This window comes from Apaloderma vittatum, unplaced genomic scaffold (genome assembly GCF_000703405.1).
Source record: "Apaloderma vittatum isolate BGI_N311 unplaced genomic scaffold, ASM70340v1 scaffold7724, whole genome shotgun sequence".
Taxonomy (NCBI): domain Eukaryota; kingdom Metazoa; phylum Chordata; class Aves; order Trogoniformes; family Trogonidae; genus Apaloderma; species Apaloderma vittatum.
Genome location: NW_009714282.1, coordinates 27,571 through 89,108, shown reverse-complemented (window position 1 = coordinate 89,108; position 61,538 = coordinate 27,571). Strand labels below are relative to the sequence as shown.

Sequence of the window (61,538 nt, the reverse complement as noted above, 5' to 3'; positions counted from 1 at the left end):
TGAGGCGGCCGGTGGGGAGGTGGGCTTCACTTCCTGAAGCTTTTTTTGTTATGATTTCATTTGGAAAGTGTGTTCGATGGGTGCTATCTAGGTGGCAGCGTCACCTGGGTGTTAGAAAAAGTCTCTTTTACGTACACATTAAAAAACTTTCTGTTATTCTTCGTTCTGACATTGCTGTCGTTCAGCACGTAGCCTCCATAGCGTTTTTATCTTTTTGTTGTTGTTTTGGTGTGTGCCTGTCTGTGTAACCCACCACACAGCGTTTAGATCCCACCTCCAAAAAGAACAGCTTAATCCCTCATGAGCTTTTTTACACACACATGAGCATGTAACAACAAATACCCTATTACAGTATAAGACACAATATTGGGAGCACACAGCTCTGCTGTACTGTGGGGAATATTTTCCATAAAAACACTGAATAATCTTACAATAACACGGAAACTACAATTTATTTCTTTTTTTTGTAAGAAAGCGTGGCATGGGGAACGGTTATGGTGGTGTATTTTTATGAGATACCTACTAGCATAAAAATCAGCATTGGGATTGAATGCGGACACAGCAAAGGAAAGGAAAGCAATCCCTATGGCTTAGTCTGGTAATCCTCTGAAAGTAAATTGGCCCTACTCTAATCAACATAGTGGTTGGAAGAAAAGTGAAATCATTTCACTTCCAAGATAATAAATGCCAAATTCCAGAAGGTGTCCTTGCGTGTTTCAATATACAGCTGTTTTCTGTTAAATGCATGTCTCTTAAGCTACTCATTCAGCCTTTTTTTTCCCATGAAAATAAAAAAAAACAATCCTGCTTCAATTAATGAAGTTCAGTTTCACCTAGCTTGCCCTGTTGTGATAGTCCATCTCTAAATGTTACCTGCTCTGCCCTTTAGAAAAAGTGCAGCCTTTTAGCCATTTGAATTCGTGACGCACACTGTTCCCTTCCTGGGTTCGGATGTCCAGACCCCAAACTGGGGGGGGCGGAGGAATTCACTCAAACGCTCCCGTCGCTTTGTTTTGAACGAGTCTTGTTTTAGAAATACTACTGCATTCTGTTCTAATTTTCCAGAGCCCCCTAATCTTCTTCCAGGCTCTTAATGATGTAGTCGATAATAGGATTGTTGGTATTAATTTGGAACAATAATGCCAGCTGCTTGCTTGGTGGCTATTGGCAGAGGGGTGACCTTGCAGGTCAGCTAAGCAGAACTGGAAGTGCTTTGATCTGATCTATAGAGAGCTAGATCTGTCCACCCGAACAAGAGGAGTGAGTGAATTCTCTCTCCATGGGATGCTGATTCTCCTCCGAGGAGCACGGCGTACAGCATGGCAGTGGCTTTTGATGCAGTCCTCGCTCGGATCAAGGATGTTTGTAAAAGAAACGGTTTGCTCATTCTTTCGGTGTTGTCGGTCACCATCGGCTGTCTCCTCGGATTCTTCCTGAGGACGAGGCGACTCTCGCAGCAGGTAAGCGTGGCGCGGCGGTGTATCACTGCATAGAAAATACTGTACTTACATAACAAAAGACAAAGCAACTTGCAGAACTTCAGGGTGGACTTTTGAAGATAAAAAGCGCCTACGTGCGCTTGTTAAATTTCTGTAATTTCATCTGTTTGTTAATTTACACTGTTCTTTGGGTCTTCTCGCACGTTCTCAAACAATTTGTTTGCAAAGGGTTCTGGTCTTTAAGACACCTAGTAAGTCTAGCATACGCACATTATAATGTTGCAAGTATAGATAATAATAGTGGATGTTTACGCTAGATGAAATGTAGTATCTAATACTGTTAAAAACCAATAATGCAATATTTTAATTGGATTTTATGTTACTTTGGAACACGTACATCTGAGGAAAACACTGGGAGTATTTTTCATCATCAGATGTACAGAGGTAGAGATGTTTATATTACAAAAATGGTCTTTTGCATTAATTAATTTGAGATCTCCCATCATTAGCAGACCATGTTATTAAAGTCACTTGGGGATTTCTCCCCTCAGCATACTTCAGCTAAGCTCTTTGCAGGTACTTGTTTCTTTTTGCCGTATTAATCACAGTAGACAGGGCAACATGCATTGCTGAATGCAACATGAGAGCATGAAATATAAATCTCAATATAAAAAATATAGCATTTAGTAAATGCAACTAAACTAAACCAATTCTATATTCTGCTACTGCTAATCGCTATCTGAACACCTTTTGTGTCCAAGCAGTAGCTTTGTGCACATCTAGGAAAACACACACAAAATGCAGAATGAAGAGATTATTCAGGGCAATCTATTAACAGCATTCCCTAAGAGGGCATATTTCATTTCTGTCTTCCTTTGTAAAGGAACCTACAATATTGTGTGTTTGTTGAATTATAACACAATATGTAATCTAAGTAATTTTAAAATGATTTTTTAAAGCCTGTTGCTACCTTGTATGCCAAAGCTGCAGATTTTACCAATGTTATCTAATCCACAGCTCTAGCAGGACTCGTGAAGACAGATAGTCTTTATCTCAAAACAATAAGCATCTCTCCATGTATTTCTAGGAAATTAGTTATTTCCAGTTTCCTGGTGAGTTACTAATGAGGATGCTGAAAATGTTGATTCTCCCGCTGGTTGTCTCAAGGTAAGAGAGGACAATGATTCTTTCACTAACTTTTGAAGTTTCCTAAATGAGACATGTCATTACTACTGGTTTAATTTTAACTAAATTAATGTCCCAGTGTCAGAAGCATTACTGACTGCTGTACATTCATTTTTATAGTGAGACTATGAACACATTTTTTAATCGATAGGATCATTTCTGCAATACCTCGTATAGACATTATTTGCTTGAAAAATACTGAGTGTTTCTTTAATTTGTCTTCTTTCCTTGTAATGGGATGGCTTTTTCCTTCAAGCTAACTGGAAGTTAAATATATGGAATAAATAACTCATCAAAATCCTACCTTATATCTAAATTGAGTACACTGCACAAGTAAGCACAAAAAAGCACAGTTAATTTATATTCTGTGGTATCTTGAGAGATGTGCTGTGGTATGATGAATATTGACAAAAAACCATGAACTAGTAATATATGCCTGGCTTCAACTGGAAGTGAAAGTGATTTCTTAGTACATTAAAGGCAGAACATTTAATGGTAATGCTTAATCAGTAGCAGAATTAATGATCTAGATGCTGGTACTAATGGATGGTGCATAGTAGCTGCCTTTGCAGTGAGTAGGCATAACTTACGATAGGTTTTTTATCTCCCCTGACTCTTCCAACTGACTACAGTCACAAAAAATTCAAAAATTAACAGTTGGATGGCCAAAATCTCTCTCATATACTGAGAGAAGATATAAGGAGAGACGGAGAGTAACAAATCTAACTTTACCTTACTATAGCTGAGAAAAAATTCTTGTGATATTTGATGAATTGCCTTGAAGTCTTAGTTTCTGGAACCTTATGCATGCACCAAAAGATCATCTTCTGCTTTAAGAAAAAAAAAACAAAACAGGTTTCTGGACTTCAGATCACCAGGAGTTGCTGAAAATTAGCACAACCCAGCATTGATTTTATTTTAAAATCATCTGCCTTCTCATGGCTTTTCACAGAATAAAGCTGAGTCATGATCTTCATGCCTTAAAGTGGCCATGTGACTGTAGACTCATACCTGCTTCTGTCTCATGCAGCTAGAGAACATCACGACAAGAAATGTTAGATTATTTTGAGAGGTGGAAGGAGAGTTTTCCAAGATAAACAAAAATCTCATGGAAGGAAGTGATATAGTAAGGAGGACAGAAAAGATTTGGAGCAGAGTCACCTGCCCTTTCCTAAAATGTATAGTTCTTTAGATTCTCTTGTGGATTTTAGAGATACCAAGAGGAGCAACAGCGCAGCAGGAACTGCTGCTCTGACAAAGCCTGTGATGGCTCTAGGTTACCTACAGAGGTGTCAGGAGCAAATCTCTGAGCCACACTGTTAGAAATTATATGCTTCGTCCTCTGAGGAAGAAAGAGAAGAAACTTTATAGATTTTCAAAGGCATTAACTCTCCTTGAAAGACAGCACAAGTCTATCTCCCTATGTAACAAACTAACCATCACTTCCTATTGCATACTTAAATTCCAGGGGTTTGCAAGCAAAAATACTCTAGATATAACTACACTCTTGTGCAGACTTGTTTTGGCTTTTATGACAAGCAATATATTTCCCACACATATATTTCACAAAATCAATAAATCAGTGCTCTGTGTTTTTACCAATCTGCATGCCTGTTTAAGCTGAATTTCTTTGTGGATTTGGAATATCCTCAGCCTGTCCTGCAGGAGCAAAGGCATTTGAATTATCTTCTCAATTACTCTCTATTATTGTTTACCAAAGTCAAAGGTACTGCACCATAAAAAGAGCTCTAAATCTGACTTGAAATTAATACCAGTTTTTCTTTGAATTAACAAGTAAAAAAATTACTTGTAAAGAAAAGGAGAGAAAGGAAGGATTAAAAAAGGCACTCAGGGCAAAATACCCTGTCTCCAAGTCCAGAGTTTAAACAGAAATGGCTGAAATACGTACTGTTTTGACCTGGGAGTTAAAACAGGAACTTTGCAGATTGTATGCATTAGGAATGAGAAACTGATCATGCAGTCAGGTATCTCTGAATGGTGTGTAACTTAAAAGTTCCTTGCATGCAGAAGAAACCAGTCCACCAACAGGAGACTATTTTCTTCAACTTACAGTTCTTTGCTTTACCCAGCTCTGACCCAGCACCTGGAAATGCTGTATCCCAGAGCTCCTACACATATCACGCATGGTTTTACTTTTTGTTTACATACAGACAGAAAAATCTTGAAAAAGGTGACTACCAACTACTAGCCTGTCAGTTTGAGCCCTGCATGAGCTTTTGTTTTTGTTGTGACATGGACGTTCCTTAAGAATGGGGGTTGATATTATTTCACTTATCTGATTACACAAACAAGCTTCCTAGCATCATATAACGATTCTAAAATAAGTGTATATTTAGTGCCCCCATCCTCTGCCTGAGTTTTAGTCCTGCTTATACCTATTAGTATCCGCTGTGCCTCATGTTTAGAGTTTGCTCTTCTCAGCAATAAGAACAGGTACTCACATAGCAAAGGATGCTACTTTCATTAGCAGTGTAAAGAAAAAAGAATTATGACAATTTGTGTCTGCCCCAGGAGTACGCAGTAGTGGAGCATTACAAGATCAAATTTTAGACCCTGTAGTTACTAGATATACAGTTTATATGCATAAACACGGGATATTATTTTTAAACCTGGGAATGGGGATGCTAAGAGAGCTGAGAGAGAACAGGAGCCAAATCTGAATTCAGTTACGCCCTTAGGCTCTGCCTGAGCTCCTACTGCAGTTGGACAAAGGGATGTCCTCAACAAACCTGAAAGATTGACTGCAGATGTGAAGACCCCGATTCTCTTTGCAACAGAGACCTTGATCCTCATTTGACAGCTGCAATGCAATTCATGTATTTTCTGCCTTATAAGCAAAAAGTTTCAACACGCATCTCAGATTTTCAAAGAGACCCACAAATACATGGTGGTGACAGAGGTGGATCTCAGTGCATCCTCTCCTGAGTCCTCTGACGTGTTTAAAAAAAACATGGGTCCAGGTCTTTAGACAGATGTCTGCTGATCAGCTGGCCCCAGGTGCTCGTGTGGGTTAAACCACCTTTCTTGCCCTGTACCGCATTTCCCGGTGTGGAGGCTCGGTCTGTGTTGCAGCCGGTAGCCAGGAGGTGGCTCTGTCTGGAAGACTGAGGAGCCCGGAGTTGTTCGTGGTGCTCGGTCCCTCCAGCGCAGGGAGGACCCGTGCGGCCGGGAGGCGTTCTGGCTACCCAGGAAATAATAAAATGTCTACTCGCTTTCACTATGGTTAATTATAAATTTACACAGACACGCGTGTATCCTTCACCCGCAGGTGGTGCTTTCAGGACAAGTTGATTGGCAGAGATACCTGGGCATCACTTTTAAGTTTCTGAACTTCTTAAATGCTTGAAGTAATCAAATCTGATGTCAGTGTCTTCATGCTCTGCACAAAGCAAAATACTGGGAGTGGAACAAGCAGTCAACATTCCCATTCATATCTTCTCACATTTGCTAAAGATAATATAAACCTTCGGGGCAAGCCCTGTCTGCGCCAGGCATGGGCTCTGGCTCAAGCCCAGGCCAGCTGTGCTGGCAGCTACTGGGCCGTGGTGGTGGACTTGGCACTTTAGTGATGGACCTGGCATCGCTAGGTCAGCAGTTGGACTTGATCTTAAAGGTCTTTTCCAACCTAAATGATTCTATGATTTCATAACTCCTTCACCGTCACCTCCCTTTGGAGCCTCTTTGACCTTGTGCCCATTCCCTGACCTGTCATCTTCATCTCAGCAGTTTTGTACTGATCAGCTTCTAGTGAGCCAGAAACTTGATTTTCAGTAAGCGTAAACTGCATGTTTGGAGGAGGCCATTACTGAAATGTGGTCCGTTACAACCTCATATTGTGTTGTGACTGAGGTTTTGAAGAAGTTGCAAACTCTATGACTGAAAAACTTAACCACTGCTGAGGCATTTGGAATGCTTCTTTTTGGCATGGATTCCTTCCAGTAGGTAGAGAGGGTTACATTGTAGCCTTTACCCAAGAAAAGAAATTCAACTTTCCCTTTCTGTTCCCAGTGCAGAGGTACCAGTGAGGAGGAGGAGGTCTGGCTCTCAGCACTGTGGAGCTCTGGGCAGGCAGAACCACTACGGGTACCAGAGCTCCTGCATCTTCAAAGACCAATTGCAAAATGTGTGATCTTGCTGCAGATCTGTAAGGCAGGCTGGAGGAGAGGCAGGGCTTGGAGCCCCAGGTTCCTTTTCAAGATAATACTGAAAGCGCACAGTTTATTTTTTTTCCTGTATTCAGCCATATAGTTTCATACACCTTACAGGAACTTAATTCTTTCCATCCCGTTTTTGTAATTCGAGAGAAAAATGAATTAAAATGTTATTAGTAAGGGCTCTCACACACACAGAGTTTGACTGCATAAGCCTTGCTTCTTCAGAAAAGCAGGCTAAAGCCAGTTGCACAAGTTTACATCAGCTGAACCTATTGAGTTGTCTTTGGCTTATGTGTCTACCTCTGTGTAATAGAAGATTGCATCCTTTATTTCAACACTCTCCTTTTTTATATGATTAAGCTTTTATTTGGTGATAGACATAGGGCCCAGTTTTCCAGGACTATGATTAGCAGAAAGCAATGAGACTACCTGTGGGGAAGAATTGTCAGGGCAGAAATGAACTGTTCAGCTGTCGTAACAGGCTTGTTATTCCAGTGAATATTCCCTTTAGGAAAAAAAACCAGTTTGTTTTGTTTGAGCTTAGGATAATTATTACATTTTGTATTTATTTACCACTGACCATTCACTAGATATTTAAGAAACGATGGGTAGCAGAGATCTGATCCTTTTCCATGTGCAGAATGTGTTAAAGAAAGATTTTTCCCTTTATAGTCAAAGCTAACTAATCAATTTGACCTGTGTTTTTAGAAATTATAAAACTTCTTCCTCTGAGTGTGTTGTACCTCATACAAGTGTATGCTAATAAAATTTTAGCTTTATTTGTGGGCTCATTTAGGGGTAGTAATCAATATTTTTTACTACTGAGCTTTTGTTGCTGAATTAAATATGATATGCTAAATATAGAACTGTCTTTCTTTAAGGGGATTCCTGTCCATAATGCCATCAGTTCTGGTAATCCCTTATCCTTCTGCTCAGATTTCTGAGTGGGTCATTCTTACTCATGCTGTTAAAGCCTAGTATTTAATTAGAAACTACTCTGTTATAGTACACTTCTCCCCATATAATTTTTTTCACAGCTCTCTGATCTGGGGAACACATTGGCATTTTAACATCCCACTAACAAAAAATATTTCTTGTTCTGTTCTAATGGAATTCTGTCGTCATCCGGCTATACCATGCCATACCAAATTTTGCCTCGCACGATGGCTCATTGGTTACATTTACAAAGTTGACAACTGTATAAACGGTGCAAGAGGGTGGGGAGATGCCCTGGGTGCAAGCCGACGTGAACTTACTTAGCCCACGAGCCAAACTTGGCAGACGGGTGCCAGATCCATGCCGGAAGCCGCACAGCCGCATTAGCGTGGCTTTGCGCCCGAGCTCGTGTGAAGGACTAATGTGGCTCTTCAGCTTCCGGACCAGCCTTGGCAGCTCCGAGCGAAGGCAGAGCAAGTTCACCTCTGTCAGCAGTTGCCTGTGCAGACATACCCTAAATAACTTCACAGCAGTGGTATCTTCTTTGGGAGTTTAGGGTTTGGTTGAAAACGTGCTGTGTGACAGAGCATTGCCTTGGGTAAACTGCGTTGTGCACTGTTCTGCTTGCTGTCAGCTGTCATTGAAACTGGTAACAGCCTACAGACTGGAGGTTGTTTTGCTTTTTTACTGCATAAGCTTGCCAGTTGTTAGGGATGAAAAATTTGACCCAAACACTCAAGAGGCCTGTACTGAAATTTACAATCTACATCTTTTACCACGATTATAAATCAGTGCCTAACATAGTCAATATAATGTCTTTTCATAACGACAGTACAGATCTCTTATTTATCCTTAAATTTCAACTAAGCAGACAGTCAAAATTAATTCACTTAGTAATACTAGTTTTATGTGAACAACCATGTGTGCTGTACTGTTTCTTCTAATCTGTTCCTGGTACTGAAAGATACTTTCTGTGTTGTCTTGACAAATTCATGTAATTTAACTGAAGACTGAATGGGAAAGAACAGATAATGTAAGGTTCTGGTCAGTTTTGCCTTGGGTTTTTCTGCTATGTATGAGTTAAACTATTCCCTCTAGTCATTCTTTCTTAAATATCAGTCACTCTGTTCTCATGTTTGTGCAGCTGCCAAACTGGGGCATAAGCAGGCACAATCACATTTATGTACTGTATTATCTAGTGAGGTGTTGAGGAGCAGCTGTAAAATGCTGCCCACAGCTCTCTGAGGAGCTCAGAACAGTGTTTTGTAATGTACCAAAGCAGCTGTATTTTCTCATAGAATTAAATTTCTCTTGAAAACACAGGGCTTTTTCTGCTTCTGTTAGACTCTGGACTTTTCCCTCTACTTCACATCTGTTACCTTGCCAATAGAAAAATATTGGCACTCAGGGACAAGTCTTCCCCAACAGAGGAGGGTAAACCTTCTGCTGGGTTGGTCTGGGAAAATCTGTGGCGTACCTGAGTGATAACATCAAGTGTATATAATGTCCCATTTCTGAACTACCTATCATGTGTAGCACTGTGATGTCATCATCATCATCATCATGGCTAGGCTTTGCGAACGAAGATATGGGATGTAAATAATAATAAAAACACATTTCACCTTAGTGAGAATAAGCTGTTAGCCCTTTCCTGGGTTATGCAATCTACAGTCTTTACTGTGGAGAAAGTCAGTCTAGAGATATGAGTTTTAAGGAGATGTCTAAAGTGGATAAATATATTTACTTGCAGAGTGAAAAGCAAAACTGTACTCGGATGAAACTGAAAAGGAAGGATTACCCAAGGGGACAAAAGAACTGGTCAGAGAGCAATCTCACTCAACACCATTATACTACTTTAAATTATCCATATTGCTGTTATATTGCAGAACTGATGACAGATTACCCTAGAAGTTCTCTAAAATATGCTTTGAGATCTCTTGAGCTTGTAGAGGAAAATTCCATTCTACCTTCTTAGGAAACCTTATTAAGAATCCCTCCTTGGTGCCTCAGACATCTTCAGAGGTTTCACTACATTATCACCTGGTGAGATCCCATAGTGTTCCCTAGTGTTTTCTTTTGCTCGTGCAACCTAGAGGTCCACACTGTTTTGGTGCAAAAATGACATGTTGCAGAGCTACGCATGTTGTAAGGACAGAATTGGACCAACTCCATACAAATTATTTAGGCATGTCAGTAGGGATCTAGCAATGTGCAGTAGGAATCGATGGTCACAACGTGAATGGGTGTGGGAAGTGCTGAAGTAATTACAAATGGGGTATGAGCACTTTGTGACCTGACAGAATTTTTCTGTAGTCCTCTTAAGAGCTCTAGAATACGTAGTGTCTCACAAAAGAAACAGCAATGATGTGAAGCTTGAGGGGCTGGATTTTCTCTGTTTCCTTAAGATAGAAACATGTATGAACTATAGAGTTGAATAAATCTGACATGTGTTTATAATCCAAATTTGTGTTTCAAATCCTTTTGCCTTTTCTCTTAATCTAAAAAAAAATCAAACTGTTTTTCTAAAAGAAAATCAACTGTTATTAAGATCCTTGGCTCTTTCCACGAATGTAAGGCTGCACATCCGTATTTAACAGACAAATTGCCTTTTTTTTACATCTTGACCTTTGAATTTAGGAAATACTTTTTTTATTATTATTTTTTCTTTTAATCAGAACAGCTAAAGCCAGACTGAATTCTCTGTGAGCTATATTACAATGTCTTAGATCAATTTTATCAGTCAATGAACAGGGGTTCGTTCCTTCCAGCATTCATAGATATATCGCAGTAGCCTCACATACTGCATTGCTTGAGAGGAAGCAGGGACAGAATAGCCGTTGGACATTGATCTTCACCGTGTGCTGTGCAAAGTCCTGCCTTGTCTACATTAGCCTAGGAAAACAGATTGCCCTTTGCACGCTAAGAAAATACAATGCGTGATGTGAATTCCTGGCAGGAAGTTTGCTGTATATGTTAGCTTGTCATTAACAGTTACCAGTGCTAGGTAATAAGGAAAAGGAGATCTCAAGATTGTGAGTAAAAATCAGACTCTTACTATTTGATATAGCATTATTTAATAGAGTCTCAAAAAGCTGCATGTTATGATGTAGTAGAAACGTAGATTTGATTTCTTTTGTAGATTTCAGTTTCTTTTCCAGCAGCCAGAGCTGTAAAATTAAACACAATCACTGCAAACAGCGTGTTGCAGACAGTAAGATCTTTTAACCTGTTTTTTGCTGTTTGAAGATAAGAGCCAGATTTTCCACCATGCCTGACACTTTTGAGCTTCCACTGTGTTTAATAAAATAGCTGTATACTGAGGCTCTCTGAAAAGTTAATTTACATGTCAAGAGCTATTTGTGGCTGATAATGTAACCAAACAGAAATTGCTGCAACAATTCTGTTTGTAAAACAGCTACCACTTTTTTTCCTTTTTTTTTTTTTTTTTGAGCACAGACACTATTTTGTGTATATCAAAATACCTAAACTTTAAAAATGCTCTTTGCTATTACTTGATTTTTCAAAGGAGATGAACCTTAGTAGCCCTCTGGATCTTCAGAAGGATCCTAGTCTTCATGTCTCCTTTGAAAACCATGCTGAAATACTGTGAAACTTTTAATAATACATGGCATTGGGGATCGTTCCACTGACTACAGGTGATCATGATAGTTCCTTACTTGCCTTCAGATCAGTGGAAGCCTGTTAGTGCACCAGTAATCTGCAAAATTGTTGGAGTCTGAGCAAAATTCAGAGAGCCTAGGTGTCATCTTATTGCCTGCCTGGGATGGGGACTCCACTACTGCCCTGGGCAACCTGTTCCCACGCCTGATAACCCTTTCAGTAAAAAATTTTTCCTAATATCCACTCTAAACCTCGCTTGGCACAACTTGAGGCCATTTCCCCTTGTCCTGTTGCTTGTTACTTGGTTGAACAGACATGAAACGAATGTTCATCTATACAAATGAGCTGCCCTTCTACAAGTGCACAACGCCAGTTGTAGCTTGGTTCAGGGTGTGATCATGGATTACTGCAGGATTTTATCTTCCTCTATACTTAGCCAAATGGTGTCATCCCACATGAGAGGTCCAAGCCTCCAGTCGATGGGACTGGATGTGTAGGGTGGCACCAGCTTCCAACCAAGATGCCACTTGATTATCTTTAATATCTGTACAGATACAGACCAACAGATGTGCTAACCCGCTGTTTGTCCATGTATGGGCAGGAGGCGTTTTTTCCTGTGCACTGTGATACTATGTCAGGAGATGCAAAACCAAAACTCTATCACTGTAAATAAAGGAAGACCATGTAGGATGAAGCAGAGGCATAAACGATCTACGGTCCTCCCACCAGTCACTCCGGCACATGATGAGAGGAGCAGGCTTCTCTATCACAGCTTCCGCAGTGTCTTGCTCTATAAGTATTCTGTCATGTTGGAAGAAAGCAAAATAATATCCTGGACAGAAGAAGTCATTCTGATCCCTCTTTCTCATTGCTGAAATAATTTTAACTGTAACTAGAGACTAAGAGCAAAATCAAGTGTCAAACTATATAAAGAGCCAGAGAAAGTTTCTTCTCTTTTTCTCTCCTTATTTTCTTTGTTGCACACTGTTCCTCCATAAATGGTGCCTCCATGGGAGTGAAGCAACCTGTCATGAAAGCACAGATAGCTGGGCACACATGAGGAAAGATCTGATGGACCACCGCAATATAGAGAACATTTCAGGCATATCTTTCTGCACTGTAAAGTGTTTATCTTTAAATAAAGTGCCTTAATATCTCTGTTTCCTTGTCTGCAAAACGCAGATACTGCCTTCCTGTTTGATAGTAGGTTATATTTGTAAAACATTTGTAAAGCATGGTTAAATGTCGTGGGCTATGGAAATGGAGATTATTACCAGGTTGAAACTTGAAGGCACTGACCTTGACAAAAAGGTAAGCGACAGTCTGCCTGCATGATCAAGCAGCATTAGTGAAGGCAGCACTTCACTTTCATGATGCTCAACTGTAATATAATCATCTCTAATGTAGCTGTTAGAGGAGCTTCCCAGCCTCACTGGGAGCACTTGCTTAGGAAGGTCTTTTCTACGGCAAGCCATTACAAAATGAGAATGCGAGGGAGAGTACAGGATGAATGAAAACAAACATGATTCTAGGAACAACTGTTGGTGGGTAATACTTGACCATTACTTCTTGACAGGATTAATGTCTTTCTAATCACATTAATCCCTTCTGATAACTTTATCCATAATCCATCTATTTCAAAGCAACATCCAGATGGCTTCTGGTGGAGAGGAAGACAAAATAAACATGCAGAATGGGGTCTTAATGGCAGCTTCTTGTATCTTCCTTTTCTAGAGAGAGAGGTTTTGATCTTGAGACAGGTCAAAAACTGTTTTTATCAGAGAGCAACAGAAAAAACCCTAGAGAATTACAAAAAAGATAGAAAGTTCTTTTTTGTGTGTGAAGAAAATACTTCACAAGTACTCTGATGCTTTTCGGTGAGAGTCAGAACAAGACTAGGGCTGCTTCTAAGGGCTTATTAACTGCTTGTTTTCATGGGACTAATTAAATTTCCAAGATATTGAAAGATTGTCTTTCTCATCTCAAAGTTGGTGTAGTAGTTTTGGAGGGTTTATGCATATTTCTCTCAAAACAGACATGAATCTTTCTGCTTAATAGGTTCATTGGCTTGTCCTATTACCAATATTTTAAACAACGTAGTAACTGACTTTACATTTTTACTGGATCACTCTAATAATAATTTCTGAAGTTGTTGAGGTCTTCCTCTTCCCTTCTAGTTTCCTTTAAAAGCTTAATCTAGGTTTCATTAGATCTTCCACTGATTCTGGCTTCACTCTTCACCTTCCTCCTCGACAAGAACCTCATAAATAAATCATTTATTGTATCCCTTCATAAATCACATGGAGACTGTCTAAAAAAGTAAACAAACTTTAATCAAGCCATTCTAGAAACAAATAACTTAGCTAGGATTTATTGAAACAATTGAAGTCTTAGTGAAATAATTGCCTTAAATATCTGACCCACTAAAATGCTGCAAGTAAATAAACTGTTCTGAACTATTGGCCATATCCAGCTCTTGAGCAAATGCTGCTATTTGATTTACTGGCTGTCTGACTTTCTTTCTCTAATAACAATGTGACTAGATAGTTCAGAGAAAAGACAGATTTGGCTGCATCAGAACGACTTATTTATCAGAAAACAAAGCAAAATAGATTTAAAATTACCTAAGTCCCAGTTTAAAAAACAGTTGTCTTATACTCGTTAAGAATGAAAATACAAACCTCAGAAAGACTGTAAACCGGAAAATATTGTGGTGCATCAGGCTTGCATTGTGTGATCTTCAGGTTATTAAAAACACAGTTTTGAAGAGACTTGAAAGCCACAGATGTGTAAAGACCTTAGCTCAGATACTTACAAAGATGTATGGCAGAGACAACAATTTTGGAGGCTGTTCTTCAAATCATATGTAGTCGCTGCGAATATACAGTTTCAGCCAAGATTTGTTGGATAAAAAATATAGAATTTTTTAATAAAGGAAGCAGTCTATTCTAGACAGAAGAAAGAATGCAGGAAATAAAGCGGTCATGGGGCTACTCAGTTTGTTATGGTGTCTGTTATTATATCCAGCACCAGATATTTCAAAGCAAGATGCAAGAAACCTCTTAAATCATAGTAATCAGGGATTTCACTCAAATCCTGTGCTACAAGATTTAATATCTCATTCAAAACTCCTTAACACATATTTTGGAAGCCTTAGGCTTGACATCCTTTTTTTTTCTTTTTCTATACAAAATAGGGAATGGTCTCTGAACAAGAAATTACACTTCTGTGGATTTTTTTTTTTCCAGGCTGATTAAATGTGTGAGATGTACTGTAATTATTCAGAAAAGCTGCAGATAATTTTTCATTGTCTTAAGCCTGCTTTGGCCATTTGGAAATGAAACATACATGTGGAAGCTACTTAACTACATAGTAAGGCAAATGATTTTAATCTGTGAATCAAGTATCTGTCCTGCTATTTCAAGCTAACCAGATTCTGAAGCTTGACAAGAATTAAAGGTACACTGGTTTATGTTCCACTGTGTGTCACAAGAGTCTAGTCACAGAAGCAGCTTGAGAAACTCTTGGGGAAGACTTTAAGTACCCAAGGGTGTCTGATGAAAACTAAATTTAAAGGGAAAACTTGAACATGATACAGTGATCTTAAGTTAAACCATCTGGAAGCTTATTCCTCCTGACCTTCCTCTTCCCTAGAAAATAAGAAAAGTACTTTTTCTTATCATTCTTTGGCTACATCATGTGAATGTTAGAGATCAACGGTGAGGAACTCCTGTGATGTATCTGTGTATTAACTTCATACAATAACTGTGATGATCAGTATGTCTCAATCTTTATGTCTTCTGTCCTGTTCCCTCTGACATCAAACATATGAAGTCAAATGAAAATTAGTTCATGAGTGATTACTGTCTCACTCTAATGACAGGCATTTCTTTCTGAAGATTATTCTAAGCAATTGTTTAAAATGGTACGTCTGGTGTTACTCCGCAGCTTTTGGAGAATTGCTTCCACTGATCCTCTCTTAAAACTGAGCGTTGCGAGCCATGGGACTTTTTCTGAACCCAGGCCTTTGTTCATGCTTCCGTCACAGGACAGTTACCCTTGGTGCACCTCCATAGTTAATTACTTTTGAGGACTTTCTCATCACAGCATGAACTGAGCATGACTTTATCTGGTGACAGGATAATCTCATTACAGATGATGATCTTGTTAATGAATATCCCCAAGACAGAGCAATCTCATTATTAGCCCCCTCAGGATTTGTCACCTAAGAGCCAATGTATGATTAGATTCTGGCTGCACAACATTCTCCCATATCCTAACGGCCCGACATCTTGAGGCTGATATAGAACTCCCAAAGGCACAGGAACCACTGGCATATTTAATTAGTGCGGTTTTTTTCCTGAGTGCTTCTGGACACACTTCTCAGGTGAACAGTCAAGACAGTTCAAGTGTTAGTGTGGGGTTCATCTCTTTGTTTTTCTGTAGAACAAACACAATGCAAAGGCATCAAGGACAACAGAAACAGTGTGGCTTTACCACACCGATAGTGGCTTCACCACACTGATAGTGGCTTCAGGGCAGAACCAGGAAGAGAATCACAGAATCACAGAATGTCAGAGGTTGGAACGGACCTCGAAGAATCATTTAGTCCAACCCCTCTGCCAAAGCAGGATGACCTAGCGTAAGTGCACTGTCTGCCTCCTTGGCAGTGTCCTCTCCACGTAAGCACTCTGCATGCTGTCCTACCTACAAGTTACAGATCTGCTGGTTGACGGTCAGGCCTTCACACCCCTGGTGTCTGTTTACTTGCATATCTATAAAGGACATTGAAAATTATTACCATGAAAAACATCCAGCTAGTTAAAAATTATCCTGATCTTCATTTTTCCTTTTGTTTCCATGAGGGTTAGGGCAGAGAGTGGAACAGTGCTGAAGCCTAGTACAATATAGGGATCTCCTTTGGCCATCAATGAAAGGTTCAACTAGCTCCATGGCCTGTGAACCCTCAGCCTGCGAGGATTGTTCACAGCTAGAAATCTAATAACAACATAGAGATTGTTTTACAGAAAACAAACACATTCATTTGAGATAAAGGTATTTACCTCACCTGTTTCATCAAAAAATGTTTTAGAATATTTACTCTTTTGTATGGACCCATCCCAGGAAAACACCAAGGAACTAAGTATTATTGCTGCTACTGTGTTTTGAATATGTACACACTGTGTTTGCACAGGGTGCTCTACAGAGAGGCAGAGAAGTGGATTTTTATCAAATATAATGATAGAGGGAAGAACAATGGTTACCAGAGTGAGAGTTATCAAGATGCTAATTTTCTAAATGATCCATATTACAGTGCAACGAATGTTTCCACATGCTAGATGAGAGGTTAGCGATTCAGAAGAGCAATGCATTTTCTTAATTAATCTAGTGGATAGCAGGAACTAGAGCACTAAATCCCACCCATTTGATTTCATTAAATTTACTGTAAAGGTTAAGCTGCACTTTAGCATTGGCTCTAGACAGCCTCACTCAGCACAGTGAGATCAAGGATATCTCATTCAAGGAGGCGCAGCTTAGTGAATGACCATTTCTGAGGAAAGGCCTGATAAACAGTTCTGTTTTGATGAGAAAGGCAGACAGCAGGGCACACCAAATAGTAGATGTGGTATTTTATTTCACCTGCAGTTTTCCTAACATAGATGCTTCAAAGAGTTTACAGGGAATTATTCAAAGCTAAATCTCAGTTTAAAGGCCCAAGCAACACTGGTGTCACTGGAAACTCAAATCTTAGCCTCAGGTCATGTGGAAACAGTGTCAGGGTCTATGTCAGAGAATCCTGGAGCAAGTTCAGGGGCCAAACAGAGTCTAATAAAAGCTGGTGACAGGGAGCTGAAGCACTTGTCAGAGAGCTGTATAGCTTGGCAGAGGCAAGCTGTACAAGCAAGAGTATGGGCACTGGTCATCCTCTGGCAGTGGTGAGCAGGGCGCTAAGGAGGAAAGAAAAGGCTGAAGTGAGCACAGCATTTTCCTTGCTCCCCACTGTGCAGCCACACCTGCCCATGAAGGAGTTTCCTCTGCATGCGATGCACTGTCTCCAGTTTGACTGCAAGCACATTGAATCACCGTCTGCTTCCCAATGTATCCCCTGGTAAAGCAACAATGTGTTGTGCTTTGTATTGATTTAGAAAGAAAAGTTATACTTTTAGGTTAAAAAAAGGACTATATGACAAAATTGGCCCCTTATTGTTTTTAATATCAAGTCGTGGTCCTGCCTCACACAGGAAGGGATGAGAAGGTTGACCAGATTTCCTTCAGAGGTCCCTTCAAACCTGAACTATTTTATGATTCTGTAAAAGTATGTGTAGAGTTTCATACCTCCTGTGAACTGAGACATCACGTGTATGGGTTAAGTAAAATTGTGCCGCAGACTTCAGGGAACAGTCGATAGGATTCAGTCCCCATGTGTGCAGCCTGAGCAGGATCTCACATAGCAATTGGGAAACATCCCTTTAGACACAGGCTACAGCTTTAGTATTACTGGCAAGCTTCTGAAAAACTGATACACAGGCAATCCTGAGAGAAGCAGGCAAACAATTAGGAAATTAGGTTTTCGGCTGCATTAATGTTATGCAAAAGATACTACATACGGTGTGTTTTCTTTCCACAGCTTAATGTCAGGGCTAGCAGCCCTGGATGCCAAGACTTCCAGTCGATTAGGTATAATAACTGTCACTTACTACCTGTGGACAACATTTGTGGCTGTGATTGTGGGAATAATTATGGTCTCCATTATCCATCCTGGTGGAGCAGCACAGAAGGAGAGCACTGAAGAGGGTGGAAAGCCCATCATGAGCTCCGCAGATGCGCTGCTTGACTTAATCCGGTAACTACACTCATTCTTTCTGCTTTCTGGACGTAACATTTTGTACATAACTGCATGTGGAAGTATAGCCTGAGGATAAGTTCTGAACCTAAGAATGAACACTTTGTTTAAATTGAGGAAAAGTAATTTTCAGAAGACGATTTTCAAGTTACCAGATATTTATACTGGCCATTTCTAGTAAAAATTAAATGAATGGTCACCGAATGTATCAGAAGTACTAACAACATGGGGGTTGGGTTGTTTTAATCCATGCAGAATCATGTGTAGCCTGTGGACCTCACCATCAAATCTATTATTAAGGTCAAGAGAGTATTAAAATGTAATGTTAATTTAAATAAGGGCAGACAGTTGCAATAGGCAAAACCTTAAATACAGGGGCTGAAATCCACATTTTTCAGGAAATGGTTCTTAGAAGAGCTGTTAAAACTGCTCGTAGTGACTCTCAGATAAAGGACACAATTAGAAATGACACTGCTGTCATCTTTTTATTTCTTATTTTTGTCATATTGTTTGTTCTGCTTTGTGGCTTTTTCTTTGTTTGACAGAAGGGAGGGTTGTTCTTTTAGACCAGCATTAAGGGTACTGACAGTATTTTGATAGCGTTGCCTGAATATCCCTTATTGTCTCAACATTTCAGGTACTACTGGGATTAATTTCCTGGCTGAAGATAGTGTGTGCCCCAGATTTATTTCATTCATGCAGAAATCAAATTTTGCCTTTGGTTGGTAGTTCCTCAAGTCATTGATCTCATACTATATTGGGCAAGGGCTTTTAGGCCAAGTGTGTATGTCACCCACGGAGAGTGAGTTGTGGTTTGTTTTTCAAAAACCCACATTCCTGGCCCTGACATTATTCTGTTTCTGTTGCATAAAGCTTTGAACCCCTTAGTAAAACCGAGTAGCATAAGACATAAAAGGGAGTTTAAGAGAACTGTGGCAGCATTTGGAAACCCGTTCTGGCATGCTGAGCTGTCTAAGACCTCACTCTGAAGGCAAGTAAAGGCATAGTGAGACGTATGGTGCGATGTTATATCCAAACCGACCTTACAGCTGTCTCTGAAAATCTCTCTCTCTGTAGGTTCCCAGGCCCTTCCTCACACCAGTTGCTTTCTGAGGCCTAGAGTAAGCTCGTACATGGAGATGAATCAGATGAAAAGTAATTTGGGCATGCAAAATCTAAATTCACTTCTATACTATTATGTTTGCATAAAATGACTGAATGTCTGTATGGCTGGAACCTGAGATGTGAGTTACAATCTCGTCTCTCCAGCTCTGTCTGGACAGTCCCTGTACACCACAGGTTTAGCGGTGAGGTTGGGGAACACTTTATTCTGCCGAGCCTTATTGCAGGTAAAACACCACGTCCTGATCTAAACATTTGCAAATATCATCTATAATGTCACTTTCTACACACATTTACCCAATCAAATTATAGCTCTTTGTATGCATGTTTCAGGTACTCCTGTTTCTAACCAGGCATGTGCTTTTACAGTGCAACACCTTGAAGTCTTCTCTGGTTTAGGCAGGTGTCAACAATGACAGGCCAACACGCCACTCTCACTACTGAAGCTTAAAAAGAGAGAATAAAGCTCACTCTCCTCCTGCTGTGCCAGGCAGCTGTCACAGCTGCAGTCTGTTTACCCCAAGTCCACACAAACTGATGGTTTTTATTCCTCCACTACAGAAATAACCACATTTATTAAATAAATAAATAAGAGCAACACAACTGTGGGGAATGGGCTTCCAGCCTAGGCAAACACTATGGGTGAAATCCTGGCTCTGCTGAAGTCAATTGCAAAACTCCTAAATATCTATGTGGAAGTCTGGATTAAACGTAATGATGTATCTGCTGGTTTGAGCTAGAAAGGCTGATCCTTTAGCTCAATGATAAATCACTTCAATTCACAGCTGGAGACCATCTTTTTCAGCCCAGATTGGCTTATCTTCTCAATTCATTAATTTCCTCTCAATTTATCAATTGCATATGCGCACAGAAGTTTGCACAGGAAACATCTGGTATTCTGCAAATGAAGAACACTAAATGTACAAGTGGAGAGATGAGATATGTGACATAATTGTGTGGTTTATTTTAAAAGCATGAATCTTGGCATGGTGATACACGTATTCGCCCTTGCTGCTTTCAGATCTGAAGCCGCTTTGAAATGATGAAATACATTATTATTATTTCCTGTGATATTATATCGTCAGGTCTGGAATTTTTGGCAGGGAGGGTATTGCTAGAAATTAAATTTCTTGAATTTTTGGGTGAGGATTTTGTTTTTAGAAGTGGTTTTAACTGGAAATTAAAGGATGTACTGACTTAGCAATAAATAAAACCAAGAACTACTGCAGAGCCTCATGACCATACTTAAACACCTGCAACATTAATCATTAATCACATTATTATCCTGCATTATTTTGTAGATGGTGCTTCCCCTGTATGTTTGTCTGTTATGTAAAAAAAAATAAAAAAGCCAGCAATAAAACCTCCGGTATATATGATTTATTAGGACATAACAGCAACACTCTTCTGCATACTTCTGAAACAGCTCTAAACCTCACATCAAGCAGGACATACAGAATTTCATCAACATATTGAATTTTGTGCCTCAGAAATTGTATCTACAAGTCAATCATTTTTTGCCACACTAAACATCAGTATTTGAAAGGTTCCAAAGAGAACCTCAAGAGATTGGGAACAAGGTCTGTGGGGGTGAATCTGCCCCTACTGATTTCCTCCTAGATTCAGTGTGGACAGAGAGGCCACTGAATGCAGCGTAATCAAAGTGTTTTGAACATTCAGTTAGTCTTTAAAATCTTTAGTGCTGTTTTGGCCTTAAATGCCTGAATTTTTGCTTTAATCTGATCCAGCTTTTAACTAAACAAATCTCCAGCGGTCTGGGGAAGCTACCCGCTAACTTGGTAGTTCACCTTAGAACCCGCGCAGGAACCTCCCCGTGCATGACTTGTCCTTCTGTGTGGGCAGTGAGCCCGGCTCCAGCCTGAGGCCAAGTGATTGAGAAGGCAGCTGGGAGTCTGGAGCTGTGCAGGACATGCTGTTCTGACAATACTTCTCTCTTCAGCTGCCACTTTGTGACTACGTTGAGAGAAGTGTACAAATCTGCCTTAACTATGTGCAGGGTTTCTGGTGCAGGCACTGCAAGGCTCATGAAAGTGTATCTGCTTCCATATTTAAAATTATAAAGCCTCAGGCTAAAGATCATGTTCTCTGTAATGCACCTGGTGCTTTAGGAATTTTAACAGATTTATTCTCATGATGTGTAGGCAAGGTCCATTTTCCTTTCTTATGGCTGGAGACCCAGGACATATGGAAAAGAAATTACCTCACTGAGAATTGTTCAGGAAAATCTATCATGCAAGACAAAATATTCCCAGCTCATATAAGACCTAGTAGGGGTCTTGTTCCAGGAATATGGCTTTTGAGGCACCTCAGTGGAACTAATAGCAATGAATCAACACACATAATTACCTTCTTTTTCCTGTAGAAATTATCAAAAGTAATTCTATACTATGTTCCTAAAAATAAGAATGAATTTTAAGTAGCCTTTCATGAGTTAAGAAATTAAGAAAGGCAAGATATCATTTTTTAAAAAAATAATTCAGACTTAGAGTGCGTTATTCAAAAGGATTAAAAGGGACATATTTGCAGGAGTAGTGTTCCATTTAAAAGATTAGGTTTCTTTAATTCTGCAACATATGTTCACCTGATAAACAGAATAGAAAAAACTATAATTTGGGGATGAACATTTGTAAAACAAGATCTATGACTCAGGACCACACTATTTACAGCAGCAGTTAATATTTCCACCACATTCTGTTGCTGTTACCAAAATACCTTTGATTTAGAAGGGTAAATCCTGCTGCAACTAACATCATGCTACTTGCATTTGCAACCAAGGGAAACAAAATTTGGCTGAAGAGATAAAAACAAACAAGCAAACACCATAAACATGGACATGAGGAAACAAATCCCAGCCAAACTGGGGGTTCACCCTCCTCCTTTATGTGAGGCTGATACCGTGTGCAAATCTGGGCACTAGCAAGCACAGCATTCACATACATTTTTACTTTTTCCTCAAGCTTAACCAGAGAGCATGACATTGCAAGCTTATTCAGTTCCAAAGCTCCACATAAAACAATTCAGTGAATAGTGTCAGGATCAAATCATGCCTTAAATCATGACACACAAATTTGTACATTTCTGAAGTTTGCTGGGAGGATAATATTCAGGATTGCATCAAATTTAATAGCAGGTACCAGGAAACACAATCTGGCTTAAGCAGGAGAGGTTGGTTTGTTGGGTTTTTTTATAACATTAATAGTTAGAAGAGGATATAAACACTGTGGAGGATTTATGTTTTCAAGGGAATCCTGAGCACTCTTTAAAATTATTTCCTTTCCCTCTTTTCAAGCTAAGGGCTGTGTTCTATTTTATTGAAATTGTGTTTCTTCAAAATAGGGCAGGAGAAATGCAATATCTGCTGTCATTTGGAAAAAGTCCAGGCTGTGCAGAACTAGAAATCACACTTAAAAAAATTTAGAGCTGGAGACTGAATTGTATATATACACAGTAAGATATTTAAAAATGCATTAAGTGATCCAGGATTTAAACTATGAAAGAATTTTTTAAAGTAACTTTGCCCCACATTTATATATCCTTTTTCAAAAGTCACTGTGTACCGTGATAGAAATATTTACCTGTCCCCTACGGCAAACTACTATTTTTTACTCATTTTAGATTGCCACTTTTCTTTTATCTCGCAAAACCAGCCTGGTGCCAGCGGTGTTCTGTACTGCATGTTATCAGATATTCACTTCTGGCTAATTTTTAAGCAGTTCACGCTGTGCAGAAGTCTGAACCTCAGGTATTTACAGAGGACCCTGAAGCCCCTGAGTGTGTAGTTCCTGTTTGGTGCAAAAGGAAACCAACATGGAAAAAAGAAAATTCTGTGGTGAAAATAATGCTGGGCAGAGGGACTCTCAAGCAGTTTTTGCTCTCTGGTCAGGAAACCATAGTCACAGAGACAGAGGTGCATGGGGGCCAAGAGTTAAAACTGCAATAGGAAAGCTTCCACCCTAAAAAGGAATAAATCGTTCATCCTCCTGACAACTGGCCCGGACATCTTCCAGTGTAAACGTACACTTTTTATGAAATAACTTTGCGTTGTTGGAACCATAGTGGAAATATGTTGGGCCTGTCATGTTCCCTTTGAAATGATTCAGCCTTTTCAAGATTCCTAAAGATGTGATATACTTGTGCTTCCACCCCAAGGAACAATTTTCTCAGAAAGCCATAGCCCTGTTGGGGCTGTGTCAGGACCTTTTCTTTCAGAAGATGCAGGGTAAGGAGGTTCACCCTCCAGATCCCTTACTCAAGCTGAAGTGCCATGCAACACTGTCACTCTCAAGACAGGTAAAATGTCCATGTATTTGGCAAAATGATTCCACATTATGATTTCTGCTCTGATCTGCGTAAAAAGACAAGCAAGCCAAAATGGCTTAGACCCAGTTAGTGGTTTTTATTTTTATTCTATTAATATCTATTATCACACTAATGAGAACTTAAATGCCTCATTAATTCTGAAAAAGACTTCTTTGGTCCTTTTAGCAGGAGGTAGTAAGACTGATACTGAGAAATTGTATGAGGCACTGAAGATAACTACTGATACACAAGATGCATCCTCCCTGAGATAGGTCATTTACTCGGTCTTGCTGAATTAAATTTTGCCCTTGATTTGAGGAGTACAAACCCTGATGGAGCCCAGTGACACCAGCAGGAAGGTTTTTCAGATGTAAACCCATATGACTAAGGACACATGCCTCATGTGGTGCAGTAACAGTAGTCAGGAGTCTACACAGCTGATGATGAAATCATGCAGAGGGCAGCAAAAGCAAATGAATTTTTGAGATAAGGATGATGTCGCTGAGAAGAACCTCGGACTATAGTAAATAGGGAACATAGTGCTGTTTGTTCTCGTGCGTGGCTGTAAAATCTGGAAACTTTATAGCTGTCATGTCAAGCTACTCAGACTCCATTTTTACTCTCTCTATACCCTTGCTGCATAGAGTGACAGGGTAAGGTCTCAAACACTGAAGTATTAAAATACTGTCAGACACACAGCCAGTCTTAAAACAATGTTCTTGCAAGCTCAGCTATGCTAGTTCAAATTTGTGAGCCGAGTGTCCACAGATGTTTTATGCCCAGAGCAAATATAGGCCAATAAAATATTACGAGGATGCGCGTGTAGCAAAAAACCCAGTCTGGTGGTTTTAATCCCACAGCATGAGAGACTGCAGCCAAAGACTGTCTGGTGTGGCAGGGATTAGGTACTGATAACATCAAAGTCTGAGAGCAAAACCAGATTGCTGCAGCAGAGCACAGAGTGCCCCAGAGGGAATGGAGGTTCTGATTCAAGGAAGAAACATCTGCCGTACCTGTAGCTGCTCTTACGCTGGAGCAGCTGGCCTAATTTCTTATTAAAAAGATCTACAAAAGCTGAATGCTTGGACTTAACAGATGTTGTAGTCAGGACTCAGAATGAGTATTTCAGTTATTCAGTAGTATAACTGCAACCAGCATTTGGCCTATTATTTCTAATCGAAGTTGTCCAGGAGCCATCAAACTGGCTATCCCAGTAGCTGTAGGCTAGTGCTCTGTGCACAATTCAACATGAACAGTAAAACAGTGCTGATATTTTATCACTGCTGTAGTTCTCAGAGACAGCAGCCTTCTGAAAAGAGATAAAGGGCTCTCATATGTCGTGAGGGCAGTGGCCAGGCATGGCTTGAGCTTAAAAATGGCTTCTTAATACAATTCAGCTTCCTAAAGCAGTGGAAATCTAGGGAAGCAAAAACGAGCTAGAAGTGTTAATTGGTAAGTTAACTGCTGGGAGACAATGGAGAAAGAAAGAGGACCTCCCACTTTCGGCAGTGATAAGGTGCGAAGTAGTCCTACCTGTAAGAGGAAACTGCACCCTCAGAGCTGCTCCTTAGACGAGGCCCTGTGTATACTGAATACAAGACTTCAGAATTTTCTTTCAGTTTCATGGCTACCGAATTGCAGAACACATGTTGCCTTAGTCATACATACACATTTCTAACATGATAACATCCTTATATGTGAATCCTCTTGTCCCATACAGAATTCGGGAAGAGCTCCTAAATTTGCTCGTAGAATGAACCAGCCTGTGCATTGCAGCAGGATGTAGTCAAACAAGGTGTTTAGAGGGTCACCCGTGCGTATTTGCTGCTGTCACAGCAAATGCAGGCCAGGCGTGCCGTAGTCAATAGCTCACGGACTGTATAAGGTTCACTGAGCTGGTATTGAAGCTTCATGCCTTTTAGCCTGTGCTGAATGCTCCTGCTGTGTCTGGCATAAGTCCTGAAGCAGAAGATGCTCTGGGAAATACTATTCTTCAGGGCAGAGAGTTATTTAGCTCTTAATTTTTTATGTGACCAGAAACCATAAGTTTCAGTTCCTCTTTTACAACCATATCCCTGTCTTACACCTAAATTTACCTATGTTGCACACCATGATCACTCACTGTTATTCACTATATTCTACTATTATTATGTGAAATTGTTTCTCCTAGGAATGCTCAGTTGTGCCTTGGAGGTTAGAGACAATGTTGCTTGTACAAGAGAAATGAATTCCAGATTACTTTAAGTTCCCAACGCTATTATTTTGTGTCCTGTGTCTTGTAAACAATTTGAAAGTAATGCTAGAAATTTAGAAGCATTTTATCTGCTTAGCTTTCTTAATTGAATAAACACAACAGCATCTATAGGTGGTGACAGCAATGAGTAGCTCAGCCTGAATTACTACTTCGTAAGTACTGGCAGTGTCTGTACTGCAGTATATGTTAATGATAAACACGGTGCCTGTTCTGCAGAGACACAGCCTCACTTTACGATCCTGATACCAGATCTGTGTGGGCAGAACTTTACATTGTCCAGAACTGCAGTAAAGCTAGCAGAGATCTGCAGAGGCCAATCTGATTGCAGGCTGGATATGCGGAAGACAGGTGGCCAGAGACTGACAGACTGCAACACCCTGCAATTAATTGTCTAATAAGTTTGGGCAAATGCAAGTGTCTAGATCTCGTGCTAGACCGAAGCTCCCACCGCAGCTGGTGTTCCCCAGTGCTCAGGTTTGATGGGCCAGAGACCCACACGAGGGCTGCCCCGAGGCAGCCAGGCTGGCTGGCAGTGGTGAGGATCCCGCCAGCCCTCCTCAGCCCAGTTCCATGATCAAAAGCCAAATCCTCTACTACCAGTCTCACTTCAGTCTCTTGTTCTGAAGCATTCCCAGGAGATCCCTGCCAAACATCATGGCTGGAAATAGCGACTTGCAGCAAATTGTATCCCTAAAGCAAGAATTTCTCAAGTGTTTCTGAAGAGACCTGGCTGAACCAACACTCTCAGTCATCTCCCAGTTCTAGGCGATGGTTTGATACTTTATTCTCAACATTTGTTTTCAGTCTGTTAGAGTTCTCATCCACCAGTTGCTCTCTTTCATGTTTTTAGTTAACAAAACTAAATTTTAGCTAATACTGGATTTTTTTCAATCCAAGTAAACCAGCTTAAAATAAAAAATAAGCTGAGGCTCTGGCAAGCACATTCAGGTCAGCCCTTCACTAGATAAATTGTGTAACTTTAGTAAGGCTAGTCTCAAAGACTGGATAACAGTGCATAATATATTAAAAAATACTGGGAGAATTCCAGTATCCAGTATTAAGTGGGTAGTTGTAATTCCTGCAGGATAAAGAATGATAAAGAAACAAAATGCTTTAATCCTTCACAAATTTGTCTAACATTTAATCTAGCTACTAACCATATGACATTTCTCGAGCAGTTTTAATTGTTCTTAATTCTACTAATTAGGACTATAAAACTAAGGGAGCAAGTGGAAATCATCAGCAATTAAATTCATATTTCTCTGTAAAGCTGTGGCTCATATGTGACATTCATATTCAGAGCTGTGCTGAAATCCTCAGTGTGCATCTGTGGTTTCAGAATATTTCACATTCACACAGCAGGTCAGAACACAGTCATCGCACTGACACTGTGCGCTCCTGCAGCACCTTTCATCTGATCCTCTCAAATCACAAACCAAAGATTTAATATTAATGAAGCCTTTAACAATTTCCAAGAAGAAATTCCCATGAGAAGCATCATAATAAGGCAGGAACCATCTCTCCAGTGCTCCTCCCCTCTTGTAAACATCCTCTCCATCTTCCCAGGTCCAGCCCGTCCAGCTGTTCCTCAGTCAGTCCCTCGTGTTCAGCTAAGCCCCCCGGGGCTCAGGCAGAAGGTTGTGTTCTGCATCTGCTAGGAAAGCAGCGCACAGCTGGCTGTTGTCTGTGTCTTGCTTTGGCTACAAATTCCACATTTTAACCAGAGAATTGTCAGCTTTACGGACAATTTGCAGAGATAACCCAACGCTTCATGCCACTTTACCTGAGTCACCTGGGTGGCAGCACAGCACTTGGACGTACAGCACTGCTGTAAGCACTGCTTACAATGGTGTAACAAGGGAGTGCATTAATTTAACTAAACCTTGCTAGCTTAAAATAATTTCCTTATGTGGAAAGATGGACTAGATGACCTTTAAAGGTTTTTTCCAACCCAAACCCTTCTATGATTACATGCTTTTATATAGCCAAGGCTGCTGTCTTTTGCTATAAGGTCCTCAAAGCATGCAGCTGTCATCACACCTGGGGCTCCTAAAAGCAGAATTGGTAAAATGGGAGGAGATGTTGCAGGTGTAGCACAGCCAGTGCATGCTGCTATCCTGCAGGAATTCCAGGTCCTGCAAGGGATGGGTAAACTGAACTATCTTGCCTGCCCTGAGGTGAGAAAAGGCCAGAACAGTTAAAGAAGAGTAACTGAAGTGCTGCACATCAACCTTGTGTCTTGCCTGGTAGTAACTGTCTGTGTAACACCAGGTTGCCCTAAAGCACCACCCATACCAGAATGACCAGTTATGCCTTTAAGTGGCTTGTCTGCTCCCACACCACAGGCCAAAAAAACCTCCTCATTTTCAATTTTCTGTTTCAATCATTAGACAGTACCGCCCTTTAATTAAAATTCTTCTCCCTCTGCTTTACGCTGAAAAAGATAATTAGATTATCGCCTTGTAGCAATTGCTCTCAGTGCCTGATGTCACTTAAGCAGATTCCAATTCATAATTTTAAGTGCGATTGCTCTCAGTGCCTGATGCTACTGGAACAGATTCTGCCTCATAATTTTAAGTGCAACCATAATGTCACATTATGATCACTTAAAATAGCAGTAAGATTGTTTTTTCTAAGCCGGTGCTGCACAGCATGCCCTTGCTGCAACTCCATTAGCAGCAGGCATATGCTGCTGCCACAAAGAGGAAAGCAGGTCTAGGAAATGTCCCAGTTCAGTATGCATTTCACTGTTCATGTATATAGCAATTCTTTTTGGAAAAAGAATAGGCTTTGGTGTTATCCTGTCTTGGAGTTTGAGCTGGACTTTGAATAAAAAGTCTTTTGGTTTGAGAATTCAGGAGTTTCTGCTTGCATAAATTCATGAAAGCATATAATTGGGTCATAGGCTGTCACTGTCTTCTGCCTCTAGGTTCAGAAGCTTTGGGCTCAAAATAAACCAGTTCTGATAATGATCTTATTAGAATTATCACACAAGCCTTGATTCCCTGAAACTGCACAGAAATATATGACTTTTTTCCCAAATTGTGCTATGATTCCTCTTTGAAGCCTGTAGAGGGTGTGCTCTCCATTTCAAATTAGGGTTGAATGTCTCCGCAAAGGAGTAATCTAGCTCAAATAGAAGTTATAAATTAGCTCTGAATATTATTGGGTGAAATGTTACAGACTGAGGTATGCAGAAAGTCAGAAAAGATGACAAGAGTCACTTTTGGAATTAAAAATCTGTCACTCTCACTGCAAATCTCACAGCGTATGATCATTGCCTTCCTCCATAGCTCAGCCATGAGTTGGTCTCACTTCAATCTCTTTGTTCTGAAGCCTCAGAAATTAAAATAAAATCTGGCAGAGACTGTGCAGCTCTAATGTCAATTCTTTTAATCAGGAATGAGATCCTCTTTTTTGAAAAGCAAATTGTTCTTGACCAAACTACTGTGAAGTCTACATTATTTGTCATTTTAGTGATGAAAGTGTATCAGGAGGTACTACAGCTTAAGACTCGTCTCACAGGAGCACCTAGAAGTCCTGAAGTAGGTTATGGCACCCAGGAGGCTCAGGAGGACATTCCTGAACACTGTCTCTGTCTTCAGCAGCTCATTATCTAAGTAGGGAAGACAAAATATGGAATAAAGGAATATTCTCCCAAGTTAGCAGACAGCGAAGGGAATGATAGCATTTATGTTGCCCCAGTCACAACACGGAGACTGTGGCAGAGTCAGTAACTGAAACTAGAGCTCCTGGTTCTCACTCCAGGTATTTAGCAGAAAGTCCCAAAACTTTAATTCTGAGGAACTGTCTCTGTTGAGCCTTGCTCTGTTAGGTACAGCATGAGTGGGGGAGTGGCACTATTCTGCACCTGTCCAGCCCGTGCTCTCGAGGAGGATGAATAACTGATTATTGTGGGAGACTCAAGACATACTAAACAGAAGTTGTTTTCAGTTTAATAGAAGTTATTCTTTTATTTGTTCATTTTTAGGAACATGTTTCCTGCCAATCTTGTTGAGGCCACATTCAAGCAGGTAAGTGCCTATATTCCTTTTACCACTGATGAAAGAGATGAGCCAACATCACATAAAACATGTACCTTTTTAAAATAGAATGCAGATACAGACATTGTGTGTTCCTTCAGATACTGTTAGTACCTTCATCATTTAGGAATTAATGAGTCCCCTTCCGTTAGCCTCAGCAGCCTTGGTATCTGAAGGTAAAATGAACAAGCATGAAATGCACAGTGACTAGAGAGTAGACATGCACACCTGTGTCATCTCCACCTGAGGCCAGATCTGTGAGGACCATAAGAAAGGTGCTGTAGGGAGTGGAATGATTTGTGCCAGCCTAGAGTGTGATTTCTCCTAACGTGGGACTGCAGTCACTGAGTAGCTGGAAACTCTGTAAGAGTGTGCAGTAACACTGTGCAAAGGAAGAATGATGATCAATGGGCTTAAAGGTCTTTTACAACCTAAATGATTCCATGATTCTAAGAACATGTCAAGTTAAAGTAACAAAATAATATGCTTAAGAAGAATTTAATTACTGAGATTGAAATTTGGCCAGAAAACCTCCTCTAAGGGTTCTGAGCGAGCAAGAAGTGTAGGTATATTTATTTCAGCTGGAGGAATATTTCATGGGAACCTTGCCTCTGGTGAGGTAAAGAGAAGGGCACTTAGAACACTTAGGGAGTCATTCACAATTATCTCTTACGGGAAAGTAGCTCCATTGGGAAATGGTGAGTTTACTGCACAAGAGTCTGTTCAAAAATATATATGTATTTTGGGGAGTTGGGCTAGATGACTTTTAAAGGTCCCTTACAACCCAAATTGTTTTATGATTCTATAGGAAGCTCTGATTTTGTCAAGCTTTTCAAAAAATTCTACTGTTTTTACAGATTTTAGCAGCACAGGGACAGCAGCTGTCACTCTTCATGTTTGTCCCTTTAAGATGCAGCCTTGTTGCAACAGAGCACTTAGGAGGTCTTGTTAAACTATCAATTTTTTCATTATTATAATAAAAACTATTTTCTTTTCTTTCAGTATCGCACCAAGAGTATTCCTATAATTAAATCTAACAAAGCGTCATCGGAAAGCACCACTCGTCGCATTATAATATATGGAGTCCAGGATGAGAATGGATCCAATGTCCAGAATTTTGCCTTGGATATCACCCCTCCTCCTGAAGTGATTTACAAGTCAGAACCAGGCACCAGTGATGGCATGAATGTGCTAGGGATTGTGATATTTTCTGCCACCATGGGTAGGTTTCAGACATATTTGATTTGTAATAATCTGAGTGTTCATTTAAGAATGGGTTGGGATGTTTAGTTTCTTGATTCACTTTTTTTAACTGCTTCTGTCTAAACTTTGTGAGGGAAAAGATAAGACTGTTACAGAGCTGTTCTCCCAGCTTTTCAAAGACCAATCTTCAAAATCCATGATGAGTTTTGTTCCATGCAGTTCTGGTTTCTGTGCATCCAACTACATTCTTTGTGGGTTTTGGGTTTTTTTTTATTTTGAGCTTTTATTTATGACATATTTTTTCCCGACTGTAGGAAACAATCAATAAACTAGGTCAGATCCACGGCCCCTCTGTCAGTGTTATGTTTCAGTCTCTGGCCAGTAGCAGAAGTCCCAGAGAAAGTTTCAAGAAATTCTGAAAGAAACAAGTCTGTAGCAGACTTTCTTCCCAAAGCCCAAGAAGTTAGTACACTTTTAATGCCCAGAACCCCAGTTGTTGTATTACAGGAACAAAGAACCGCAGGTGGCAATACAGGAAGAACCTTCTCCCAGACCAACTCCTTGGCTAAAGTTCCCCTCACTTGGCAGAAAATTACTTTAGCCCTAGAAAGTGCCCTACCTGTTCTTACCCATTCTTAGTCACATTTTACCACGTTATTAGTGTAGAACATAATTGTCATTTAGCTATGTAAGAACCCAACTCAGATAATGAGCCTCATTGATATTTCAAATAAGTGAGCTACGAAGGTGTATTGGTTTATCAGTTTTAAGTCTGTGGATGTTCTCTCTGACTGAAAATTTTTGATTTTATTTTTGTTATCATTCAATGCTGATTGTTACATACCATCTAGTAGCTTAACACAGTGGACTCCTAAGAGCTTTTGCTTGGCTGATTTATTCAGTGTCACTTGGTGCAGGAACTCCTTAGTGCCATGTGTGCTATATTATGTTTGTGAATTTGGAGGAGGGAATTTATGCAAACATGCCCTTGTTAATCATAAAGTCCTGATGATTTTTACAAGAAAATGCTGATTGATTTTTCCTTATCTAGATTTATTCTTGGAAGTTAATTTGGTCAGCAGAAGTAGTTCCATAAGACATCCTTGACTGTATTTATTGTATTATGGTTTGTATCAGCACAAGGGGTTAAAAATCAAGTCCGGAATTAGCCAACTTGTCTCTCTTTTATAGTGTCTGCAGTGGATGGTATTTCATATGTAACAGTGCTAGAAACTGGCTGTCCCACAGGCTGTAGTATTTTATAGTCAATTCCCAAAGTACAGTGGCCCAGCAAACACTATTCCAGTCGAAAAAAAACCACTATTCCAGTCAAAAAGTATTGAATATGAACAAATTAATAATCACATATGCTTATTAGGATCAAGGGCAATTTTATACTGCTGGGGACAGACGATCATTCATTGCCTTCCCAGAACTAAGTGTATTACTTTTACAATGCCCCCAAGTCTTGCTGGCCTGGGGCTCAAGAGCTGGAAGCTGAGGGTTAGTTTCATTCTGGCTGAGGTACAGAAAATGTGCTGCCGGTACTGCCATGTACAGCGTGGTCCTGACTGCTGGGTCCCATGTCACTGTATCGGCTGGGGGCGAATATCAGAAGCGGCTGGAAACGAATCTGAGACACTAAACCCTCAAAACTTGTCAGCTACCAGTGACCATTTCAGGCTGCCGTTTTGAACAAAGGATGCAGCCAAGCATTTACCACTGTTTTTAGCTTTCTGCACCTCCCCCCCCCCCCCCCCAAAACTGGAAGCAATGAAACAGAAGACATGTGGCTTCAATCTCTATGAAAGAAGAGGAGCATCCTTCCAAACTTTTTGCTTTTTGCAAAAAATGTGTACAGGCCTCAGTGTTTTGTAACACTTCTACTCACTTGGCTGAGTCTTAATTTTTACACCACTCTGGCATAAAAAAACAGCATTAGGGTGAGCATAAGTTCTTATTATAGCTTCTTTAAGGTCTTTGAACAGCATAAGAATAGCATAATGGGCACAAATTCAGCCTTGAGCTAACTGTCTCTTCCTGAAGCAGGAGGTGAATTGCTGAGTAATCTCAGTCTGGGAATAAACCCTGCACGTGAATGACTGGACTTCTTTACCAGACATGTATTAAAATGAGCAACATTTGACAGGCAGAATGTAAGGTCAAGACACATGAAAAACCTTGATGCTGGTGACTGGCTATACTACCTCTTCTCACACAGTGTGCAGGAAGTTCTTTTTTGAGATTATGACAGTGGCTAAGCGTTGAGACATCTAATCTTTGTTGCTTTATTTATTCGTTACAATGGAAATCTTCACACTGAAATGGAACTTGGTACATCAGGGCTGCAGACAGAAGCCCCCAATCCTGCCCGCTCCCATCTGTCCCCACCAGTAGCCACATGCCTAGGTAGGACAGTGTTTTAAAGAGCAAACTTCAGTTATTTCTGTAAAATGAAAAAGAAAGCATTTTTTTTTTAATATTATATGGAATTAGAAGCCGAGATTCTTGCAAAACTACCACCGACCAGGCTAGAAGAGCTGAACTATGTTTAATGTCCAATTGCCAAAGATGAGCAACGCGCTTAATAAAAGAGTATTGTTTTCTGAGCTCGAAGTTGAAGCTTGGATGAATATTAACAGGCTTACAAACCCACATCTTGAATGCACTGTTAATGTGAAATCCCTGGATAAAACAGCTGAGATCCTCCCTGCCTTGGGACGCGATTGCCCTGGAAGCGGCGGTGCCGCCTGAGACCTGGCTCAGAAGTGCAGATGTGAGCTCTGAAGGACGGAGCCTGGGCTCCTGCCCAATGCGAGGATGCTGCGTATCCAGAGCAAGTGACAGCGTGCGCCCTGCTTGTAGCCCCCTGCTTCCTCACTGAACTCCTCTCAAAGGCAGTCCCACTTGGTGCAGCTAGCTTTTGAAGTGTTTCTATGTGCAGTTAACTCAATCACTTATAATCCTTTCAGGGAAATATGGCAGAAAATTAATAAAATAGGAAAATCCTGTCTATTTATATGCATTATTGGAAACTAACGCTGTCTGGAGAATATATGGTTAGATGACACATCCCAGCGCTGTATTCTTTTCCTTTCTGAGTGCTGTATGCATGTAAATGGGTTTTCTTTGCTTTCTTCTTTGGTGGTTAGTCTATACAGACTAATTTTGCTTTTCTTCACATGAATTTGCATTTTCTTCTCTCCCCAAGTTTGCAAACCTGACTGATTACAAAGGTTAGTTGTTACTATGTAGACAGATAATTACTAAAAATAAGATGGAAACCCACTTATTAGCTCCCCGTCACCAGAACAAATCTCAAATGCTGGCGTTACCCCAGGAGTGTCTCATGGATGCTGCCCAGTTTTACACAGTGCACAGCACAGAGGCAGACTGCAGGCAGAGAGTTTCCTTCACTAGGAAAGGGGTTTTCAGTTTGTCTTTCATGGATCCCTCAGAGCAAGTAAACCCTTCTTAGGGCTCTATGAAAGGTAGATAAGGAAACAGTAGGGCTAAATCTACAGCAGAAAAGTAGCTCAGCAGGGAAACGTCCAGGGAACTGCAAATGAAAAACCACTCAGCTCAGGGTGAGCAGCCTGGACGGAGCCAGAGCACAAAGCTGGGGCCTGGCTCTTGCACTCTCTTGTGCTTCTGTAAGGTGAGATTTTCAGGACTGTGTCTCTTTATACAGCATGAAGATTGATATTCATCCAGTCACCTTCGACAATTCACTTCGAATTACAGCAGGGAGGGAATTTTCTCACCTAAATGCCTTTGTTTGCAGGTATAATGCTGGGGAGAATGGGGAACAGTGGCGTTCCTTTGGTCAGCTTTTGCCAGTGTTTAAATGAATCTGTCATGAAGATAGTGGCAGTTGCTGTTTGGTAAGTAAATGCTTTAGTAAGAGAACCAATATTATTTTTAAAAGTAAGAAAATTTCAACAGAAGAGGATGGACAGAGGTCTCTTAAAACTTATTTCCAAGGAAAGATAAGAGGATGAATGATCTTTAGCTTTGCGACGCCTTGGCTTGCTCGGGAGGGGGTTGAGCTGACATGATTCCAGTGTCGCTGGCATGGTTGCTGCTAACCTGGCTCTCTCTGCAATGAGCAGCACAGTGGAGCTGACACAGCCAGAGTGCTTGGCACTTGGATTGTCTCCACTCAGCAGAGAAGACCTCAACAAACACCTTAGGTCATGTAACTTAGGAAAAGCCTTCAGAGCAGTCCTAAACTACACTGAGAGCCAGCTAGACCTGCCAACCCACCTGCCCCAAAGATCAGAAGAACAGTAGGTGACTGCCAACAACAACTGTTCAGCTTAACATCTTCCCCACCCTTCAGCAGTTCCCCCAGCGTGGCTCAGCCCATGGAGGGGATCCCACTACCAGCACTCACCCTTTGTTTCCAGCTACCTGGTCCAGTCTGACTGAGCTGGGTCAGGGAATGATCGCTTGGTTAGCTGGATCCAAGTGGGTAATAATTTCTGGAAGACGAGGGGGAAGTAGCAAGTCTCTGGAGATGGAAGAGATGCAAATGGAAGATAGCTGGATGTCCCTATATTTTTTAGGTTTGTTTTTTTCTTTAAATCTTCAACTTCTTTGACACTCATGGCTTTGTATCTAGCCATGCACAGAAGCATAGTTTTGATAAAGCGCCTATCCCACATCCAGTCCAGAGGGGTTTCAGAAACTAACTATTCTTCTGCCTATCTGTCTGCCCCAAATCAAACTCCTAGACAGTCCAAGAGCTCGTCTAATGCATGTTGGTGTTTCTTCTATGTCTTCAGAAGGCAACATTAACATTTACTTAACAGCTTCCAGCTAAAATCCAGGAACAGTTACATGCACAAAAACATATGATCAAAGCTTAGGATTCCTTCCTCCTTTGCCCAGTAAATTACCTGGCTTAAGCTAAAAAGTTAGAGCTGTGTTCTGAACCAACACATTTTAAAGTCATTGCTGACCAGCACCATAACCTCAGCTGTGCTGATGAGTACCCCACATAAAAAATTGTTTAGCATACTGCTTCGGGCACAGTCCTCAAGTGTGTGAGAGAGGGACTTAGTCTGATGAAACAACGGAACCCAGCTGTGCTGCTGTTACGGCACTGCTACTGGAAGGACTCCTCAGCTCATACCGTGTGATGGAAGTGAGCTGTGTCCTAATAACGACTGTTTGCTTTTTGCCCAGGTATTTTCCATTTGGAATCGTATTCCTAATTGCTGGTAAAATCTTAGAAATGGATGACCCTTCAGCCATTGGGAAGAAACTGGGCTTCTATGCCATTACAGTGGTTTGCGGCCTAGTGGTGCATGGGCTGTTTATTCTGCCAATGATGTACTTCTTTATCACCAAGAAGAATCCCATTGTCTTCATCAGAGGGATTCTCCAAGCCTTGCTCATTGCTCTGGCCACATCCTCCAGGTACTGTACATTTTCTTGACAGATGTGACAAAATGCTTGCTAGATCCTTACACCAGCTTCCTCCTGCGAACAGCATGCTATAACTGTTCTGGAGCAGATATATTTATATCTGAACAATGGCCTGTGTCAAATCCACTGGTATATTTGTAAAAGCTGTGTCTCTCAACATTTAGAAGTTATGTGCGGGAGCCATTTGACCATAATGTTTGTCTCATTGTTTTCCCTCCGTTTAAAAAATACTGGACAAAATGTTTTTTTCGTAGAGGACTAGAAAGGAAATAAGGATGTTTTTCCATAAAACCAAACATTGTGCTTCTACAAAGTTAATATATATAAGGGGCACACAGTTTGTCCAGGCTTGGTATTATTATTTTTACTATTACTAGAGAACCTCCTAGTTCAGTCATATGGAAACACTGGACCCTTTCCACTCGCCTCAGTCTTTGTTTCCTGGTACATCAAGACAAGGTTGTGGTTGCAAGCTATTGTCCGGCACTGGGAAAGTATTTAGCTGTTCTGCTCAAGGAGTAATATTTTTTGCATCCTTTCTAGGGAGGATGTACAATGAGTTTTAACCATAGCTGAACAAAGGTACAGTGAAAATGAGAAACAGCTTGTGATCTGGTTATGAAAATGACTCCCAACATGTATAAACTGCTGCGTGAGTAGTGCGTGAAAGGGCTGGAATTGACTTCCGTGGAGTGGAGACAAGGACAACTAAATTAACGTTTCCATGTAGCCAATGTCATGAAAACAGTTTCATGGCATCTGTGGCTGGAGGCTTGTTAGTCTGAAGTAACAAGAGCAGCTATACCTACCACTTCTTACGCAATCATAAAAGCCACATGACAAGCAGAAGGTGTCAGGTAAATAGGTCTCTTTAGCACATCTTACGTATTTATTATTTCTACTGTCAGCTATAAAGGAAGAAGACTAAAGAAGGGAAAAGATACCTTTCTTTTATCTCATTTTGTCTTTTGGACTTTTAAAGTTATTGTTATTTTACAGAGAGAGTGGAAAACACTAAATTCTTATCCAGATTTTGAAATGATGACAGCTACTGACAAACACCTACCTTCATCACCTAATTTAGTCTTCAAATTAGTGATTAATTCAAAATCAGTGATAAAATGATTAATTCAAAATCAGTAATAAACTGGGAACATCTATTTATAAAGAAACATAATGAAAAATTAAAAGGTTTTACTAACTCTCAAATATTTATTCTCATTAACAATAATGAGGATTATTTCATCTTGTTATACTTAAACACAGATTCCTTCTTCCATCTTATAATAATTTCTATAATAAGTTGAGCTCTGATGAATAATATGTTCTTTCAGAGAATAGCATTATATGAGCTTCTTATCCCTCATGCCTCTAATTTTATTTTTCTTCATAACTTCCCAAGCTCCTTGAGGAAGAATTCACATAATCGCTCCTGCAATGGAGCAACTCACTTAGAAATAAAGTGCATTTATAATAGGTGAGATTACAGTGGGAAAGGACAAGAATATAGATAAAAATTTCTGGGAAAGCAGTTGAACAAATACTACAAATACTGACTTAAATAAATTCTTTTTAATAGTCTAGTAAGGGCTGTTACGTAATCAGCACATGTGGATTTGCATAAGGTGTAATCACTGATAAATGATTATGTGAGTTTTGCAAAAATCTGGAACTCCTCTGCAAATTAGCTAAGTAAGTAACAGGGTAATTTGGGGCAGGAAGGTCAAGTGCAGATAGCTGTTTCTCTCCTGAATGTAATACATACAGTGGTCAGGGCAGGAGTAAGCAGGCCAGAAGGAATGTATAGGAAGTAAAAGAAAGGAGAGGAGGGAATGGTTATTTCAGTACAGTTGGAAGGTATTGGCTTTCCACTATACTTCATTTTACAAGGTATTCTCATACATAACAGTTTGCTCTAAAATAGTCTATCAAAAGCAACATAACTGTGAAATAAAAAATCAAGAAAAATGATGAGTCAGGTGGTGGTTTAAAATCTAATTAAGCTTAAAAAATTAAGGCAAGCTTTTTTATTAGAATGTTAAAAGTTTGTAGCTTGAGATGTCATCACATCCTCAGATTCAAATAAGTTGCTAATTTTTGCACTTAAAGATGTTAGTGTTGGAAAAGGCTCATCGGACTCGCATTGGACACACCTGGCTATGTGCCCTGCTCTTCTAAGAATTCTTTCTGAAGAATTCTATTACTGACAACTCAAGTTTTTAAATCTCTGCCATTCTATTCATTCTCTTTTTCTAGAAAAAGGGATCTTTTTCTTAAAAATCCAATCTAATTTTTTCTCTTTTTAGGAAAACAAAAGAAATTTTGTTCTTCATTTTACCTTTAGCATGTATAGAAGAGCCTGTCCTTTTCTTTTCTGATAATCAGGAACAAAAATAAACAACTTTTTCACTAGTATAGATCCCTTTACCAAAGGAGGTTTCATTATAACTTAAAAAAATCAGCACATATTCCACCATTTTCAAAAATAGCTTACTTTTCTTAATTTTCCTTATTTTGCATCAGCATTGCATTTTGGTTTTATAACCAATTTACTAGTCCTTTACTGGTCTGGAGACTTTCAGGGCTTGCACTTTTTTTAGATAGTAATCTCCCATTCCTATCAAGGCAGTTCATTGTTTCTTGATGGGATCTCATCTCCTTACTCTGTGTCTAGCTCTGAGAGCATCAAGCCACTCTACACTCAGGAAGAGCACCCTCGTTGTGTTTCATAATATAGAATCATAGAATCATAGAATTGTCAGGGTTGGAACGGACCTTAAAGATCATCTAGTTCCAACCCTCCTGCCATGGGCAGGGGCCTTCCCCACCGCCCAGAGCCCCATCCAGCCTGGCCTTAAAAACTTCCAGGGATGGGGCTTCCACCCCCTCTCTGGGCAACCTGTGCCGGTGTCTCATCACCCTCATGGGGAAGAACTTCTTCCTAATGTCCAACCTGAACCGATCCATCTCTAACTTTAATCCATTCCCTCTAGTCCTGTCACTACCTGACTTTCTAAAAAGTCCCTCACCAGGGACTTTTTATATTCAGGTCCAGGTTGCTTGTCGTATATTTCGAGGTTAGAAATGTTCCAGTGCCACTACCATAGAATTGTAGAATGCATTGGGTTGGAAACCATCTTTAAAGGTCATCTAGTCCAAACCCCGCAGCGAGCAGGGACATCTCTCCCTAGATCAGGTTGCTCAGAGCCCCATCAAGCCTGACCTTGAGTGCCTCTGGGGATGGAGCCTCCAGCACCTCTCTGGGCAACCTCTGCCAGTGTTTCACCACCCTCAGGGTAAAGAACTTCTTCCTAATATCTAATCTAAATCTACTCTGCTCTATTTTAAAACCATTGCCCCCAGTCCTATCACTACACAGGCTTGTAAACAGTCCCTCCTGTGGGCCCCCTTCAGGTACTGGAGGGCCACTCTGAGATCTCCCTGGAGCCTTCTCATCATGGTGATAAAACAGTGAGTCAGACGTGATGTGCAGTCACGAAAATACACAACCAGATCTACAAAGGGATGCAGCAGTTTGATTCCCTGTTCTACACACAAGTGACTAAATTATATTACTACCTGGAGAATGCCCAACAGAGGTTGGTTTGAGGATTTTTAGATCAGTTATTTTTTTCTCTGTTTGCTTGTAGAAACACAAGGAAAGAATATGCGTGCTCTCTAGGAAATGTGAGCTAGCTCTTCTACAAGGCCTGCATATCACAGCGATCATCAGTGCAAAGCTTAACCTTTAGGCAACTTTCAACCACACAGGCTGCGGGTGGTTCATCTTGGATGTCAGCTCCTCATTGGGAGAGCTGGACTCCTAGGAAGGAGCCCCAAAAGCCAGCATGTTAGGGAGAACTAGGCGGGCATCAGGCATAGCTGTAAAGCAAAAATCTCAACCTACAGAACTGATGAAAGAGATGTGTCTCTGCTGAATCTCTTCAAGCTAAACAAACCCTTACTTGCAGTTTTCTCCAGCCTCATTTCCTTACTCCAAGGTGATGCAAGAGTGCCCACTGACAGTGGAGAATATGCAAGGAATTCAACATTCTCTTAAACTTGTCCTGGCTTTGACTCCCCTGGGCTCCAACTCCCAGGAGAGAGACCCTTTCCTGAGGATGTTAAGTACTTTGAGATAGTGCTCTCTCCCACTGTGGAAGGAATAATTACATATTTATAGATCCAGAGAGGGTGTAGTTTGGGCACAGATTTCTGGCACCAGCTGGCAGCTTAGCCTGGCAAGAATGACCAGCAGGACTGGCTACCAGATTTAGTAGCTTTGTTGTCAGAAGCTAATGTATCGCCAAAGTTAAAGTGAGTCCTGAAGAAATGTTCTGAACTTAGGGATTTGGGGCTTGGACATGTTGGATAGATTTAGCTCTCTTTGCCCCTTCTTAACAGCATGTGTATTTTGCAGATCCAGCATAGCCTCAACGTGTTTTTTTATGTTTTTCTCCTCAAATAGCAATGTCTTGTCTAGAGATAGCTGAACTTTTCACCTTTGTTACACTGAAAGGAATGGATACTGCACATAACTGAGCTGTTGCCAGAAGAACATGCACAAATAATTGGGGCTGGACAGAAGAGCTGCTTCTCCTGACAGTCAACACATCTGTATTTGGTTAAATAATACTTGCCACAGGGGCATTATATAACACTTGTATCATGGGTATTGGATTTTCAGATCATCTGAGAGGAGAACAAAAATTGGTTTTAAGCGTACTGATGAGAGTCTTGAGATGTTTCTGTGTCAATTCATGTCTACATCTTAAGATAGAGAGAAAGCCACAGAGTGGTGTCCAGGTATTCATTCCATTTTGCCTGCACCTTTGAAAAGCTCTCTTTTTACACTAAAAGTCAAACTTGCAAGAATCAAAACCAGTATCATGGACAAAACCCAAGAGTGTAACACAAGGGAACCTGACATCCACTAAACAGCCGTCTCGTGGCAATCTGAACATTAATTCAATCCATTTCCCTTTAGCAAAAGGTTCTGCACCCATTTCTCAGTCATCTTACATTTCTCCAGAAATCCCAATCACAGCAATGTTTTGCTTTGGAGAAGCAGGAACAGAGAAGAAGATCTCTTATTCCTTTGGTGCATCCTTTAGGACACAATGAACTTGATCCCTATGACCAGCACCGAGTCCCTGCACGAGTCACTTGGCCAGCCAGTCCCTGAAGCCAGACCCTTGGTCCCAGTACGGGCTGCCTTTGGCAAGAGGCGTCCATAGCAATGTGCTACTGGTATGGTTCGGAGAGGTATGAGGTGTGCATGGCCCGTCCTGTCGTTGCCCACCTTGGCCAGCTCCATGGTGGTCAGGCCCCATAGCTGTGGGTTTCTGACTTGCTGTTTCCTTGATGTGGGCATTATCCCTCATCTTGTCACCTCTTACTGTACTGAAAAAGCAGCATTTGGCCTACAGGCAAAATTCCTCTTGATTTTAGCTTTCCTCATTCCAACAGCAAGAGGGAATTTTATTTTTCTAGGTCATCTTCCCATATCATTAATGAATTAAAGCAGCATCTTCTCAGTGGAACATCCTATCAAAAGAAGCAATTTTCATCTTCTCTGAAGACAAGCATGAGTATTTCAAGGGTTTTGCTGCTTACGAAACATTAGGATCTTGGCTATTGCATGCTGTAAATTAAAGGCAGATTTAGCAAAAGGGAGATGAGATCAGTTTGTTGATTTTTTGGAGCAAATATCAAAATGCATTTGAATTATAAGATAAACAGAGCAGGCAGAACAGCTGTTCTTCCACAGTGACTAGCTGTCTTTGTGGCTCACACTAGTAAGAGCTTGGCCTGATCCAGCATTAGCTTACGCTCAGTCTCTGCAGCTGCAGAATTTTATCCCAAAATTGAGATAAGACTTTAAAAATGTATTTTTAATTGTTGGAGTTAGTGCTGGCAGAAGATACCTCTCCTCTTAGCTGAAAGCTTTAAGACCGTTTTTAAAAGAATTAACAGATTAAGATCAGTGCTTTAAAGTATTTTCTTCTAGTAAATGTTACATGGCAGGCTTTCATGTTATTGCTCCACTGTTTAACACTAGATAAAGCAGCTTCATGAAAACAAATTTCACCTAATTTAACTGGAAAGACAAATTAAAGTATTTATTTGAGAATGCTTGTTCTTCAGCCATTGAAATTATATATTAATATAGGTCAAAAATGACAGTAGGAACATTTTTTTTCAATGCCATCTGTAAGCCACCAACAGACAAAGCCTTAAATAAGACACACATCTTCTGATATGTGCCAGATGATACATTATGAGTGAAAACGAACCATCATTGAACAAGACAACCTCTCCACATAACTTTTGTCACCTCTATTCAGGAGAATGTCATTCAGGTTGAAACAGGTGCTGAAAGGGTAATCAGGAACGTAAAGTAGTAATCATGTAAGAGAAGACTTTAAAAAGTCTGATTGGGTCAATGCAGGCTGAGAGGGGACAAAACTGATTTCCAACAATACATGTTGTAACAGCTGGACTGACTTGTGCAAGGAGAAATGCATAAAGCACATAAAAGCAAATTTAATGTAAATTGAAAAGAGTATATCTAGATCATAAATTAAATTTATCATCTGAATAGTAACTTCTAGAAAATGTTTTGATTGGAATAGTTAGGACAGACACCGCATCTAGCTCTAAGATGCAGTGTCATAAATTTGAGTAAGACTGTGTAGTAGTTGCCTGTGCTAGGAAAGTACAAGAATCTGTGCCCTGGAAATTTGCTCCCTTTCAATAACTTGCACAATGTTTTTCATCATCATTGCACTAACACTTTCCCTATTCCTTTTTATTATAATATTTAAGAAAAATTTAACCAGCTTTTCTTTACTTCTAACAGTACAAAGTTAAAATGAAAGAAACTCCCAACTGTGTGAGATTATGCACAAGTTTAGAAGTTGAATTATTGTAAAAAGTATTGTACATTCTGTCCACAACAGTGCAAATAGATCTAGAATTTGCTGATTCTGCCATGGGTATTATGTGATTGTTTTGCACAGTCTTTGTCACATCTCATCCAAATCAGAAGATTTCAGTCAGTTAAAATGTGCACATTTCGTAGCTCAGCTCTCTGCCATCAGAACAGGAAGACATTTAGATTTAAAATTCTGGTATGTCGAAGTGTGGGCAGGGTGGAAAGGCCTTGTAAGATTACTTTTTCTCCTTTTTTTCCCACGAAGCAATTAGACAGGGTTTTGTTACAGAAAAGCCAAATGTCAAAGGAAAGACTGTCTTTACAGGTAACCCTCTAGGACTGAAGTAGCTGCAGGGAAGAGAGTCAGTGGATGAGAAGTTTAGCGATTGCTTCCTGGCCATGCCTATAGTTAAGAACATAGAAGTGCTCCTGTGGCACTCTGTTCCTAGTTACAGCTACACCAGGGGTTTCAGTTCTGCGTTAGCTGTGAGCCTCAGCCTCAGGTCATTTGTAACGACTGAGAAAGAATTTTGAGTGTTATCTTCAATTAAGAATATCATTCTCATTAGGTATCAGAGTCACATTGCTGGTGTGAGGCTCACAACACTCAGCAACCGAGCACTCTGAGCAATAGCTCGTGTCTCAGAGCATGTAGGTCACAAGAGAAGAGAACACTAAAGACCTTACTATCATGATACCAATATTTTCCCTTTAACAACTGTGTCTTTAAAGAGGTAACTTTGGAATAATTTTGAAGGAGTTTGCTATTTTACATCTATTGAAATAGTGTCAGATACCGACCAGCATACTAAAATGAGTATCATAACTGGGAAAATAGTTTGCCATTTTGTCTATTTTCTGCAATAGTGTTACTTATTTTCTGTACAAACTTACGCGCCATAAAAAATACCCCCTCACTCACTTGAATGCAGTTTAATCATTCATGACATGTTAGTGAACGTGACACTGTATGATAAAATGCAGAATGTTACAAAAAAGCTGATAAAATATAAATGTAATCATGTCTGAGTGTGTTACTAAATTGTTAAAAACTCATGCATCTTACTGAAAATGAGAAAATTTATGACCAGATAATATTTGATTAATTGTCTCAGTTTTTTATAGAATTGAAGGTTAAAATTTGTAAGGGGTCAAGTTAATTTTAAAATGAATACCTGTCAGACAGTCTTGTACCATTCCACTTCACTCCATACCATTCCACACACATACATATTTATATCTCACATTATTTTATGACCTGCGATTATGTGATTGTTATACAAGAACACAAGGGAAATGGACAGATCTGTCACAGAGAGGAAATGGGATTGCATAGTCCTGAATACAGGAGCTTGGTTTGTAGTTTTAATTTTCAGGCATGCTGTTTATAAGATCTTTGCCGAACCCTTTGTAGAAATAAGAAATTGTTATGTGTGGGGTAGGATGTTACTGCATTAATGCATTCTGTGGCAAAAAGATGGAGTAGTTTCTTGGTCAGAGCTGTTGCCCACTGGGATGTTCTAGAGTTTATCCCAAGAAGCATTCCAATCTTTTGTAAGCTCTCACTGCCTTTATAATTAATTGCCTAAACTAGTCATCTGATTACTGCCAATATGCAGTGAGAACTGGAACAATCCCTAAGGGCATTTAGGTAGCGTTTTCTGTTAAGAGCCTTTCTTGTTATACCTTTCTTTGGTATATGGTTACTCTTGCTGTTTAAAAATGGCTTTTTTATTCCAGAAGGCCTGGAAGGAACTGTTTTTTAGAAGCCATGAATTCACAACAGCTTTCAGAGATTTTACTGATAAGCTGCCCTGGGTGTTTCCCCTGTCTTTCATTTAAGTGTACATAACTGAGAGATTTCTGTCCCTTTTCTTCTGAAAGAGAGAATGGCATTTTTAATCTGAGTGAAGCAAAATTTGCTAACTCTAGCGTTTATACATGTAACTGTCTTTATTCCCCCTCAAGCAAAGGAGTGAGTTACACGGTAAATGAGTTCACCAAGGAGTAAGAAGCAGTGCTCAGATGGTTAGTGTAAAATTTACCCTGCCTGGAGACGGTTTGCTACAATTTGTTCTATTCCACAGAAATAAAAACAATTCAATGTGTACTTCTCTGTTGTCTTAACAGCTCAGCCACACTGCCTATCACTTTCAAGTGCTTGTTAGAGAATAACCATGTGGACAGGAGGATCGCAAGATTTGTGCTGCCTGTGGGAGCCACCATCAACATGGATGGGACAGCGCTCTACGAGGCAGTGGCTGCCATCTTTATTGCGCAAGTAAACAACTATGAGCTGGACTTCGGGCAGATTATTACTATAAGGTATAAACCTCAAATTCCACATGTTGCAATTTGCTTGTCTAGTTGAGTCTGACACACTTAAGTTTCTTCTATGTAGCAATGTTCAGAACAGAGCTCATCTCTTACCAAAGGATGCATTCCTCAGAGGATGGTTGTTTTTAAGTAATGAAGATATCAGTGACTGTACAAAGAGGAACTGTACTGGTACTGTTCAATAGAAGCATGTGGACACCAGGAAACATGTTTCTCTTTGAGGGTAACTGTCTAATTTTTACAGTTAGACAACCCATTGATCATTTACTAGGATCAGAACATTTAGCTGTTATTATTGCTATTACTGTTTTAAATGTCAAAATTGTTTTCAACTTGAAATACAGTGTGCATCTTTACATGGGAGGAAAAGGTTACAAAATGCAAACCTGGAAGTCCTCTATCAGCTAACAGGAAAGAATGTGTGTTAGGAAGCTCTTTGTCAAACATTGGAGGAGTAGGGGAACAGGAAAGAAGGACATGCTACTGACAGGGCAGGTTTTCATGCAGATGTCATATCACTCAGACATTTCTGAAATGTCTTCTCTGCTGCTTCTTAGAGCAGAGAACTTCATAAACAACCATGCTTTCAGTAGACAGCAAGTGCTGTAGCTGCATACTCTGTCCTTGAAAGGTCTGTAATGGATCCAAAAGACTAGAAGATCCAGCTGAACAATTACTGCCAGAATAACTCCAGTGGTTGCCAAAGAATGCCTCAGGGACTGAAACCTGCAGGTTTCCAGCAGGGAACAAATGATTAGAAAAACATTCCTCATAGTCAGAGCCTTGTGCAACACATTTGAGATCTGCTTAACTACCCACCCAGTGACCTCAACACTGCCCCATTTACACTGCTGGGCCCTGCCCATCTTCTGCTGGACTTGAAAACCTTAATGACAAGAAGAGGGGAGTCCTAAAACTAACCCCAGATGACAGCTGAGGTTTGCTAATGGGCTTCTGGCAAGATCTGCTTAAACTAGAAGCAGAAGAAGTAAATAGTGCCCATATGAGCTCTTGCTTCAGGCTTGTTCTCTCTCAATGAAAATTCTTGGAATCATCCTGTGCTGAATTTTAGTCTTTGTTGATTTTGAATTTGGAAATGTTTTTAGTAAGTGGTCCCAAAATATGGCCCAGAGCATGGGCAGATATTACATGTACCGTGAAGTAGAGACAGGTGATTTGAAAAATGGAGAAGGAATGTGATAGTAGATGGAAAAAAGGTAAGCTCTAGCTTTCTCTTAGCAGAACCGTACTTTATCTCTTTATTTTCTCTCCTTGTATTAAGTGCTAATACATAAGGACCAGAGAGAAGTAAAGACAGTAGAAGGGAAACACAAATGAAGATTGGATAAACCCAGGAAAGGAAAAGAAATAAAAAGACATGCTTACAAAGGAAAGGGTTAAATAGGATATCACAGTGGATTCTGTACCTTGGATATCTGAAGCCAAATTCTACCTCTATACTAAGGGTCAAACGTGCCCCAGATCTTGATACTTTAGGAAAAAAATGTTAGAAAAATAATTGGTCTGCTTTGCTGATGGTTTGTAAAATCCATCTTGACAATTTTTACCAATGCAATTATGCAAACCTAGATGCAGCAGAAAAAGAGAGTAAAGATCCTAATCCTCTCAGCTGAACATATTACAGAAACAAACATCCACATTAAGGACAAAATTGAACTGAATAGTGGGTGAGCTTGCCTGTACAATTTTAGTTAAACATTCTCGGGTTTGGTCGCAATTAAGTCATGAGACTTTGTACCTGAACTGACTTAGGAGGCAGAAGCAGTCATAATCAGGAGAACCTTTTAATCTTCATAATACTGATCTCTCATTCAACTACTGAGATTCTGTCCCTTCCGTTCTATCTATACTCTGCCTATTACGATGCTATAAGGATGCTGTACAAGCTAACTTTTTCAAAATGTGGTTTTAAGTATTTCTCACTCCCCATCACACCCACATGCAAATGTATTTTTTTTATTGCAGGAAAGAGCTCTAGTTATAAATACTGATGCTGCTCTACTGGTACACTGTACATCTGTGAGCAAGATACTGGATATCTCTGTGTCTCAGTTTGGGTGAATGCTCTTACCCTCATTTTCCATCATAGGAGGTTGCTGAGACTTAACTGTTTGCCAAAAACTCTGAAATTGTGGACTGATGAATGCAGTGGATTATCAGTGTATATGCTTTATATCATCCTTTTACAATTGTCAACATTTGTTTTTTGTCTTTCTGCTGGATGGCCTAGCTCTTGGAAGTGGCCAGATGGGCGGAAATGAATATATCCAGTTACTTTTGCTCCTGGAAAAAGGAATAAAATCCTTGCCCTTAAAATAGCATTATGAAAAAAATGTTAAGCCTGCCAGGTCCACTCTTGCCCTGGCCTCCTATTCATTTCTGCTCGCCTGGCTGAAAAAACAGTGTGAAGGTCAAGTAAAAATACTTTCCAGAAACTGAAGAGGTACAGTCACATTCACGCTTGCTTCATAATTATATCCAAGTATGCAAAGCCATGTGCTATGCAAGGACTTCACCCTTGGCCCAGCCTCTTTGCCCTTGGCCTGGCCTCTTGGAGATGTATTGACATTACAGGCCCTGGATGCAGCCAGCGTGGATTTGCCTGGCACGGGATCTGCACATGATGACTCAGAGATGTCTGCTGGGACCTCTGCTGCCAAGGGTGAAGCAGCGAGGAGGAGTGCTGGCAGACTCATGGCACGCAGCGAGGAGGAGTGCCGGCAGATTCATGGCACGCAGCGCCGCGTGGTGCCCTGAGCCGGGAGAAGTTGATGTAACTCAGAGAAGCCCACAGCCTGGCTGCCCCGCTTTCTCTGCACTCGTGATATCAAGAGATAACAGAACCGCCCCACCAGTGCTGAGGCCGCAAAGGTAGAGGGTAGGAGTTTAGCATGGGACACACATTTTGGCCTGTTCTTGCTCTCTGACCTGGCTTGTGTCCACAAAACACTGGCACTTCTGCACAGTGGCTTGTGTGAGAAGGATTATGGTTTAGGAAACTTCTGTAGAAACATGGTGTGGTTTCTTGCAGAGCAACCCATCACTGGTGAAGCTCATTCCTTCCTTTCTTTCTTTCTTAAAGTATCACAGCAACAGCTGCCAGCATAGGTGCTGCAGGTATCCCGCAAGCTGGCCTGGTGACGATGGTCATTGTCCTGACCTCGGTTGGGCTCCCGACAGACGACATCACGCTGATTATTGCTGTCGACTGGGCACTGTAAGTAACATTTTGAGGTTTCCAGTGTGGCAACACTGCTAAAAAAGGCAAATGGTCTCCTGGAGTGGAGTGATAGCAACGTACATAAAAGACATGGGAAGTAATTATTTTGCTTGAAAAGGTGCTAATGCGACCTCAGATTAAGTGCTCTGCTGAAGTGGGCATTATACTGAAAAAAGACATAGACAAATGAGAGAAAGTCTAGATGAGAATTAGACAATATGAGCTGCAGGGGAAGGCTGAAGAAGCAGATTTCATTTAGTCTGAAACCAGAGCAGGCTGAAGGTGGTCACCACAGTAGTTTCTGATATAGATAAGGTTGTCCTGAGGAGGACAGTGATCGACTGTTCTTCACATTCACTGGCAGGGAGGATGAAGAAGTAGACCAAAGCAACTACCTTAAGCCAGATCATGGGAAAACTTAAGAATAATTTTTATCTGGAAGGATAGTCAGGCAGTGGAAGTTGCTCCATGTTTTGCAAGCGCAGCCATTCTGTACAGAAGTTACTTTGCTGCAGCTCTAATCACTGCAGGTTTAACAGCAGAGGTAGAGGCTAAAACTTAACACAGAAGAAAAGAGGTTTGTGGCACCCCTAAGAAGAGCCACTTTAAAAATTCATAAGGAGTGGTTTATCTGAACTCTTAAGTTCTATGTGAATGTCCATAAATCAGTCAAACAATTTTAAACACTCTAGGAAGCTGAATCATAAAATACTCATCCCTAGTTCATTAGGGTTTCAAAAACCAACATAACTAGTGCATGCATACACAAGGGAACAGTTCAAATTATTTTTCATTGATTCTGTATAAAATATATCTCCACTAACACAACGGAGTTTCATTACGTCAAGGTTCTGGGTAAAAATGTGTTACAAGGCCATTCTTTTAAGTACCCTATTTTATTCAGCTTCAAGCCACTGAATTTTTTATGAAGAATTGTGAGAAGAAATTGTTTGCTTTCCTTTTCAGTGCAATAGAATATTATTATTAATAGAAGTAATGAATGTCGTGCTGTGTGCATACTTTAAGACATACTTTATTTTATGAATACCAGGAATAGTCTTCTGTGAAGGATAAATAATATCTGCTGTGGGCACCTAAACTTGGGAATGGTAGTTCAAAGTTTAATACAGCAGCCTTCCGACTGCTAGTCACCGAAGCTAAATAGTTAGTAAAACACACAAAAATAAAACTATTTTAAGCTGTATTACAAAAGCATTTCCCCTCTATATTGCTCAGTTCTCACCCAGCTCTTGCAACATCACCATTTCATTGTTTTTCCAGTAAGTCTTCCAGCATATATGGGAATTATGATTTTTTTTGTCAGACAAAACTTTTCAAAACAAGAGACAAAAAACTTTTTGAGGCTGTAGTTCCAGATGGTATTAAAAAATGAGCAAGAAGCAGATCCAGTTTTCTGTCTTTTGCAGATGACCTTTCATTAAAAAGTGTATTTCTATATTTCGGCACTTGCTGGTTTCAAGAACCTGCAGATGCAAAGTGTCAACAGGGTTGACATGCTGAATATTTTCAGTATTAGTTTTGGAAGTACTGGCGTTTGAAAAATGCTTAAAGAACGCTGGTTAGATGATCTCATGAGACTGAAAAACCCTTTACAAGGCACTGCAGGTATTACAACTCATTTAGGTAGCCATAACGTGCGTGAACTTCATACCTTATCTAATGCCTAGAGACATAAAGAAAAAAGACAAAATGTTTCTTAGTTAATTTATTAAACATAAGGTAAAAGTTTTGCATCTTTAATAATATCATCTAAAGCTAAAATACCACTGTAACACACCTGTTTGGACTGAAAGAAAAGCCACTAGCAGCAGGTTGGCCTCTCAACAAAAGAGTGTCACTGGTGTGCCGTGTGGTTCTACTCACGCACAACGCAAACTACTCTGAACACACAGAAACATGGAATAGAACTGGTCAAACAACATGCCAGGCAATTAATTTTCTTCAGAGTTTCAGTGTGGTGCACTGTTTCCTCAGAAGAATCCAGTCTTTGGAAGAAATGCTAATCAGAGCACAAAAGGGAATGCAAACTCTTGAGCTCTGCTTTTACAGCTTCTTCTCCACCACAGCTGACTCTTTGCACAATCCAAAATTAACAACTCAGAATATCTTTCCAAGAATCAAAATCTGATGATCAACCAAGGAAAAAAAAGTCTATGTGTAACAGGAACCTCTATCAATATGTTGTGTAACTGTTTTTCCCTGCTTCTCATATTCTTCTGGGATTTTTCCTCAAGGCAAAACCCAAAATCAGAACAAGAATTAGAAAAATGGATTCAGCAAACAAGTGTAGGACTGGGACCTGGAGTGAAAAACCGCATCTAGGTGTAGGCTGTGGAACATTATTGCTCAAGTTACTTGCAACTGCACAAGCTAATAACCTTTCATGCAGGAACTTTCATGCTAGTTAGAGGAGCAACTGTATAAACATTTGCATGCACTGAGTACCTGCCTAAAATATCTGAAAAAAAAATCAGCACACGGTTACAATTCTTGTCTATATTAAGGTACAGGATCAGAAATCTGGGCAGTGTTGATATTGGACCGCCATGGACTTTAATAAGCCAAACATCTGGAGATTCCTGAACCTCCATTTTATAACCCACATTTATAAATTAAGTTACTAATATGACACATTTTTCAGATGTGTATGTTTTTCTTGGAAAAGACATATTTCAGAATTAAAAGCTACATAGTCTATTTGAAACCTTGTCAAGTTTAACTAATAAATTCCAAATTGTTTCAAGTGTAACACTTGCCTATGACAACCACTTCTATTTACTGCCTGTATTTTAATAGATTTATTTTTTAGACAGTGGGTGGAAGCTGTAAACAAGGAAGAAATGATCCCATAAGTGAATAAATGAAAAATAGTGAAACTGTATATATACAAAGTACTGCCAAGAATATAAATTTAAATTGGAAAAGGTGATAACTGAAAATGGAGAATCTTTTAAGAGCCACCAGTAGCCATAGCAACCATAGCTTTTTTAGAAATGAACATGATTTAAATGTGGTCAGTGCCTGCTTAGTTACCAATCTTCTGAATAATTTTGATTGTATTCTGCACATTCTACCAATACAATCATCTTCCTAACTAGCACTTCTGCTGCTGGGATTGGGACCTTGATAACTAATATAGGGTACTGGCTGTACTAGTTGCCCTCTACTTTTGTTGAATTAGAACCCTTGCAACATCAGCCTCCAAGTCAGGCCATAACACTGGACCTTAACATCAAAACTTGGACATAAACACAGTCTTGATCTGCTGTGTTAAACCTTTTTAGTGCTGAATCGGCTCACATGTATAGGGAGGCATAGCTGCTCTAGTTAGCTCGGTTCCAAATGAGAGTATGTGGCAGCACAGCGCACTGAGCTCAGAAGAGGCTGCAAACTAAGCAGCTCAGTAATCAGTGACTACCCGGTGCCAAACTCCTTATTACCATTTCCAGACTTGTTAGGTGATAAAAACAGCAAAACTGGCCTTCAGCTATAATGATGGCAGTGATGAAGGCATAAGAATATATCCAAAGAGCCAACAACTTACCATTACTATTTCATTTTCCAGAGACAGGTTTAGAACAATGATCAATGTCCTGGGAGACGCGCTGGCGGCTGGGATCATGGCCCACATCTGCCGAAAGGAGTTTATCAAGGATGGTGATGAGGTAATAACGCCATGAGCCAGGGCATGCTGGTGTGTGCCATATTACAGCAAAGAACCCGTGAGCTCTCAGCCTCCCACATTTGTTTCACCTAGTTTATAAAAGGTGTTGCAGAGAGAGGACAGAATCGGGCAATGTGCTGCTTTGCCACATGGGGTGGAGAGAGAGGTCCTTTTCCATGAGGTCATGCTAAAAGTCACTCAAGTTCGAAGCTTGCCAGCCAGCTGTGCCTGGCACACTGGGGCAGGGAGCAGGATAAACAGCTGCAGTGTCCTGAAAACGCACAAGATGCTGGAGCTGTGAGTACCTGACAGGCCATTAAGTCATGCTTCTTCTAAAAACGTGACGAGCAACAGAGGAGGGTGACAAGAGTCCAGGCGTGTTTGTGTGTAGGGGGAGATAAAGGTATCTATGAGTGTGTATATGCATAACCAATAAGCTCACAACAAAAGCAACTACCCTGGGTGTTTCAAGCCTCCGTGTTAGCATAATCTGAAACCACCATTGCAATAATTTCCTTTCTGGACTAGCACAAGCACATTGTTCCATTCTAGACTTCATTCTCAGGCATCTTCATGACTTCTACGTTTAACACGTCCCTCCGTACATCTTAGTTTTTCCTTTTCTGTATCTCATTCCATACACCACACATACCTCTGTATTCTCCCCCTGCCTCCCTCCCCTCCTGTCTTGGCACGCATCATTCAGTCTTTCCTTATGCGAGGAATTCCTTCTCATGCTCTTCCTTCAAGTCCTTGTTCAAAGGAGATTCCTGATTTGACAAGCCCATCATGTTTGGAGGTGCTAATCTCCAACCATGTCAGCTCATGGCAGACTCTCACTACCTCTCTTCCACAAAGACAGAACAGTCTATGCAGAAAAGTTTATTCATTAGGACTGTTTTTCACAAGGCATGTTTAATTTCTGTGCATCGTTTGTTGTATTCTACAAAGAACAACAGTACTAATAGCAAAGTTTTATTTCTATTATTATTTCACCCATCTTACAGACAATCTTTCTGGTAAATCTGACCCCCATGCCTTCCTGTAACATGTATTTAAAAGTCCTGTTCCTTCAAGTTTTAGGTAGAAAGACAGGCCTTACTCTGTGGGGTGCTTCACACCTGCAGTAATTACCGATGACAGGGTTAGGCCAGAATAGGTGGGCTACACATATAGGTAACTACAAAAAAACCCACAAACCATACAACCTAAGGGTAAGATGTGCCATCCATTATGAAGCCAGAAGTCTAGTCTGTGTTCCTGCATAACACAGGCCTCCTGACATTTCATGCTGTATTTAGAACGCAGTCAGAACTCAAGAAGAGGTGTTTCAAGAATATAAATCCCTCCTAAAGGGACTATTTAGTCATCTGTGATGAGATTTTTCTTTGCATCATGCTCTATAAATGTATTAAAATATACCATTAGTCTGCCATACGTTTTGGCTGCATAATTTGTGGAATTAGTAATATATACTCAAAGGCCAAATTTTCTCAGCTGCAAGCCCGCCTCCTTCCTCTGCCAGTATTTACATCTTATTTTCCCCATCGGAGCTTCTGGTTTCATTTAAAGAACACTTCAATATTTAACTTATGAATCAGTCAATAAAATCCTCTTTATTTCCTTTGAAACACTGCAAACTGAAAAGACAGGTGTTAGTTTATTGGGTTAGAAGAAAGGCAGAAGGCAACAACAGATGACTTACTGGTCTGTGTAATTGCACTCAGGAGCAAGCACTGCCCAAAGCTCAGCGTTCTGTTCATTGGGAGTCCCTATCTTTTGAACATAGCCCTGAAGTTCTAGTCTTTGTTTACCCTTTTTATTTCATTTTCATAATGCAAGCAGTCATTACTGTGGGTATAAGTTAAGTTAGAGTCGTGACAGAGTTGGCATTTTTATATGCTTAGAGACACCTTCACTTTATCCAGATAAAGCAAGGATGCTTTAGTGTATATGAGAAACAGGTCCTGGCAGTCTATGGAGCCCCTCAATAATCCTGGTGAATGTAAAGCAGACCACAGGCTTTCAGATTAAAATTCCTTTCCTGTTGTATACAGCAAACAGTGGCAGTATTCCAGATCTTAATGCTTTTCACATAGGTGCCATTGATCTGTGAAACTAAGCCTATTAACGTCCATCAGATTGTGGCTTACCAGAGAAATGGCTGTGTGAAGACCATGAACGAATCTCGTGGACCAGAAACAGTGAAAGGGTTTCAGCACCACATACCTGTACAAGTGGAGCAAGAACAAAGTCCAGTGGAGAATCATACCAAGAAATCCAACAGTAAAGACCACTGCACTATTGAAATAAATGAACTAGAAACAAATGTGTAACCTCTACACTCAGTGGTATCTCATACGCCAGTGACCTGATACCCAATCTCTACCTCACAGCTGGAAGAGGGACTCTTTGCCTTGAACAGGAAAATGTGGAATTATCGCCACCCTGCTTGTACTGGAGCTAGGAGACCAGCTGTGAACGTCAGGAAAGGCACACAGCTTGCAAGAGACATGGGCTTCTTTAGGCGGAAGATTTTAATACTGAAAAAGTAACTAATGGACGACTACTGTTTTATTCTGCACTCGTTTGACTCCAGGATAGTATGTGACATTCCTTTGGGTTCTGTTTTTTTAAAAGATTTTTTTATTTGACCTTTTCAATTTTCTAACCAAAGCCTTTTTTTTTTAGGTGAATCTGAGTAGTTATGAACATTGTATTTATGTAGATTTTTTGCTATGTGAAAATATTTCACCAAAACTGCTAAAGATACTAATTTTGTGTAATATTCACTAAATGTAGTTTGTGCTTAGTTTTAGAATAGCAGTTAAGAAAATCACACCGATTTCCTGATCTCAAGGGGTTACACGTATTACTAAACAACCCTTCAAGCAGAGGTGAAGCAAAGCATGCATTTTTGCAAGAAAGCACAGTAAGGCAATTCTGATGGGCAGCCTTTGGAGACAGGCATTTGAGTGTGATACATAACACAAAGAATTCGTAAGTCACTGCAGAGCACAGTTTGCCTTCCAAGTGCCAGATTTGTTAACCTTTTTTTTTAACCTAACTCTTCAGTAGAGTCAGTACGATGCACATGCAGTGGCAGAGGAGATGTGAGCCCTAATCCACACGCACTGGTGCTAATGTGTCTTCTCCCGTAATCTGTAGGCTGTCCTAATGTAGACATGTATAAACCCAAAGCTCAAGGTCGTAAACCCACACGCTTCTTCCTAAGGGCAGACTGAACACAAATTAGAACCCGATGATGCTGAGTAATATCGGGGCTTTGTGAAGAGTTTGCTGTGGAAACTGGCCCGTTACTTCTTATAATTCAGAGGGTGATCTACATTGACAGTTATTCCCTTTCCACTACCTACTGAATCTTTCGGTTACAATAAAATCTGCTGAGTATGTTTCCAACGTTTGTGATAGAGAACATTTTTAATAAACTTGCCATTTAAAAACAGGCTCTCTGTGTACTTATATTATTAGTGTCCTCTTATTTCTCTGCCAAAATGGAGAGTGGAAGTCATGAGACCTTTTGAAAAGTTGGGATTTGATCCAGACATTACACATGGGTTCCTACCAATGCACTTGACATATTATATTTAGCTACTTGTGACATATCAGTTTCAGATAACGTGTGCCTGGTATTATAATATGCTCCTCTCATCTGTAGAGAAAAAGTAACCCAGTCAAAAAGGACAATTTCTGCACTCACGAGAAGCGAAAGTGTTTCATGCGCATGATTAATGGTTTTCCTGGGATGTGCAGAAAATCTCTTCTTTGAGGGCTATTGTTCAGACTGTTTCTTTTGTGAGGCACTATTTAGTTGCCTCAAAGAGCTCTAGTATAGGTAGTTTAAATATCAAACAATAAAGCCAGAAAGAACAATCACACATCTTGTTTGCCTAATAATTCCTCAGAAGTTATGTATTAATTTGAAAACACATACAGTTAGTAACTATTTCCCTGATTTGACCCTAGAGTAAAAACAACCACAGAACACAAAGAATAGGGAAGAACTGAGATTATTCAGAATAATTTGTTCCTGAACGAGTCCTGGTCTACAGAGTGTCATTAAAATGAGTGATTTGGGAGAGCTGAACTGGGTCTGTGCCTCTCTGAATGAGCAGAAGCACCAGCCGACAAACACAGCATCCGATCCTTTAATCTCAGCAGCACTGGCAGCTCCAGGAGGTCCCCTTCATCCTTCCCCAGCTGTCCACTCCTCCCTGCACTGCCTCCTCTCCTCTCCCAGCTGTACAGACCCAATTATTTATGAGGCCAGACGAAGAATCAGATACGAAGTATTTTTAATTCAAACCAGTTCACATATGTTTCTAGCACAGTCCTAACAGACAGTTGTGTCAGCACAAGCAAAGGGGTGACACAGGGACAAGAAGCAGCAGCCAGGGATGAACCAGCGTCAGTGCATGTGGAGAGGGCAGGATCTCTGCATGCTGACTTTGCCAGCAAAGAAAATATAAAGTTTCAACTTCATCATCTTCACATAGTCTAGTAAAGCTATGTGAAGTGACAGTAAAATCCTGCCAGTTTTCTATCACTTCACAGTCACTTTGCAGAGATGACAATGATGAAGAAGAGGCCAAGCATATCCAAGATTTGGAATGAGTAGTTCCAGATCAAGTGATTTTGGATGACTCTATCCACACACGAGGCCAAGGTGTCATGGTCTGCCAAGCAGAAAGTGCTGCTAGCCCTGCCACCACCTTCTTTCTCCAGTCACCTACAACCTTTGGCTGACAACAACGTGCAAATCCTTTTGCCTGCTTGCCTGTGAGAGCTTACTTACTCTGCCACTCTGCAGCTTAGTCACCTCTCAAGAAGTCTAAGCCAAATCCAGTACTTTGAAGCTGTGACTTCTACAAGAACTTCAGATGAGATAAAGCATTCTAAGACCAGAAGAAGCAGCCAGTTCTGCTATGCAGATCCTACACAATGAAGAAAATCACTTTTTTTTTTACGCTTTTTGCTCTGCCAAGTAGGGCATGTGGAAGTTTCATGTGTGAACGCATGTTTGTGTGGAATCAATAGGCTGTTTTAAAATTAGCCTTTTGCATTCAAATCCTATTCAAAGAGCGTCCAGTTTTGCTTTGCAAACTTGAAATGCATTATTTTTTTAGATTATGTAGTTCAAAGCTTTCAAACCTGGGTTTTATACCAATACGTGTCTCTCCTTACACTGTGAGGAAGTAGTGGCGCGGTTTCTCACCTGACCTTTATCATTTGTGGTATCAAATACTGCTGACTGGAGGCATACAGCACTTTTGTTCTTTGTTCTGGTAAATATACGTTGCTTAATATAGTGTGACCTTGACAGAAGCATTCGAGTGCTACTACAGGCATTCTGTGACTGGAGAGAGTCAAACACTGAAGTTAAAACAATTGTTAACTAAGTTTTCCTCCATGTTAGTGGTTTTCTGTGTCTCATGGTGTTTGTTGTCAAGAAGCTCGACACAGTTGGGCTAGCAGCAGGTTCCATATCATATTTGCATTCATGGATCTGTTCATATATTCGAGCTATAATCACATTTCCTTCCAACAAAAGTAATGAAGGTGTTGATCATCAAGTTAGAGTGCAAGCTTTGTGTTGGTAAATATGTTTCTCCTACTTTCTGAGCATTAAAACAAATGTGACCTTTATAGTCTCAACATTTTTATATTAAAAAAAATGAATCACTAATCATCAACAGTTTGCATTTAATACTTTCAAGTATATGCGGAAAGAACATTTCTTAACTGGCAATATTCAACCTTATTTTGAAGTTGCCTCCCCTGCTAAAAAGAAAGGGAAGTTAGCCAACTGAAGTATACTCAAGACACACAAGGCTAGAGTGTTGAGGAGGGAGAGAAAATAATTAAGAAGGGTGGTGCATTGCGTGCAGCTATAGAAGAAATAATTTGGGAAATAATCCAAATTAACACATGCTGATCAGAAACAGTCATTTTATACTGGTTAATTTGTAACTGCTTTGCTTTAGAGATACTGCTGAGAGGAAAGAAGCCACTACAGATTGTTGCAGCATAAAATATCATTAAAGACATCTTCAAACAGGTTCTTGAAGATTTTGCCAATGCCAGGGAAGTTTTGAAGTGCAAGAGTTAGAACTGGGAGGAAGAGACACAATGAGAGCACTTAGCATCCCACGCACTCCCAACAGTTTTTGGCTGCCAACCTACATACAGAAGTTTACAGAACTAATAGAGTTAATCATATTCTCAGCTTGTCTTAATTGATGCCACTTAAATGACTTAATTGCAGCTAAGCTTATTTGTGCCACCTGTGTGTATCCCAACATAGAAATAAGATGATCTAAATAATTAGCTGAAATATTAAATTGTAGACTCCCTTCCATGCTATACTAGCAATTCTGAAGCACTTAGAGAACACAGTAACTCTGTAACAGGCCCATCTGATAAGCTCTTGCTTTCAATTCTACAACAAACATGAATTTTAGTCCCTTTTTAACAAAAACAAACTGATTTGTAATAACTTCGAAGCAGATGGAAATCTTCATCTTCAAGCCAGATGGATAGTCTTGGAAATAACCTCAGTCCTTTCTGTGCTTTCCCTAAAAATGAGGTAACTATTAGCAGAAGGTGGTTGATGTGTGTAAGCAAAATGTGTAACTTGACAAATGAATTTGGAAAACTCAGGCTGCCTTTGATCTTGCCCAATTTTAAGCACTCCTGTGCCTGTGTCTCTGCTGAATGACCAGGTGTGCTTTTACATCAAGAGAGCTGTCGTTCATTACAGCCACGGTGGCAATGAAGAATTTTTGAGTTTTTCCTCCAGGCACTAAACTGGCTGAGACCACAGGCCTCCAGCTGAAGACTAAATACAGCGAGGAGAAAAAGCAGTGTGGGTTTTTCTACAGGGATGCCACTGCAGCCTATCTTGCAATGGGGGAGCACAACTTTTTGCAATAATAATGGCTGGAACACATCCAACTTTGCTGCATTTGGAAAAGGAGCCCCAGAAGAGACAAATTTCAGGCACCCATTCGCTAAGCACTGAGCTGCAAATGAAATACATGCATTCAATTTCTCACTTTAGCCTACGATTTCACATACAACTAAGGAGGTAATATATGCTCAAAATTACATTCCTCACTAACTATTTTCGAGCATAGTGATGGATACTTCTGGAATTTATAAGGGGGTTTGTCCCACAAAACCCCAAATAGATGAGATCAAAAGAGCAGGAAGGGTGGTCACAGCTTAAGTGCAGTTCGTTATTCACTATCTCAGACTTCTCATGTGATCTCATGGTCAAGTGACCACAAGAATGCAGGGTTTTCTTCCCATCTATAAACAGAAAAAGTAGGTTTTAATTCAACAGGGTGTTGCACGGTAAGGATAAATCAGCTGAAAATTGAGACAGTTACATAAGACATTAAAGAGGACTCATATGACTACCTTGGATTAGTGACTTCTGTCTCTCTGGACGCACAGGATGATTACTCACAATGCCCACAGGAGTTGCCAGGCTCATGTTTTAAGTGACAAAACCTCATATTCCATCATTTATAAAGTAGCAACGCTTGCATCTCCATAGTCTAGAAGATGATAGATGGGAATGGATTTGGCGCAGCTGAAACTTTTTGGCAGATTTATGTCACGAGATATTTTACAGACCGACAACATAAAATCATAGCAGTCTGTTGCTGAGAGAGTGGTATTTTGGGGAATGAATAAAGAAGGCTTCAGGAAGACAAAATGGCAATAGAATCAAACCTTTCCTTGCTGGCTCCAAGATGAGAGGGTACCAGCAGAAAGAACAAGCCATCCCTCTCCTCGCAAAGCTTCTGCCTGTGGGCAGCTACTAAAGACAGGTCTGCAAGTATCCACAGGAATCTGTGACTCAGTGGTTACCCCTTCACACTTAGTTCTTGGCTACCTCTCACTCACTAAAAACTATTGGAACAGACTACACAGTTAATGGAACAATTCTTTTCCTTCTACTTGTGATATGATGAAAACTTACCTGTACTCCCACAAAGACTTTTGGTGATAGGGCTTGTTGTCTTACTTTCTAAACGAGCATAGAGCATTCAGTCTGTGTGGCAGGTATTTCCTGCCCCCAGCTAAGCTGTTGCTAGGCAGATTCCAGGGAATCTGCCTACCTGGGCCAGTCCAGACTTGTCTATGAAACTTGAGCTGGTCAGGACTCAGTCACACCCAGGAAGCTGGCCAGCAGCCAATGAGAAGCCGAGATGGCTATGATTGACCACAGTCATCGTTGACTAGATTTTTAAAACAGGGCTTTGCAGTGGCCATGTTGGAGTTACCTTGTGGCAGTGGCCTGAGGAGGTCATAAAGTCTCCCCCTTGGTCTAGGGCATCCCTAGGCAAGGTAGACCAGGTGAGCATGGGAACCCCCACCTGGTAAAGGTACCCCCTGGCAAGGTTAAAAGGGAGAACGGGAATCCCCCCTTTTATGGTACCTTAGTGAAAACAATCAAGACGAGAAAGGAAACCCCCGGCTTGATTGAGGTGAGTGTATGATGATCTGGATTATCTTGTCAAGGGCTAGTGCATGAGCTTGATCTTTGTCTCAACTGACATCGAACCTTTAAATTAGGAGGAGCTTATATCCTGTAAATAAATTTAAATTTAACTATACACGTGAATTTGTTTTTCGGATATGGGCGCGCTACTCACCTCCTTCTTTAGAGTCTGTCACCAGAACAAGCAAATATTGTCCCTTAAGTATCTTCAGTTAAGTCCCTACAAAACC

At 40.4% G+C, this 61,538-nt stretch overlaps 1 protein-coding gene across 1 annotated transcript; it reads left to right on the top strand.

Annotated features, from left to right (window-relative positions):
- The first annotated feature begins 1,319 nt into the window (after positions 1 to 1,319).
- On the top strand, positions 1,320 to 55,111 carry LOC104273365 (excitatory amino acid transporter 5-like). Its single transcript, XM_009868683.1, has 11 exons — positions 1,320 to 1,460; positions 2,527 to 2,606; positions 17,985 to 18,200; positions 29,888 to 29,930; positions 30,942 to 31,161; positions 34,927 to 35,026; positions 36,333 to 36,566; positions 45,643 to 45,837; positions 48,953 to 49,087; positions 52,677 to 52,776; positions 54,875 to 55,111. Exons 1-11 carry the CDS (start codon positions 1,320 to 1,322, stop codon positions 55,109 to 55,111), a joined length of 1,701 nt encoding a protein of 566 aa, XP_009866985.1.
- Positions 55,112 to 61,538: the final 6,427 nt, after the last annotated feature.

Coding starts and splice junctions, on each gene's coding strand:
- LOC104273365 (XM_009868683.1), top strand. CDS start 1,320: ATGGCAGTGGCTTTTGATGCAGTCCTCGCTCGGATCAAGGATGTTTGT. Junction 49,088..52,676: donor ATTGCTGTCGACTGGGCACT/GTAAGTAACATT, acceptor TTCATTTTCCAG/AGACAGGTTTAGAACAATGA. Junction 52,777..54,874: donor TTATCAAGGATGGTGATGAG/GTAATAACGCCA, acceptor CTTTTCACATAG/GTGCCATTGATCTGTGAAAC.